The sequence below is a fragment of the Chroicocephalus ridibundus genome, chromosome 4 (genome assembly GCF_963924245.1).
Source record: "Chroicocephalus ridibundus chromosome 4, bChrRid1.1, whole genome shotgun sequence".
Lineage (NCBI taxonomy): Eukaryota > Metazoa > Chordata > Aves > Charadriiformes > Laridae > Chroicocephalus > Chroicocephalus ridibundus.
In genome coordinates this window covers 89,327,420-89,399,508 of record NC_086287.1, presented here as the reverse complement: position 1 = coordinate 89,399,508, position 72,089 = coordinate 89,327,420, and the positions used below count along the sequence as shown (strand labels likewise).

General features: G+C 41.9%; 1 long non-coding RNA gene across 1 annotated transcript; it reads left to right on the top strand.

Annotated features, from left to right (window-relative positions):
- The first annotated feature begins 17,307 nt into the window (after positions 1 to 17,307).
- Positions 17,308 to 46,243, top strand: LOC134515562 (uncharacterized). Its single transcript, XR_010071055.1, has 4 exons — positions 17,308 to 17,931; positions 18,718 to 18,837; positions 23,954 to 24,050; positions 45,204 to 46,243. It is a non-coding gene; the product is annotated as an uncharacterized LOC134515562 (long non-coding RNA).
- Positions 46,244 to 72,089: the final 25,846 nt, after the last annotated feature.

Here is a 72,089-nt window from a genome sequence, read left to right as displayed (position 1 = left end):
GATTTACGATTATTCTTTCTATGGAAAGGGTTAGGCCAGCACTCTCTGGCAGTAATGAAAAGCCTGCAGACAAGGAGAAAGCTGAACATACACAGAACAAACATTGAATATAGGTTTGTTTCCTTGAAATCCTTCCCTTGGATTTTCTACGTTTTCACAGAAAACTGATGAAAGAGTACTATCATGTATTAAACCAGATAGAATCGTTATGCTCATCTCAGCTCCGGGAGACAGAAATATCATACAGTCTTATTTTTTCAAGGGAGATGGTATCGCGAAATAAAGTGATAAGAAAGAAAGTTACCGTGATAGTATGAAATATGTCCACTGGCTGCCTTCAGCACAGTAATCTTTTATGTTCCGACTATTACTCAACGTACAGATTACGGAAGCGCTGTTCTTCTGTGGCGCTCTCTTGGGTGATCTATGAAAGCCTGTAGAAGTCAGTGAAAAGAATCCTATCATTCCTGGTTCTTCCTTAAAATATGGTAATAAAATAAAAAATCCATTAAATTTCAGTACACACATATTGGAAATACAGTATGATAGTGGGGGTTTTAAAAGGTGTGGATTTCTAATAAATGTAATAAATCTAGTCAGATTTCTAATAAACTTTTAGAATATGCAGAAAAAAAACACAACCTGCTCATCCAGGATTTGGGGCTTTCTTTTTTTTTTTATTAAAAGCGGGTTGAAAACGGTTTTGTAATCTGTTTCCAATACTGCATTTGCAGATACGCATGGATTTGTTAGGATATCTCCTAATCATAGGATTTTGTTAAAGAAGGTTGTGGAACAGTCATTAAAATTAAAACCAAAGCTTTGTCCCAGAGTTTTGCCTTGGTCTTGAGATAGCTTTTTGCTTTTTCTTTTTAATGCTAATTTTTTTTTGCATTAAAACATGATTTTCCTGCCTCTTGCACAAAAAGGACGTAATGGGCAGACAGAGGTAATACAGGGGCTATAGAATTCTTTCATTTTGTAAAGCAACAGACCAGTGGTCTGCAAGAGCCAGTATCTCTCCCAAAAGAAGATTACAAGCACTTGGCCAGCCAGGCAGTGCAAGATGGCAACGGTTCTTCTGTGATCCTTGCACGTGGTTAGTGTATTTCTAGAGCCACGGGGACTGTTAATCCTTGTGACTTAAGCTAAATTAGTCTGACTACAGATGTTACTACTTTGGAGATTCTGCATTATTTGGATCTCATTAATGTGTCACGTGGTTTATGAGCTCCATGCTGTGTGGCGTGTGAGTGGGTACACCAGGACGGGGGGGTGGCTCCCACTTGTGGGGCTGTGTAAAGGCTGAGTTCCTTTTGTGCACGTGCAGTAAGGGCGAGCGTAAATCTCCTTAACTCAGGAGAGCTGGGAAACTGCGTGCTCCTAGCCTGGCCTTGCCTTAGAGGCAAAATGGGGTGTGTGGTTAAAGCACAGCAACTGGTAATTTTGTATGGCTGCTGGTGGTACTCCAACTTCCTGGAGGTGGTTCATGCTGGTGTGGCCATTCTGAGGCCACCAGGCAGCTCTTTCCTCCTGCAAAAGCCCTTGCCCTGGTGTTGATGTCTGACATAGCATCCAGGATATCTGCAAGGGTGTTGACTAATAACTGGTGGAGGGGAAGGTGCTTAGTGATTGACAGCGGAGGAGGGTGGGCACCTCTCAAGACAAGACTGTCAGGACTCTCAACCTAGCGTTCAGTGGGATGCTACGGTGATGTGTCTGTTAGGAGCAAGCACCTTTGTACTGCTTGGGTCCCCTCACTGACGACTGTGGCAGGTCTTCAGGTCTTGGCTATGTTTGTCTGAAAGGGCAAATAGCAATTTAATCCCTGTTCCTCTGCCATAGACAACAAATACTTCATGGTAGTGGGTGATCCCAGCCTGGGTATCGTTTCTCCGTGACATGGAATTTACTGTCAACTCTTTCAAAGACAGATTTGATAATTGATAATAGCAGATACCATAGATAATGCACATATGAGTATATATGTTCCAGGGTATCTTTTTTTGCCATGTTGTATTGGTATTTATGGATCTTGTATGCTCAGAACCACTGCTACCACCATGACAATGGAAACAGGAGCAGCCCCTGTCCATGGAACTGATGAGTCATTTCCTCCCATAGTCAGGATAGGTATTTATCTGACAATTTGTCACAGAAAATGAAGCAAGGTGGTGTTCCTAGTGTTGAGAGGAAGGAGAGAAACCTATTTATTCTGTCACCTTCTATAACCTTTTCGGTCAATACGGATCACTTGCATTTCTTAAGACGCTGTGATAATACATTCCTGTTCACCTTCCTTAAAGAAATTCCTTCCTTGTCTCAGTGAAGCAACAGGTAATGATATGGCCACACTTATTAGATTTATCTTTAGATGTTTGCATTCCAGTGTTAACACATCATACAGATATCCTCCCCCTTGAAAACACGCAAAACACCAAAGAATAGCACCACCCATGCTTTAACATCACAGGAGTCCCAAGGAGGAAACTTCAGGAATAATGTTTGCTTTCTTGGATGTATGCACTTAACTATATGATTAGCCTGGGAAACTATGGGAGGCACAGAAACTCAAACCTAGTGGAATGAACCTCCCTCCTAAATGTCAGTCCTCACGAGTGCAGGCTGGAGCTGAGGTAGAAGAAGTAGTATTTAATGTGCAAGGAGGCAGTAGGATTGTCCCAGGAGCTGGCACCCTTTTTCTTTGTAATGTTCACCGTAGTGCTCGCGGAAATACAAATCAGCGGGAAGAGGGGATCGACTCCTTTCCTTTTAACGTGGGGCTTGAGTGGGTCTTCTAATAGATCAACTACTCCGTTAAAAAATAATTCCCATGAAAGCACGGGTTGAGAGGGCTACAGATCAACTTGATAATAAATGATCTATATAACAGTCTAGGAAGAAGTTCTAAGGTTTTCCAAAGTTTAAATAGGGATAAGTAGCCTGTTAGGTAATCTTCCATTCTTGCCTTTTTTGGCCAATTTGCCCTCTCCCTACGTGCTGCATTTTGGCCAGTTTCCCTAAGAGCCTGCTAGAAACTCAGCATGTACTAAAGGTCTGCAAACCAGATGACCTTCTAACAATGACTCTCCAGTTTCCATTGCATCTAGCTCTGACTTCCCATGGTACCAGCAGGATTATACTGGGTACCCAGCATGTCACGCCAGTCCCAGTGCACTGGCGTTCTGTTGGCCTGCGGCTGTATCATGAATTAAGGGATGAAGCTACACTGTCTCTTCTGGTCTGCAAGCATGTAATTCCAATGAGCAGTATCCCCCACAGGGTAATAAACTCTTTAATAACAGTAATGTAGCAACCACAATAATGAAAAAAGAGATTACGTTCTACATAAAAATATAAAAGCTCATTTGATCCTAAGGTCCCCAGTGGCACATTACCTGGACTTTTATTTAAAGTATAACATCTCTTACATCTTATTCGGGTCCTTTGTTAACACTAATATAAAACACCAGTAAAATTGTCATTGGAGGAATTTAATAAGGAGTGGGTATGGCTCGGTGATCCATGCTGCTAATTCGGAGTCCCTCCATGAATCTAATCTAGAAAAGCGCAAGATGCTCCGCTTGAGTGTTTCGTTACTGAACCCCACTCTGCATACGCAGAAGGAGAGAAGGCGGATGAGAAGATCCCTTCTTTAAAAGCGGGGCTCTTCCCTCTCCTAAAATGGGGATGCCTCTACAAGAAGACAAGTTTCATGAAATGTGAGAGTCCCATCTTTACTTCCACTTGCTCCTCATTCACAATGGTTTCCCTGCAAATCCCAACTAACTCCAGGGATCTAGAATGACACCAGGGGATTTTCTTCCACATGTATGTCAGGGGATCTGAGAGCAGAAGCTCGCCAAACCCTACTCTATCATCTACCTTGCTGTATTTCTGTTATATCTAATGCTGGGAGGAAAGCAACCCTGCTGAATATTGTGTGCCTCCCAGGATAGATAGTACAGACGTTACTGAGCCTGTGGGCAGGCTTCAAAAGAATCTGAATTCCAGCGGCAATTTTTTGCGCTGTCCCTTCTTGTAATCTGTACAGTTAAGCAGAAATATATTCAGACTTTTTCCATTTCCTCCTTTTTCTGTCAGTACCACATTATTTCCTACTGAAGGCTCTAGCCTTCCCGTCATGTCACTGAGGAATTAATCCCCTGCGCTGTAAGTAAGAACATATGGCAAGCCATTAGTCATCAGCCAACGCAATGGACACGGTTTTGTTCTAGAAAGTGTGCTGGCCAAGAGGGTGAATGGAAGGATGGGGTTTTTAATAGGAATTATGTTCTCAAATCAGAGACAGATCTGAAGATTTAGAAAGTGCGTTAGCAAGTGAAGTCCATTAGCAAATCCCCTTGTGAGGTTTAGCAAGGGCGCTGTGGTGAACTTTGAGGTTGTGATGTAAAATAAGCTGCTGCCTCCCTTTGTACGGAAACTTTCTGTGTTCTCAGAGGCCGGGGACCTACCTTCATTTCTAAGTGTGCAAATTGCTTTCTATCAAACGGAAGCAAACTAATTTAGGTAAAGAAACACATTACTGCTAATTTTTCAAGTATATGAATGTATTGACAGTCGTCCCAGGAGCTCCCTCAAAAATTTGTGTGGCCATTTAACGTCATCTCTACCTCCCCCTTGCCTGACACAGTCCCTCCAGCAGTTGGTGAACACACGGAATATGTCATATATGTTGAAACCCTCTCTAACCCTGTTCTTACTCCCATTCTTTGATCGTATCCACTTCTTGTCTAACTAGATGTGTATGGTCAATCCCGGTTCTAGGGCGAGGATTGCCTCGTTGCTTTATATGCATATAGGTATGTAATGCAACAGGACTGGTGTTTCTAGGTGATAATGCGAGATAAGTACCTAATGGTAATCAAGGCAATAGACTGCCTAAAATGAATGTGATAAAAGATGACGCCGTTTCAAAACAGTATCTACCAAAGATTCTTTTACCTGAACAGCAGGGAAAAGTCCCTACAAAGAGAGAAGTCGTGTTGCCAAGCTTTCTTGGGTTCTCTTCCATGGAGCTGACTGCAGTACCAACCAAGATTTTAAAACACCTTTGTTTTTGAAGTGATGAGCCTTTTAGAAATAATATTGCATGGGTAGCCCTGGTGAATAGGAATTGAGGGAGACACGTGCTACCATGCTTGTTCTCTTACTAGCCATTCACTGGAAATGCTCACAAAAGGAATAAAAAGTACATTTGCCTTGTTAATACAATTTGTATTACATATTCATAAGCCATTTTATAAAGCTCCCAAGGAAAAATTCAATTGTACTGAAAGCACATAATGGTAGAGCGGCCATACAGAAAACAGGCAGCATGTTACAGAATTAACTGCACAATGAATGAAATGCTATGTCTATAATAAACCCATTCAGATATAAATTATGGGAGAGTAGATGAAATGTTTGTTAAGCAATAAAGCTTGCAACCGTACATGTGAAATTGAATGGGATTTATCATAAAATATTGTGGAGGATACAGGCTGAATATGTGTTACAAATTGACTGAATTAAAAATAATCCAAGGAAAGCAAGCTTTTGGGAGACTGAAAATTTTAGGAAATGAGTTCATAAGCTGTTTAGCTCTGACCCAAAGTCCCCTGATGCCAAGAAAAAGAGGCAAGAAAATAAGAACAGAATCATTTCTTAGAGGACCGCAGTTATGTTGTCTTAATTTTAACCTCCTAAATTTTGTCAAATAATCAGACTCCCTGTTGAACAAACAGCATCTCAGTGGAGAGGAGGGTAGAGAATTTGGCCCAGCAGTGTTTGGTTAGTATGATTTACAGTGGAAGATTTTTTTTTTTTCCCCCTGAACTATTTATCTCGGTAAGGCTGTTGTACTGAGGGCAGGATAGATGATATTTTGGTTGGACCTTAAAGAGATATGTGGTATGTTTTCCCAAAAGACCTTACCAGATATCTCAATACAAACAACAGAGTTGCTAAAGAACACATTCTGTGGGATCCCGTATGAAGCTTGACTGAAGCCCACTTCTCAAAATTACACAGCCTTTGCTTTTGCCCTTGTTACTTCCAAAAGTTGAAAATATTTACAGTTATTACAACATGATGGAAATACTGTTCTTATGAACAACATCAACAAAAAAAGCACCAAACCCTTAGAATTAGACTTAAAATTCAAATAGATGTTTATGGGATAGGGGGATAAAAAGTGGGCAGGATAATTTCCAACCACAAATAACATTTGTAGCTATGGAAATGTAGGATAACCTAAGAAAAAGAGAGAAATCAGAGCTGTAGAATCTGTGCCTGAGAGGGTTAAGAGTGTTGTCCCTTTTCTTAACCTTACCTAGATGCTTTTTAGGGCATCTCTGTCCTTTTCAAGCACTGAATAACAACCCTTTCTCAAAGCAGTTAAAAGTATACAAAGTCTGGAAGCCAAAATACAAAGTGTTCTTTCTGGAGAGGCTTGATGGTTGGTTGATTTACAGACGGAGGATCCTTTACTTAGACTGAAGGTGAGCGTAGCCAGGTGCCACAGATGTGGTTGACGTGGTCTTTATGCGTCTGTTGACCCGATGGTCCCTATTTCTGCAGGTGTGTTTCACTGTGGTGACATTCTGATAAGGTTTGTGAGACCGAAGGAATCAATACGTAACTTCCCCCTGATTAACACACCTGACTAACCAGTAGATTTCCTTTAATCTCTTTGACCACGCAGCCTAACAGAATCCTTTTTGGTTTGCCTCTGCTTGCTGTTTAATAAATAAAGGGATTCCCCTCCTCAGAGCCACATGTAAAAAGCACTTTGAGTTTTTATCCAGCAGCGTTTTAATTTCAAGAGGTAATGCTGAGCCATTTCTATGGAATGGGAGCTGCTGGACCATTATTGCAGAGCTAAATATAAATACATGAGGAGAAATTAACTCAAGGGTCTTCCATTTTGCTTCCCTGCTGAATGGATGTAGTTTCCCATGTATAAGAGATTCTGTGGTTTTTTTGTTCCCTTTTTTCACTGGAAAAAACACACTGAGTACAAACATTCATTGGCATCCCGCAGTGTATCAAGAGGGGTTGGTAATCGTACCCTTTTAAGAAACGTGGCACGTGCCCAGCACTTTTGGATTACATTGAATTTGTAGGAATACAGGCTATGAAAACCCTCCTTCCTGCGAAGGAAGAAAAGCCTGTTAACTTGTCAGCCTGCATCCGAGAGGCCAAGGGTTCAAAGCTGCTCATCAGTGTTGGTTGACATTCCCCCTTAGTGCCTTTGGAAGTATCAAGTTTGCCAGTTATTGACTGCATTGCTGAGTTATCTGTTGTATAAGCACAATTTCCATAAAGGACATAAGGCCAGGGACATGTTCACCGTGCTTTTTAAGACATGGTTGATTTGATTTTCTCATTTCTTTTTTTCTCTAAACATATTTCTCTCAAATAGTGAATTGTAACGGTATTTTTGATTGTGTTCTGCTCATGGAGCAATAGCATCTATTTGGCTGCTTTTTTTCTTTTTCCTTAATGATTTGCTCAGAGGGTGGAAAGAAGTAGAGAGGTGAAATACCTTTGTCCCCTAGAGGTGAGAGCTTCCCAATCGACATCAGCGACATGACAGTACAGGATCTGTTAGTACCTTAGCAGATCCCCTGAACACGAAATCTTTCTCTGCACTTCAGTAAGAAATCCAGGACTTCGCATCTAGACTTTAATATTGAAACATCAAATTTTCCTTCAATTAGCAACTAAATTCCCGCACGATTTGTATAAATCCGGGGGAGAATTCTCTAGGAGCACAAGAATTGTAAAGTCAGTTGAGGGGAAAAACATGCCATATGTAATCTGCCCTGGGCAAAGAAAATACATCAGGTTTTGAAACGCTGAATGCAAACAATTCAGCAGAAAGTGAATTGTGGACAGAAACATGGCATTCAGCTGGTAGAGCAACAGCGAGGATGTCTCGGTCAATTCTGTCTTTTTACTGTTTGCTTTATGTTATTGCCAGTGAAGAGGTAATATCACTCAATGAGGCAAATTTCATTCTTAGATGCATGCGCATAATTATCAGTGACCTTTTATATCTGAGAGAGAATTGATTTTGAGGAGAGCTCTACCTCCTGCTCTTAGGGCAGGGTCCTGCCCAATCTGTTTTACATGCTCAACAGTCATTATTTGGATGAACCAATCATGGGGATTGGCTATTATTGATAGATCTTCCAGGAAATATGTCAAAGTTAAGTAAAAGTAAATAAAACGTGGAATTAATGTGAACATGTTTTTTTCCTGATCGGATATGTGTTTCAGTAGCTCTTGCTAAAGTGGCAGAATCTAGCCAGCAGGATGCGATTGATATGAAAGGATTATTAAGAAAAGCAATTCAACAAATGAGTTCTACACAGGGCAGTATTACTCAGGGTAAACTAGTCTGGAAAAATAAAAATTATCCTCCAACAAATATTTGTCTATTGCAAGATGCGCAGACCTGAACCAAACCTTCATCTAAGATTCATCAAAATGTTATAGTAGGTTTTTGCTCTCCTGAAACAGATCTCACCCTGAAGATCTGCCAGGTTTTCTGACACACGGTAATAGGAGGCCAAAGGACTCTCACGACACATATATAATGCCCATTTAGCAGGTAGGAGAAACAGGGAGTGCTCAAACTCATGTGTCCGGTAATTTTAGGTGTCATGATTAAACGCTGAGTCCTGCATCTCTGGAAGGATCTCTGTTGGGCACAGGAGGAGCTCTCAGCCTTCTGACTCAGATGGAAGAGTGCTTTGTGTCTTCCTAAATGAAGGTCCAGATCATGGTCTGGATGGTTGACAGTAGCGTGCTGTGTGCCAGAATCTCCCTCTGGCTTTATGAAAAGCGGTAGGTGCTCTGCGCCTACATGTCTCTACTTGTTTACGCAAAAAAATTGGCTCCCAAAATTAGCGAATGCTTTTCAAGAATTTTGTCCAAACAGTTTGCTGCGGTGAGTCAGTAGCAGAGGTATGAATAGAGCCCAGGGCTCCTCACTCCTGGCCCCATGCACTAACCACCAAGACCATTTACTTTTCTAGCCAGGGCCAGAGCGAAGATGTGAAAATACCACAGGCAAAGTTTGTTTGGTTTTTTATTTTTTCAAATTTTCCACTCAGTTTTGCAGAGTCAGGAGGTTTGGTTAGCTCTCCATGTTGAGCAAGAGGATAATATTGGCTTTGCCATGGAGTTCTTCACTTCTAGGTGTGTGAAAGATGAGTCTTTCCTCTTGCTTTCCCCACTGACCTCTGCTTGAAGGTGAGTGGAGGTGTGTGTCGAGTTATTTTTCCTTTGAAAAATACAGAAAGAGGGGTGAGCAAGGAGAACTCAGCCCGCCAGGGTACTGACCTCAACCTCTTGTTGGCAAAGAGAGCAAAGAGGATGGAGAGGACGGCGGGGGGGGTGGGCAGGAATAGCACACGGTCGACAGTGCTGTTGATTACATCCTCTGGTGATCCAGCCAGGGGATCAACAGGCCAGTTGTGCCCAGTCATTAAGGAAAAGCACGTCTGTAATTAATGGCAAAGGGCCTGATACAATAAAAGGCATGTCTGCCTTCTGCATTGCGAAGGCCGCGTAGGGCTGCAAAAGACGCCAAAGAAAATCAATGTTAAGCAGCTTGTATGGATTTGTGCAGACCTATGCAGTGCCAAAGTCCAGACATATTTCTCATTGAGCTGAGTCCTCGTATGTTTTATTTATAATTTAATGCTAAAATTTATGAAGGAGATGCATGGCAGAGGGAGAACCCATAACCTTGTCATTTCTTTTCTTAAAGCAGCAGCTACTAGATCTAGGAAAGAATTACGTCCTTTTCCTTCTCTCTGACTCCCCAGCATAAAATGTAACATGATAGACAATTTTTTCACTCTGAGTTTGTTTTCACTGAACCGGCTGTACAGCTGACTTGCCAGTTGCGTATCATGCAACAAGTTTTTTATCAAAATCGCTAACTGCCAATCACTTGCTCTAAACTAAATCACCTCAGATGTTATTCATCAAGCATGCCACGTTACATTATAGACTTTCATAACTCAGACACTTAAGGTATGAGAGAAATTAATTGCCTGTATTATTTTCCATAAAAACAAATAAACGGCACTAGGTGCCTTTTTAAAGTCAATCGGAGCATTGATTTTAAATCAAATTGAATTTCACAATAGTTCAGGCACTCACCACTAGAAGCTGTAATCTTGGGACTTTAAATAGGGATACTGTAATTTCGGAATGTCACACGCTTTAAACATTTGTATTGAAATTTAAACCATTGCCGTAAGAAAATAAAAGGGAGTATACATAAAAATGTATTAAACACGACAGCAACATTAACAGCCCTGTTTGGAGGGAGGAAGGATTTTAGCAGAATACGGTATTTACTGGTCTCTTTTGTGTTGTTCCACCGTGATGTCCGAATTACATTTTCTCTGAAACTGTGAATCCGGCTTTTCCCCTTCTGACATCAGGCGCAGTTGTAGTACGAAGCTGGGATGAGACGACAAGGTGCAGAATTTCTGCCGGCGTACATTCAAGCAGCTCAGCGCCACAGAGCTAGCGGGGCTTGACTGAATTGTGTGGAAACCGAAAAAAGAGGCTGCCAGGGAAAGAACACAGGTTCCTGCAACGGAGAAGACCTAATGACAGGAGAGCCTCCAAACGTTTTGTTCTGTTAAATTGCCAGGAACAGGTAGGAGTCCAAAACTCACACAAGACACCTGGGTAAGGATCCAAAAGTTGCATATATTTTTGCGTTCATTTGAGTTACCCAAATGGCCTGGTTCAGCAGAATCTGAGCTGGGAGTCTCAGGGAAACGGCTGTCACATGAGATGTCTCGTTAAATTTAGTTAAACAGTTAAATATTACCACTTTTATAAGCAAAAGAAAAGAAACTCCACCTAATCCAAAACATCTCACATTTTCTTTAACGAAAACATTTGTTTCCTCTTTTATCCCCCCCCCCGCCACCCGCCTTTTTCGGGCCATAAATATGTCAGTTGTTTAAAAGATGTGACTGCCCTTATAAATGTATCGAAGATAAGCTAGGTTGTAAAGGATTCAGGTTCATGAACTGTGTTTATACAGTCTATTGTTTAGTACTCATGAATAATTGATTCTTGTCCTTCCTGCACAAATATTCAATCAGATACCATTCAAATTGATAGCAGGTGTCTGATCTGGGGAAAAATGGCAACGTTCTTTGACTGGAGATGTGATTGTAATACAACTCGACTCCAGCCACGGAGTACGGAGGAGCGCCGCACATTTCAAACGGGACCTGTTGAGAGAGAGAGAGTTTCTAATTAAAACAGCATACCGCGTAATTGTCTGGTATGTTTTGGGTAATCAACCATCCCAAAGCACATTTGTTGCATTTTATTTTTATGTGTATGTATGTGAAATGGAGAATGGATCGTAATTTTTAAAAATTGCTTATCCTCATGAGGTGTTAGATTATGCAGAGAGAAGAATACAGTTCTATGCAGTCTGTAATTCTCTAGGATCCTTACATGCCCGATATTAAAAAACTGACTATGATTTCCCCAGACCATGTGATGACCAGGAGACATAGAATAATTGCATTATGTGATATATTATTTAAGATCCGGTAAGAAGGTGGCTGTTCCTTAAAGCACGGATTCTTTTCAGATGAGTTACAACTTTCCACTACTGGAGGCTTCCTGTAAGTCACTTTATATACTGAAGGAAAACAAAATGTGCATAGAAACAGAGCAGGGAGCAGGACCTGCTGGTGTATCCTTGAACCTCGGAGCAGTGCTTGTTTCTTGCTCAGGGAGGTTTGTTGACGCGAGCGAAGTTATGCCTGATATGGAAAGAGTAACTGCAGAGTGCATATAGATACATGGCTGCAATTTTGCTCCTGGGCACATGAAAATAAGTCTGAGGAGTCAGAGGTCCAATATGTTCCACCTAAAGCGAATACAAGCTTGGTCATTGAATTAACCAAGACAAAAATCAGTTCTTAGTTGGTATTAAGAAATACAGAGTATTTTCCATGCGTACTTAACTGATACTAATAGGAACTCTGTGGAAGAGCTGTTGCGCAAATATGTAAATACTTTTTTTTTTTTTTTTAATGTCATTGTCATGCTGAAAATGTTCCTGTGGGAAGCCTCAGCCTTCCGAAGGGCGCGGAGGAGCAGGGAAGTAGTGCATCAGCACTCGTGTTTCGCATCAAGGACCCAAAGCACCGGGCTGTGAAGAAGCAAAGTGCTTTGGTTCCTTCTCGTTGCTACCAATGCACGGGTTTCCTTGCTGCATTCTGCACGGGGGTTTTTAGAGTTACCGGTTTTACTTTGTTGTGCCTCTTCCTCCACTCCCTCCCACCCCTTGAGTTTAGTGCTTGAAGATAGAAAATTGGAAACTTTGAAAATTATTTTCTTCTGGTTGCCAGTGAGGACAGTTTTCCATATTTCTTTGTTTACAGCACTTTACATTTTCGTCCTCTTTCCTATCAAAATGGCTCTTAGGTGTAGAAAAGAGGTTCTGTTGTACAGCATTCATGTCCGTTCAGTCTTTGACCATACACATTTGACTAGCAGCGTGGAAAGATACTGTTGATTACAGGTGGAATATGCTCAGACCAGGATCGTTAGATCAATGAACGGTTGGTCACATGAGGAGAAGGGGTTTTTTAGAGTCCTGTTGGATTTATCCATTTGAACTAGGCAGCTGTTCACACTCAATAGTTCTCCCACATCCTTCAGCTCGCTGGCTCTCATGTGTTTCCAAAAAATTAATTCAGCCATGGAGCGTTAACTCTCATTGTTTATTTGCATCTTAATTACGGCTGGCAATTCTTGAGCGGTATCAAGCGCACCCCCCGCCCCTCAGACAGTCAGGTCTGTCTTACAACCCTCTGTGCACTTGATCCATCCAGTCCCCCAACATACAAGGATTTTGGAAAGTTGCAGCTTCTGCTTGGAGTGGGGAGGGGGGTGAGGTACTGCGTCTGCCACGCTGGCTGCCAAAACTAAGGTGTATTTCAGAGAGCTTTGCTCTTCTCCATTGAAAAGCCCTTTTTGGGTTGGTTATTTGGGTAAAGTGTTTCTGCTCTGGAGCGGCATAAAATGTAAAAGTTCTCCTTCTCTTTTTTGAATACTAAGCAACTGTCTGTTTCTGAAGGTTCGAACAAATGCTTTAGTTACACTCTGTCTGCTCAGCACTCCAGTGCACAAAACCTGGTATTTTTAGGGAGTGCAGACCCTGAAGCCAGTAGCACACTAAAATGCTCAATCTGCCATAAATATTACCCTTCCCCTGACCTTCCTTCATTTTCCATGCTGGATTCCACTTCTGAATCTATTCATTTTGAATAGGCAGCAAAATCCTTCCCTGGAATAGACAACACAGATACACCTTGCCAGCTGTAGCAGTTCGTAATGTATATATTACTGAAATACTGGCAGTGGTCTCTGAAACCACAAACAGAATTAGTTGTACCCAGAGAAACATACTTTCTTTCAGTGGCTTGAGTAGCCAACAATTACTAAAAATATCCTCCTCCTTTCTATAATTTCAGAAGATAACATACTATTTAGTGCACAAGTGACATAACACATGAATCAGCTCTTCATAAAGACTTCTTTTTCCCATGGCACGTTAAAAATATTCAGATGGGGTAGCACACAAAAGCAGCAGTTCCTTTCTGTTCTTTATTAAGAGCGTTTAATGCTTGCTAAAGGTTTCAAGTTGCCTGCCTTCCACTATTAAAGTTTCTCTCCAGCTAAGCGCAAACCTGAAACCCATCCTGCAGCCGCTTCACTCGCGTGTGTAACCTTAAGCACAGGAGTAACTGCGGTGATGTTTCTAACCCGCTGCTGGAAACACGACGGGGAAGTGTTGGCAAGGCTGGGACTAGATGGTTGGACTCGATGATCTTAAAGGTCCTCTCCAACCTAGACGGCTCCATGATTCTAGATCCCTGGCGCTGGTTCTCAGTATTCTCTCCTATTCCTTGGGCCACCGAGGGAAGGACAACAGTGTTGTGTGAGGTCTGTCCATAGTGTCCTTACCGTGGTGGCCGCGGGGGACTGCCAGTCGGGTGACGCCGTGGGAGGAGTGCAGAAAAGGGTAATTCCCTTGCAACTCAGAAAATGGCATTTGCATTAGTTTTTCTTGCAGTCTCTGCACCCTGCCTCGGGAGCGGTGCAGGGCTTGTAAATTGTTGCTTGAATCGGTGTGCTTAAAGCTTCGAGGGTCTGAAGAGTTGTCATACAGACCAGTTTTCCAGTGTTTATGAAGTTATTTATAAGTGATACGTATTTGCGGCGATCAACTGCAATGTGACCGACTTGCTGCGCACTCTAGGAGCAGCCAGGTTGGGAAGCTGGTGGGGGGAGAATTGTTGGATAGAAGGAAGTGCCTTGGATCACTGCAGCAATGAGCCTAAAACCAGAAGTCAAAACTTCTGGAGATCTGGACTGTGCTGGTGTTCCTTGGCTTGGAATTCTTGATGGTTTTGTTGCTAATAAACCAGGATTTGCTAGTGTCCTTCCTGCACTTCTCTGGTGAGATACCACTTTATAGCAAACCCAGCCTAATAACCAGCAGCTGCTGGAAGGAGGGGCTCTGCGTCTCCATCCCTTGCTATCACTGGCCTCTCCTGTCCCTTGAAGCTGCACACTCCAGCATCTGTAGAAAATGCTGGTTTTCCTCCCATAATTAATTTTCTGACAATTTAGCTTCCTGAATTTGCTCATTTTTTAGTGGAGGTGCGCAGCAAGGCAGCAGACACGTGTATGACCGAGTCCGTGGGGCACTGCCTTACCTATGATGGGAAGCTTCGCCTATAGATTTGCTTGGGGTTGGAAGTCAGGCTTTTTTAAGAACGTCCAACTGTTTAGTTCTCCAGGAAGGTCTTAGAATGAATCCATCGATTTATTAGAAATGAAATAGCAGCATGCATTTTGATTTAGCAAATGCTAAATGATAATCTCTGAGAATTTTAGAGGATGGGAGCGTGAGAACATGGGAGAAGAGTAAACATTGTACCTACCATTTTAAAAGGAGAAAAAGAAGGTATCAGGAATTCATAAACCAGTCAGCCCAATAGCTATTCCTGGGAATCCACTAGAACAAATGTTAAAAAAAATTCTTTTTAACTATTTGGATGATAAGAAGATTGTAAAAGATAGCATAAGATTGAAGTGATTTATTCTCAGCAAATCCATCTGAATTCTTTTTCTGAAAGAATAGCCTGGGGAAAGGGGGAAGATGTTGCTGAGGTATCCTGATTTCAGCTTTGGTTTTTGTCTCACATAATGTCCTTGTGAAAAATTAGGGAAAAAAAAATATATTCCAGTAGAGTGCACAGCTGAAGAACTGCATTGGGCACCACATTTTACATATTAAGAAGGCATATTAAATTGAGTGGAGTGTGACAGGAAAATCTGAGATTTATAGAACATGACCTATGAAGAAAAGTTGTGGGAACTGATAAACCTACAGAGAAATCATTGTGATAGTCTTCCCAATATGAGAAAGTTACGCAAAGGCTGGTGCTTATTGTTCTCTCTCCACTTGAGGGAATTCAAAAGAAACCAATTTAATTTTCAGCCAAGATGCATTAGGATGACTGGGAGGAAAACTTTCTAACCACAGGGGGAATTGAGTAATGATGCAGACTTCATCAGAGGGTTTCCAGAACAGGGTAGACAGATGTTAAGGGGGGGTCTGGCACTACTAACGATTCGAAGGCTGGGGAGGTCCTATCCAGGGCTACGTTATTACCTGCGAAGAGCAGCCCAAGAGGAAAGAGTAAAAGCTACTGCCAAGAGACTACGAATGGATGGTGGGTTTATCAGACGGTGATAAATAGCTCTTTCTTAGAGATGGGAGATGATATTACTTTCGAAAAAAGTAAACTTCTTCCATCGTGAATTGATGGTGATACATACATTTTAATATGTATCTAGGAAAACGCAATGTAAAATGATATAAAGACATAGCAGGCTAGTGATAGTCTATCACAGGCTCTGTTTATATATTGTGATAATAGCCCTAACTTCTTATTTTAAACATCAGTTGCATTGTGATCTAATAAAAGATTAGGGTTTTTTGAAGTAACTTTTACTAGACTCATATACAGTTTTAGTTCACATACAAATTTTTGTAGGCCTCTTGAGAACTTATAATAATAGGACGGGAGAGAATGATGCAGAATTCATTTTAATTTGCTTGTCTTGGAATGCCCTTTGCTGTTTATATTACAAATTTCAATATACATCTCAGAGGATCAGAGCAAGTATAAATATCTATACCAATTTAAAAATGTACCATTTTTAGAACCTGTCATATATTTTCTGGTAAGGCACGCTATTCATCATCTTCGGAGGACCATTTTTCTTAGAAATATGTAAAAATATATATACAGCTAATGTACAGGATCCCAAAAGCTGTAGTTGGGAACATAAATTAAGCCAAAAGTGCTCAATTTTAAATGTACCTTGCTTTTCTACAGCACTTGGCTGCCTGGATCTCAGAGTGCTTTCAGATTCGAATGAGTTTCACAAAGTTCCAAAAAAGGTGATAGTTATTATTGGTTTTATGCCTATTATTTCATAACATCCTCCTCCAGGGAAAATGCTGGTATTAAGATTATTACCCACCTTGCTTCTGAAGCCCAAACTGAAAATCTGGTTATGTGTCTAAGGCCACTTAAATGTTTATTCTTTTTCTTCCCTCGCCTCCTTACCTTCTGTCACTTTTAGCACTGATAAGGAGAAATACAAAAGCAACAGAGGCTGGTCTCTAAGCTCGGTTTTCAGTGAAAGCCAACAGGCATTAATTAATTCTTTTTTGCCATGCCTCTGCTGTACACAATCCATGTTTTCAGAAGTGAGCATCCTTCACCCGTGTTTGTCTAAAGTACAAGTGTATATTGTGTCAGTGCTTGTGGAGAAGGTACCATTTCAAATACCTGTTTAGGTGTCCAGTATTCTTAGCATATAGAAATGATGTATCTACTCAGATTTAGGATACTGGAGCTGTAAATTTGAACAGTCGGCGTGGAGGCACTGCAAACAACCCCGCCACCGCCTCCCCACTACCAACGGCAGAACGATGTTACTGGCATAATTTCTGGTGCACAGAGATTTTAACAGATCTTGATCACTCTTGGTGAGTCTTTAGGTATTCTCATAATCATACCCAGGCAAGGTGTACCGAGGAATTACTCAGCTGTAGGATATTACTTTGGTGGGCTGTCACTTGGCTGTTCTCATTTCCACTTGCTCATCGGCAGTGACCTGTCTGCGGTCTCAGCTGAGTTGACTTTAAAAGTTCTATCAATAACAATAAGCAGAAGCACGTGAAAGGAGGTATAAATCATTGGTAATGGTGGAGCTCAGGAGTGCTGAACTTGTAGCTCATTTACTTAAACAGTTAAATATTGCCACTTTTGTAAGCTAAAAAAAAAAGGAAACCTCACCTAATCCAAAACGTCTCACATTTTCTTTAATAAAAGCAGTTGTTTCCTCTTTTATCCCCCTTTTTTGTGTGCCATAAAGGTCATCCCTGGTGTGTCTGTTGAGATCCTCAGCAGCCAAAATGTATTAGAGTTCCCACTAAGTAAATTAAGTTGACTAAAAACGTGGCAAAAATGGCTGGCAGACCACTCCTGCTGGGTTATTTTATACTATGCCACAGATTTTAAACAGTTAAGAAAACCAATTAGCATCAAGCAGGCGTACGATACCATTTTGTTCTGTAATTCTACCTGTCACTTTTTTATTTCCCATTTCATTCTCATCTTTCTTCATAATTGGATACAAAAATACTGAGCTGTAACTACTTGTGCGAAGACAGATGAGAGACAGACCCGGAACAGATCAGCGTGTGCGTTAGAAGCCGTGCATTGTGAAAATCCAAAATCAGTTGGAAAGTGATGATTCAACCACTAATATACGGTATGATATATGTAACGAACTGGGAAGCTAGAAAGAGCTGAGTTGTGTGACTTAACTGCTCTAATAGACACTGTTTTACAGACCAATGCTTGAACATCTGTATCGGGTAGTTTCTATTGAGGAAACAGCAGTAGCCATAAAATACTCAGCAATATCCTATATATAACAATGAAGGTTTGAAGACAAGGACACCAGGTTATGTATTTCATTCTTTTGCTGTACTGAGAACTTGAACAACAACAAAAAGCAGGCGGACGAGCGACTGATGTAATGTCTCCTTTGACACAGATTGCATTCCAGCATTTTTAATAACTCGTTTTCCCAAGGGTGGGGTGATGGGGATGCTTTAAATATTCCCTGATTATTTTTTTTTAAAAGACATACTCCTAAATCTCTGATGGTCTCAGCTACTTCTTGCAAATAGTCCCCGAGCCCCTGGCCAGCTGAAGGGCAGCGATTGTCAAGGTTACTGGTCTTCTGACGATGATCTGGAAATGAGCAGATGCTGCTGATCTCACAGGGATGACTGAGTGGTGGAAAAGGGGTGGAGGAGCACCCATCTCCCCCGCTTTCAGCCTTTCTAGCACGCTGTAGACAACATAATTAGGGTGCATAGATGCCTGGCTTTTGCACAACTAGTTCTTTGGCACTGAATCCTTGGCTTATTTCTCACTGGCTTGAAGGTTAAAAACCCCAGATGATTTCAGTGGGCACTGCCACTCCAATAACCTACATATTTTTCACTTTTTAGATAAGTTGTCTTCAGAACCTTTTTTTTTTTTTTAGCATGGGGAAAGAGCAGGAAGGAAGAAGGTGCAATTTGCTCGCCTGATGCACTTTGAAACCCTCAAGCCACATGGCCGAAGGCACTTGTTTACGGGCATCGCTTCCCAAATACACTTTGCTGTAAGTAATGTTTTCCTAGGAAGTGAAGGGGTGTTGTATGAAATTCTGTTGTTCTGGCTCTATTGTTCTGGTGGATTTCTGATTTTTCAAGGAAGGAAAAGTCTCTCCTTATTTCTAACAGAAAAAAAGATATCCAACATGCTGTTTACAAATATTGAAGATTAAAAGGAGTGTTCTGTACCTTGGCCAAACATAATAGGAGCATTTGATAAATTCCTATTATGTCCTTGTACTTCTTTAATCAAATACTTCAACTATTTTTGGCTCTCATTTCTGCAATTTTACTTGTGCTTCAGTAACTCACACGGCACTGTAAGGAGAAGAACCTTGTCCTTTCCCTGTCTTTGATAATATCAGAGTTATTAAATCTACATGGCCTGCACAGATCTACAATCAAAATTATATACATAATCATTAATACAAAAAAAAAAAGATTACATAGTTGCAAGTATACTGTGTGCCCTGTGGGAGAGCGGGCGTGTGAAAACTGAACAATTCCTGCATCCCTCTGTACAGGAAAGTCACTTTCTGCTGCTCCTGAAGACACAAAAAGCACGTGGGACTCTCCTGATGGAGATTCCCTGAATGGCAAACCACACGTTTCTTCATAGAGTGGTATCAACAGCTGCATCTAGATTACAGGCTGGGTGTGCTGCATCCTGCGTGCCACAGACCTGATCTTCTCCCTGCCTAAACCAGGAGTTCAGCCCATAGCATCACATAATCATATAGTAGTTTTAGTTGGAAGGGACCTTAGAGATCACCCAGCTCCAACCCCCCTGCTGTGGGACTAGACCAGGTTGCTCAAAGCCCCATCCAGCCTGTTCTCAAACGTTTCCATGGAAGGGGCATCCACAGCTTCTCTGGGCAACCTGTTCCAGTGTCTCACCAACCTCACAGTAAAGAATTTCTTCCTAATATCTCATCTAAATTTCCCCTCTTTCAGTTTAAAACTGTTACCCCTCATCCTATCGCTCCACTCTCTGATCAAGAGTCCCTCCCCATCTTTCCTATGGGCCCCCTTTAGGTACTGGCAGGGGCTCTAAGGTCTCCCTGGAGCCTTCTCTTCTCCAGGCTGAACAACCCCAACTCTCTCAGCCTGTCTTCGTAGGAGAGGTGCTCCAGCCCTCTGATCATCTTCATGGCCCTCCTCTGGACCTGTTCCAACAGGTCCATGTCCTACTTATGTTGGGGACTCCAAAGCTGGACACAGTACTCCAGCTGGGGTCTCACGAGAGCAGAGTAGAGAGGCAGAATCACCTCCCTCGATCTGCTGGCCACGTGTCTCATCCCACCCGGGCATACGAGTTCCTTTCTGAGGAGGGGCCAGGGGGCAGAGGGACGGGCTGAGCCAGGGCTTGCTGTGGTGGGGGTGGTGGTAGGGTGAGCACATGGAGAGCATGGAGAGCTCACCCCACCCCTGGATTCACTGAGATGTCACTGTAGCCGGTGGGATTCAGGAATGGAAGTCAACAGGGAAATTTTTATTGCATACGGAGAAAATAAATGTGCGTGTCCTATTACACACATTAAGAGTTTAAGTTCCACCGTGTTCCTTCAGTCCCTGGTTGGTAAATAAGTCCTGTGTTTGGTCTCACAATGTATACTGATTTTGGTGGAATAGCTGCTCAGAAAGATTTAGCAGAATTAGAAGTATTTGAGTTGATTCGATGAGATTTTGCACCCCCTCTCCCTTATGTTGTATGGCGCTTGGGGGTGTCTCTTTGCTTCTTGGCTTGCAAGTATCTCTGGATCATTTCTGCTTTATTTAGAGCACTTTCCATCCATCCTTAAACTTCACCTCTGCCAGGGAGCTTCATGAGACTGACGGAGGATGTGCTTTCCCACCATCAGTGTGGAAACTGGTTTATCCCACATCCATCTTTGCCTTTTCGCCAGCCTCTCTTCTGGGCTCAAAAGGAACATCCAAATGATAAGTCTGCTCTTTGGTGATAAGATTTCCTTCTTTGTCTTTTCTTGCATTTTGAGGTGTCTAAACAAGTTAAAATGAATTAAAGATAATAAAAATAAAGAATAACTTATGACCCACATCCAGATAGTCAGACTCTGCAGTTGCTCATGTATTTCTGGAGGTGATTTGCGTGTTCTAGGATTTCTTTGACTCCTTGTCCAGGAGTGTAATAAAGGGAGGGACAGACTGACATAGTTGTAGCCACAGCTCAACTCAGTGTAATTAATGTTATTTCATATGCAGCTTTTAATTTGGAGAACTTGAAGGGCAGAGTCCCAGTTTAACCAAAGTACATAAATACGTCCCTAACTCAAGTCAGGGGGCAGCTGGCAGAGTTAAGGTTAAGAATGTACTTCAGCGTTTTTTCTGAACTAGGGAGCACTCTTTTTCTCTCGTCATATAATATTTTGCACAACCCAAACATGTAGGTCAAGAGGCCAGAAAATTAGCACAAGCTGTAAGACTCTTGTAAAGGGGGGGTGGGTGAAAACAAAACCTAAAACCATTCATACATTTTAAACGGTTTCCCATCCCTCCATTCATGCAATGATACAGAACAGCTGGTCATGAAACCTGGCTGCATATTTGTTAAATGGGAACAGATTACTAAATCAAATTTGTTGACCAATTTTCAAGTATGTGGCCTTGAGATATTATTTAAAAAAAAAAAAAAGTAAAGGAAAAGGTTTGCATTGCTTAAAGAGGAGGGGGTAACAGGCCAGTGGTACGAACATTTCATGCTGGTGGGATTTGGCAGGGGGGGAGGGAATCTAATCGCTAACTTTTCGTGTGAGTACCCAGCTAAAACCTCAGGGAATTTTATATAGTGCATGTTGTCAGTATTTTAATCATCCACAGCTGTCAAAACTCTTGTAACCCGCCTCTTCTATTTAAAATGTGTCTTCTAGGCATAAAATAATTAAAGGTGCAGGACCATAAGGTAGGCTCAGAGCCGCTGCAATGTGACAAAACTCCACATATGAAAGGCATTATTTCAGGAAGTTTTAAATATAAATTTTGTTTTGTCAGAAGGCTGCAGGGCACACATTTTCTATACTGTCAAGCTTGATAGTAACAATATTTATATTTCAAATAAAAAGATTAAATTGCAGTCTTATGTGTTTCTGGTTTTCACATAGTTTTTACCAGTGTATCATAGTGTTCCATATCAGTGTGTCATCGAAACTTTTTTTTTTGCTGACACCAGTTTTGCTTTATTGTAATATTAAGTCTTGTACTGTCAGTCCCTGAATTGAAATAATGAGGGCAGACAGTAGTTTAGTTGACTAGCCTGTATCTTCCCTTTCCTCACCCTGCCCTAAATGAACCTGAAAACAACACAAAATAAAAATTAATTTGTTCAGTTCGGTGATTGTAAAGATGGAGATTTGGAGGCTGTTAATGTAAAATGTCTTTGCGTGTGTGTGCGCACGCGTGCCCTTTGCGTGCTTGTGCGATCTCTGCCTTTGCTGCCTGCCATCCTACGGTTGACAACCCCACCTTGCAAACTCTTGTCCCTGTGCCTACCAAAATGCACGTGTGCTCTCCGAAAGCTTGGTGTGAAAATACAGATGGAAGGGAAGGAGAGGGCAGTGTAATTTATGAATATTTTGATCTTCGCTATTTGTTTGTTTTTAATATTAAAAGAGCTAACACAAAGAATGAACGCCGTGGTCGCTTTGAGCTGTCTGGTTGGCAAGCCTTTTGTGCCACTGCTTGTTAGCTGTTATTTGTGAACTTTCTGTTAATGCCCGTAGGCCCTTCGTTCTTCATTGTTTGGAGCTTTGCAGTCCCATCAGCTTGAGTCCCGGGGTTGGGCTGGTGTTGTCTGTGCAGCATCAGGGCTTGACAGAACAATGGGGAGAAATGTGAAGAGGTTCTGACTCAGGCTCGTGTTGGAACTGCCAATTGGAGCTACTTCCCCTGCTAGCTGGGGCTGGGGCTGCTCCTTTTGGGTTGAAATGTGAACATTTCATCACAACCCCTTTGTGGCAGTTTGGACCTGCCAAAGACTTTCTGTGCAAATTCCCCTGGTTCTACCGTGTGCGCAATGGTGAGGATTTTTCCGCCCCAGTCAGATGGTGTCGGCTGATGTGTAACAAGTTCTCTGACCATGATGCATTTGATAAACTGGGTTAATCAGAAAAGCAATTAAAAATTTGGGTGTTGCAGAAATCACTCCAGAATTGCTATCAGCTTAGGCATGATATGCGCTTGATTCTTCTCTCCGTGTTGCTGCTCAATGGCGCTTCTTTCTGTCACTTTAAGCCTTTGGTCTGTCATTTGGCCAGTCGTGATTTTACAATAATCAAAATAAAAGTAAACAACGGGAATGATGGTGTGCGTGATGGAAAATGAGGGGGCTGTGTTGCTCAGACAACTCCTGAGGAACCAAATGCAAAAAGTAGATTTCCATGAAATTTTGCATGCAGGGAGTGTTTACTTCTGTTATATTTAAAACAGTGGCAAGTTTAATATAATTTACTGGATTTTATAAGAGGAAATGTAAACTGCATGCCCCGAATCTGGGAGCTAATAAGTGACAGATCTGACTGGGTAATTCTCATGAACATCCTTGTGACGCCTCCATTCTCTCTATTTTGTTCTCTCTACATTTGCCATAATATCAGCTCTAACACAGTGTAAAGAATAACTTCGTACTAGGTTTCCTGTAGAAACCTATGGATATTCGAAAGCTATTGACGTAATTTAAAAACAAAAGAGTTTTAAGTTTTGGGGTTTGTTTTTAATTGCTACGGATATACCTCAATATATATGTTTCGTTTCATTCTGTAACCATCCAATGACTTTCAAGTCCATTGTAGAAGCTGGTTAGAAAGCTTCACGGATTATATGAAGTACATCAGGTAAAATATCAATAAAAAGATTGTGCCCCGTGAAGAACGGCCTTGCCTTTTCCATGTATAAGTCCGTGCCTCTGTACATCGGCCTCCTAAATACTTCACCGAAGTGGCCATCCTGCACAATTAATTAATTTAGGAGCAACAGGGGAAATTATTTAAAACTAGAGTTACATACCAGTGGAAGACTTCTGTATGTTACAGGAGACAAGAGGCGGCACTACCCATTCTGTACTCAAAATCTGATCTTACCTAACACCCACAACCACTTTTTTTTTTCCAGTTTGAACTGGTGGATATACAAATCAGGCTATTGCAGCGCACACATCTCAAATGAGGGAGGCCTATTCCGATGGAAACATCTGGTTTCATTACACCAGGTAACACCTGCATGAAATTACATCTGTGCTGAAAGTTCTTTAACAGAATTTAGTAATTAAACTGAGGCAATCTAATCAAAGAAAGGCATGGAGAAGGTGATACATGAAGTTTCATTCTCTGCCGTGTAAATAAACTGCATTAGTATATTGGGTCTTTCAAGAAACGGTTAACATCAACAGCTTGCAATTGAATAGATTTCATGTTAAAAACAGCCTTCCATACTATATCCACAATATATATTCTGATCTTCCAAACAAATCTCCAGGGTGCTGTTTGGATTTATTGCACTTAATAGCATATTGTTTGGAGTGTACAATGTGTGGGTCCGACCAAGTTTTACTAGGATATTCTGTGGCTCAATTTCCTTTCAATGTGTAACTGTGTCCTTTTCAAATTTGGCTTTAAAGCCTTGTGCAGTCGGCTGCTTCGGTGGAAAAACTTTGCTCTGTGCCTTATCAACTGATTTCTAAAATGTCAAGGCTGACCTTGACCTGAGCACCAGCAGGGAGCTCCCTCAGTGCAGGGACACACCTGGGGTCCCTGCGAGAGCTGGGGGTTTCTCTGCAGGTTGTCACTGTGACCTGCTCTGTGGCTGAGCCTGGAACCGGCTCCAAGTGGAGTTTCTGGCATCGATTCTTGGTTGTCTTGTGATTCTCATGAAAGGAGATGGTTTCCCCATCTTGGAGTAGGTTCTGTGTTAGCCCTACGTAGTGTACAGGCACTTCTGGCTTCGTTTGCATGAGATCTTACCATCTGGCAGTGTCACCTGGAAGGCATAAATAAAGCCATTGTTTCACTGATTCTGTCAGGGGCTGCGTATATTCTTGTCAGAAAGTATAGAATAACAGGTCCAGCAGAAATCACAAAAAATTCTACTACTGTTAGAAACTGATAAAGGACAGCAAGGTTAACACTCCTCGCTTTGGGATGAGTTCCAGCAATTCTTTATGGCGCTGACTGACATTCCTTCGCATACTTTTTTCCTCTGAAAGCTGACTTTTTGGCCACGGTAAAAAATTCACATGCAAAATTTTCATCTTGGTAATAAATGCCCTTGCCAAGATTAATAAGTTTTCCAGACCTTCCCTGGAGAAAGAGGAGTCCTTGGAGCCTAGCTGGAAGTCAAGGACTCGTCTTGGAAACCAAGTTTTTGGTAGACTGTTTCCCTGTCTGCTTTTGAAGCAGCGTGTTGCTAATCACCTGACCTTTGAACAAATGCAACTTGTTTGTTCGGGGCACTTTCATCCATGTTGATCCAGATGTGCCTTTTAAAACCATATTCCTCCTGTTGATGGATTGATGTTCTCAGAATCCCTTTCCACGTACATGCCCTCCAGGGTGGGCCACAGAGCAGTGCAGGATTTGGGTGAGCCGTAAGGGAGAAGTAAGCTCCAGAGCTGAAAGGTCATCTTGTCAGAAGTCATCTCCTGTTTGAACAGGGAATATTTTAAACCGGTTGCCTCTGCTGATTGCCGCTGCTCTCTCTTGCTACAAGTTGAGGACCAAACAGATCTTTTCATGTGAGCTGTGTTTTGAGGTAGAGACTAGAACCAGGAGCAAGTTGGAAGCGTCCAGTTGCCCTCGGGAACTCACCTTGTGTCAAACTTGCCGTGCTTGTCCGTTGTGAGTCCAACACAAACGATGGCTCTCTTGCACAAGTGCTTTCAACGTGAGGCCATTTGATGTTTCGGTCCGAGAGCCAAGTGAGTGCATGGAATTGTGGCACAATACCCGGCACAACTGTGGCACAATACCCGGCAAAAGTCTTTCCCTCCTTCTCTAGCATCTGTAAATACAGTTGAGATAGTTTGCTGTTTACAAAGGCAAAAAAAAAAAAAAAAAAGTTGAGAAAAAAATAGAAAGCAGTAGCAGTAAACTTCCTGCAAAGCTTTACTCTACCAAAGATTTAAAGGATTGACATTTGCATTACATTTTTTCCCCACCCAGTCCTCCTCATTAGCTGAATATCTTTATTCTCTAAATATTTACCACCTAAACAAAATTTACAGTTTAATTTGCTGCATAAAATCATTTATTGACTGATAAAGCTCATTACTAAGGCCTAGCCCAAACTGTAGCCTGCCACGACAGTTTTAATTCTTGTAGCAGCAGGCTACTGCGAGAGAAAAACAATCCTGTCACGTTAACGGCAGGGGTCTAAATTATTCAAATACACTAAATCCTCCCAGAACAGTTCCCCTGCTCATAATTTGTCTTTTCTCACCAACAATTAACTAGCAATATTCTAAGTTAACAATGCCAACGCTTTTGAAATCTCAAGGAAAATGGAAATATATACATGCAACAAATGTTTTTAGAGAGGAAGACATTAAAAGGCCGATGCTGGGGGACTTCTAAGGAATAGAGTCAGTAAAATGGGCCCCCCGCTTTCTCTAGTTCAGAAAGAATTTGCTGGATGTTTGTATGTATGTAACAGATGGGTTTGACACTGAGTTTTGGTGTCAGGTGGCATGGATTTGTGGTCACTTACCCCTGCTGATGGCCCGTTCCGTGGCTCTCCTATGGCTGATGTTTGTCAGTTCTATTGAACTCAGAGGAATGTCCTCTTTCATCTCCTCACTTCTGTCAGAGCACTTGATGTCTCATGATTATGAATTATTTTAAATAATTACAATACTGTGATTAATATACTGGCACGAAATGATGTAAGATGCTGTGAATACAGTGAAACTGAGAGGTATGAGTGGAGGTTGCTGATATAGGTCATCTTGCGGAAGCTAGAGGTCTGAATCTGTCCCAGCTAGGCGTCTCAGAGCTTTCTTTCCAAGTCATCCCACTGAATTTGGGCTGGCAGGTGGTCTTGATACAAATCTCTGATTAGAACAATTGAAAGAGTCAAGGAAAACTGAGGCTTTCATTGTCGGCCCACGGCTCCATTTCAGTTCCCTGCGTATTGCAGAATACGGACTCGGTATTTTTATAATATGTGCTTTATTACCAGCTCTATTAGGTGATGGACCCTGTCCTGTGACCATGAATGGCCACAGGAACACTGAGCAAAGAGGAGTTTGAGATGACTCCAGTGATAATGAGGAGGAGCTATAATTTCCTGTAAGGGACGAAGAGTTGCATTCTACAGAGGACGATCCAATTCAGGTTTGTCCTTCTGTATGTATGCCAACCGCGGCCCATATATCACAGTCAGTGGTGGGCAATAGTAAAGTCTTTAGCATTCTGATGTCTCATATAAATATTGCTTCTACGTAGCACTTTACACTCTTGCAGAACCGTAAGTCCATATTTCCCTTGTCCCATTCATTTTCTCCCTTCAATTTTTGTGGCAGTTCCACTGCAGAATAGCTCCTTGTGCAAGCCTTCAAAGTGAAAATGATGGCTCCAATTTGTGACCAAATAGCTTTGACATTGTCTGTACGTTTGCTTGAGTTTATAGAAGACTTTGGCTTTCTTATTTAATCCTTTGATGTTAGAGCAGTCTGAGAAATCAGTAATTCTTTCTGGTGTGCCCTTAGTGACAATTTTAACTCTCCCATGAAATTCTCAGTTTTTAAACTTATAATGTGTCTTTTTATCCCTTCCTATAGCACACAGAGTACTTTAATGCAGGGAAATCTTAGATCTCTGAAAATGTGCGTACAGATGGGATGAGGTTAAAATATATAAAAAGAATATACGAGATTGTGCATTATTTGATATTCATCTATATCAGCATTTCACAAGGTGTGGGCTATAGTTCCTCTGATGATGATCTGCAAAATGACGGAAATTCCCCCTCATTTCCATTTGCTTCTAAAGGTATCCGTGTTTCTAGCCTACTCCCTGGGTGGCGGTTGAGTGGGCAGCAGTACCTGCTGGAATTCACACGTCTTTATTTGATCTAGTATTTCTAGTAAGGAACGTGTGTGCTGCAGGAACAGAGGGCACTACAGAAGATGGTGTATATGCTTTCTAAGTAGCCATCACCTTTCCTATTCATATGCTCATAAAAGCGGAACTGGACTTCAGCGTTCATGCTCTAAAAACGCGTGCTCTATTGATGAAGATAAAAGGGAATTACCAGTAGGACTGAGGCTCCGACCCAGTTTTCATTGGCAGCGTCAGGACTGGTCTCCATGGTAGGCACTCAGGTGCGTGCTCTCCCTGCGTGCTGAGATTCAGCCCCGGTACCAGAGAGCAGTGAATGTGACTGTTCGTTGCGCTGATTTCATAGAATCATAGAATTGTCAGGGTTGGAAGGGACCTTAAAGACCATCTAGTTCCAACCCCCCTGCCATGGGCAGGGACACCTCCCACTAGATCAGGTTGCTCAGAGCCCCGTCCAACCTGGCCTTAAAAACTTCCAGGGATGGGGCTTCCACCGCCACCTCTCTGGGCAACCTATTCCAGTGTCTCACCACCCTCATGGTAAAGAACTTCTTCCTAACGTCCAGTCTGAATTGACCCATCTCTAGTTTTAATCCATTCCCTCTAGTCCTACCATTACCCGACATCCTAAAAAGTCCCTCCCCAGCTTTCTTGTAGGCCCCCTTAAGATACCGGTAGGCCACTAGAAGGTCTCCTTGGAGCCTTCTTTTCTCCAGACTGAACAACCCCAACTCTCTCAGTCTGTCCTCATAGGAGAGGTGCTCCAGCCCTCGGATCATACTCGTGGCCCTTCTCTGGACACATTCCAGCACATCCATATCTGTCTTGTAGTAGGGGCTCCAGGATTGGACGCAGTACTCCAGGTGGGGTCTCACGAGAGTGGAGTAGAGGGGGAGAATCACCTCCCTTGACCTGCTGGCCACGCTTCTCCTGATGCAGCCCAGGATACGATTGGCTTTCTGGGCTGCTAGTGCACGCTGACGCCTCTCGTCCGCCAGCACCCCCAAGTCCTTTTCTTCAGGGCTGCTCTCAAGCCAGTCACTGCCCAGCCAGTGTTAGATGTGCATTTGCATTGCGCACTTCTTACACGCTTGCAGTGTCTTCCTGTGTTCTGCTGGCGTGCTGCCATTGCAGCTAAAGCAGTCCTTTTTGTTTTGGACAATCCGCTGCCAACCGTTTTTTTCAAGTAAAGGTAATTTTGAAGCATCACCTTTCTCTCACAGGGGTTATCCGTGTTCAAGGAAGATTACTGATCATCTTCATCTGTTTACATTACTTATGTGCTGTATATTTGATGGGTTTCTCATTTCATCTTTCTGGAATACATTTGGTGGCATCTCTATCTCCAGTTTTATGGTAAAGGCTGAGTAGCCTTAGGTATCTCCGAAAACAGGTACCTTGTTCGACCAGGTCAGATTGAGTTTTATCAGAAGACATGTCAGAATTTCTGATGTAGCCTTCTGGCTGAAAGTACGCTGGGGTAGCTTGCATGTAGATCCTAGCTTCTAACTCCCTATCTCCTCAATGGCTTTTTGTAGAGGATCTCAGTCATTTTCTTGTATTTATTTCTGGTCTACTGTCTCAGACCTCAGGGCAGTCATGAGACTCTTTAGTTGGTCCCTGGATGAAAAGAAGCATCTGTATCACGTGCCTCTGAGTGCTTCACCTGTGCAGTGTCGCTGAACTCCACCGTGTTTGGAATTGATGGATCGGATTCTCGCTGGGGTATGAATCAATGCGGCCGCAGCGAGTTCAGTAGAGCTGTGCTGATTTACACCGCCTTGAAGACCTGGTGATGCAACCCCAGATCAGTCATTTTGGGTTGCCTTTGACCGCCTGCCCTGGTTGTTGTAGGCTGGAAGGAAGCCGTGGGGAGCTTGACCCGTGCTTGTTTATTCCAAATGTGCCCACAACTGCAATAAAACCTCGCTGCTCTGAACGCGCTGTTCCAGCTCCTCTGTGTGTACGAGGCTTGGAGACTGGAGCTGGTTAATTGTGGCAAATGTGGTTTTCTGGGACATCTAAGGGTTATGTCACTTTTCTAAAAATCTCTTTGATCTTGAATCAAAAGAAAGGGGTGGGTTTTTAACATCGTATTAACTGCGTGGCTTTTACAAATTAAAAACCTACTTGAAACTGGTTATACAATATGCGCTTGTGTTTCTCTAAGACTGATGAGACCACCTTTGACTCTAAGCTGCTTTTTCTAGCAGATCATCAGGAAAATTTTGGTAACAAACAGTTAGGAAAAGCTAGAGGGAGCTTTTGAAATAAGAACTGTGCTTTTCTCTGTATTTTGCGAGCCAAGGCTTTAATTTACACTAAGCAGGATAAGGGCAGGAATGAAGCAGCTAGTGTGCTGTCTCATGTCAGTAAGCAAAGTAGTAGAAAGAAACACATTTTTATTCTGTCCTTGTCACTAAAATAATCCCAGTCTTAAGTAGTTAGTATCTAGGATCTGAATCATACCCCACTGATTTGGCCAGAATCTTGGAATTTAGTGATTTTTTCATTAAACTGCCTGTCTCTTATTACCTTGTAGCTCTCTATATTTTTGTATAATCTCAGGACTTTTTTGTCAATTGTTTGCACCTTATACACTCATTTATGCGTGCTGTGAGCTGAGACCATGTGGCTGAGAAGGTTTTTAAAGCAATGGAGCCTTTCTTGTAGGTCTGATAGACTTAAATTCAGCAACTGCAAGCCTATTGAATTCTCCTCTTGCCAGATATCTCTGTAGATTCTTTTGGAGTAGTCCGTGGACCTCCAAATATCTCTAACATATACGCTGAATACTACTTGTCTAATTTATGCAATGGATTTTACATTTTGTAAGCTAATGGGTGAAACGTCGGAAATGTTTGTCTCTACCGTGTTTGAAAGCCATATTTTATAACTCTAGTACCTGATAAAACAGGCAAGAAATAGTGCCTATGTTGCCCAAATGATTTTTTTGCTGTCATATTTTTATGGTAGCAAGGGTAAAGCCGTTGATGAATTCCTGTGTTGTGGAAAACGCGTTGTATGTTTCAAGTAATTTGAAAAATTTATCAGAGTTTTGAAAAAAGGAAAATATAAGTAAGCTTCCCTTGAACAATAATACTTATCGCTGCCCCTATTGTCTGGATGAAACTAAAGAAAAAGCATTGGTGGTACTCAGCTTTATTTAATTCTTTTTTGTGAAAGAAATGAGATTTCTTATTGTGTATATTCATATGATAATATGCTGGTCTGTTCTAGGCATAAGCGATCATCTGTTTGTGGGTAGGTTACTTGCCAAAAGACCTGCGTACAGGAGAGACATTCAAATACTATCACTTTATTTTATTTGGTTTCCTTGTAAATACTGTTTTCACAACCACTGTATATATTTAATTTCTCTTGTGTACATAGAATCATAGAATACCAGGTTGGAAGGGACTGAAAGATTACATTTTTCCAAGGCAATCAGTTCTTTGGTACAATCAATTTTTGAAGGGATAACTAAAAGCAGTTTTAAGGGATTATATTTTCAGGGACATACACCCCCCTGATTTCTGAAAAAAATCCATCTCTTGTTCAAGTGTGTGATTTGGCCACCCAGAATCACTAGTTGGTAATGGCAAATTTAAGCCAGAAGCAACTGGATTAAAAAAACCCAAAAGTTCAGAAACCGATGGCAACTCATATTCGTCTGAACTCTTGTGAAAGTGTGACTGTTTATTTTCATAGCTAAGCAAGAACCGCTTTGAAAACCTGCCTGGTACTTCGCTCCATTTGATAATGTGGGAAAGTAGGCGACCTGGCTCTGCACCACTCCCAATGCCAGAAACCTCCTGGTCTTCCAGTGCCTGGGATCGGCAGGCACAAAGTCGTGTTGAGATAAATGCCCGAGAGCGATTGCCATGATCTCATTTTGTCTCAATTCGTATGACATACACTTGTTGGCTTCTGAAAGCCTATTTGACTCAAGGCTACTGTATACATCTCATTTCTTCATGTGAGCTTTTAAAAGGCTCATCTGATAAGGTCTGAGCAGCTTACATTCACATCGACTTTACTACACCTAAAGCTTAATTCTCTCTGTCCTAAATGGAACTTTTCTGCCGCTTAGTTCAAATGATACTTTGCGAGGAAGTTGGTCTTCTGTTCCTATTATTAAATACGCGTGATTCTTTGGGGGCACATCACAGAGATTTGAGTTTTTCTTGGGTTGAATTCTGCCCTTGGATACAAATGTACAATTCCCAGAGTGATCTGCAGAGAATTAATCTGTCATTAGCAATATTGGGTGTAGTGCGTCTAATTCCCATGCACCACCCTGAAAATTTCCACCACCCCCACAAATGGAAAAGAAAAAGAGGGCTATTCCATTTATTCTTTTTTATATGTAAATGAGACTTAAAATAATTGTTTGATAATGACGTGGGGTTTTTGTTGTTGTTTGGAAATATCTCTTGACAATAATTTATCCTGCAATTATTGTTGCTTAGTCCTATCCTTATAATTAAGGCCAAGAAAGTGTTGTTCATCACCTCATTAAATGTTTTCTCTTTCAGGATGCCTGACTCTCTTTAACGCAGCCAAGAGCTGATAAAGCCACTTGTATGCAGAGCTGGCTGCCTGCAGATCTTTGATCTTTTTTTTCCCCTTCTTCAAGAATATGACTTTGTGAAGTAGTTGGTGCTGCACTTTCAGTTTGTTGTTTTAAACAGTTCAGTTGCTATAAATACTCATTCACTTTGATTTTCAATTGCCCTTGTAAGACAATTGGTTTTTTGTTGGATTCCCACTGAATAGATAGCCAGCCTGCCTTTTTCTTTTTTTAAATGTGATTAAAATATAACCCTCTTTTTAGGCTTTTCCACAGCTCACTTCTTCCTGAAAAAGAAAAAATTTCAGACCTAGCCAGCGCTAACGACTGAAGAATTCTTCCCACTTGTGTTATGCCTTTCCCTTGGTTTTAATGATGGGAAACGGGGTGAGGGAAGTGGCCTGACTGAGGCCATGCAGGAAATCAGAAACATCTATTGGACCTTTGTTAGAATTATTTGACAGAAAGCTCACTTCAGTCTGTTGTACTTTTCCTCCTTGATGCCATTTTTGCATTGAAAATAGACCGGTTCCAAAAAATCTATTTCTAGAACCTTCTCTGTTGTCTCAGATATCAGTGGCCATGCTCCTGCAGAGATTCTTCCCCCTGCGATTCCCTTTGTGCACCTTGAATCCTCTGGCGTCACTGAGGCTAGTGGTTGTGGAGACCTTAGCTAAGGGTTGAGGAAGGGAAATATGAGATATTTTTAAAACTCAGGTACCTTAAAGGTCCTTATGACCTTCCATCCCCAAAAGAAGCTCTCAAATGTGTATCTAATATTGTAATTCACATCTTTCCAAGCTTTACCAATTATCTTTTCAATAGCGTTATGTCTTGGGATGAACGAGTTCTTTGCTTTTTCAGGGCTAAAGATGATTGGCAAAATAAAAACCTTCATGAAACTCTCCATAGAAGAAGAGGAGGGCACATCCTCTCTTGTTTCATCCCTTACCTGGTGGCTTTCATTCCAGAGCTCCTTTTTGTCCCTTTCTCCACAACTTCTCCCAGAGGGAGCAAAGACCTTTACAAGTTTGAGGGACGTACAAATAAAATGACCTGAATTAGGAAGTTGTGCGAACATCCCGTCTGTGAACAGAGATCGAGAGGCCCCGAACACATGCCACATAAGGTGTGTGTATATAAATGCGTGTGGGGAATGAAGCGCCTTCCTCTGGGACATTTCCACTTCTAGACAGTTTAATAACAGAAGCTGAGATTGCTCCTTACACCTCTGCTCCAGCTTATCCCATGGTAAGATAAAGAAGCAGGCAGTGAATTAATAAGCCCATGGTGCTTCAAATACATTGGTTCTACTTTTTTAGTTTTTTTTTTTTTATTAGGGAAGTGCCGGTGTAGTACATCAGCAATCATTTATTGAGTATTATTCAATGCTTTCAATAACTTTCATCTGACTCGTTAAAATTGCCCATCAATGGCCAAGGATACAAAGCCAGCAGCACAGGTTTAAGACCATGAATCATCCCTCAGTTTTAAAGGGGCTTCTCACCCACTGAGCGTTCGCTTTCTGGTTCAGGGATTTTGATGAATTAGGGCCTAATAGCTGGGTGGAGCGGAGGGATTATTTTGGTAGCGATGAGTGCAGGTAGGGAAGCTCCTGAAACCAAAAAGGAATGGCAGGCATTCCTGTGCTAAGCCACTTAACTGATTAAAATGACCCAGTGATTCATTTAAACAAGAGATTACTTGCTCAGGCTTGAAGTGCCTAGTAGTAGTTGATCTTGGCTATTTGTTTAATCTAATATAAGTGAATTTCAGTGTTAGCACAAACAGCTGTGTCTATACCTGAAAGGCAGTTGTTTAAAATAAGACTTAAAATAAAACCCCACAGCTTTCCTGCTGATGTGGACCAGTCCTCAGGTAGAGAAGGCTTCAAAGTGTCTTCTCCCGCTTTAATAAAATGCAAACTTGGTGGCAGGGAATGAAATGAGATTGTGGTGAATAAAAGAGAGGTCACTTGTTTTGTGCTGCAGGAAGGGAGTGCTCTTACACCAGCTACTTGTGTTCCCACAAGGGGTTTGTGTTCCACGCTCTTGTGGTGGTCCTGGTGCATGCTTTGCTGTACAATTAAGAGCAGCGTCTTCTGCATTCATGCAGCGGTTGGCAGTGGTCAAGGAGGAAAAGTCTACTGGGAGCTATTATTAAACAGTTACCACTTCCAGGCCAGGAAGGCAGAGGGTGGAGAAGGCTCTGTGGAGGTATCAGCTCCTTCTGGGTGCCACCGGGGTCACCGCTGCACCTGGAGTACAGCGTCACAGGGACCTTTGGTCTTCTGCGGCCCTTCATATGCCCCTGTGACTTCCAGTCTAACATTACCTCATTTAGCTGTGCTGCTCTGGAACATAAAATAGTGAAAATACAGCTCAGGATAGAGTCCCAGAGAGGGCAAAAGGCCCCAGAGACCGTTCAGAGTAAGGCAGACCTTTGCCATCCCAGCTGGCTGGTGTGATCTACCAGCCTGGAGGGAAGCAAACAGAAGTCAAATGCTCTTACAGACACTGAAGACTACAAGTGACAGGGCAAAGGGCAGGCCGTGGGTGAGACCCAGAGAAGTAGCAGGGAACACTTGTTGTCGTTCAGCTAGTCATGTGTATTCAGGTCTGACCTAGTTTTGCGGTGGGTGATGCAGAAACCAATGGCCCACTTGAAAGCAGGCGTTTGCTGCTTAGCTCCAAACCTCATGCCTAATTTCATGGTGTCAACCAGTGAAGAAACTGGATGCTCCCATTGCAGGAAACAGCCTCCAATAGCTGAGGCCGAGGGTGACTTAGGCAGATGTGCCGTGTTGATCTGGTCCCGTCGACGTCAGTGATCCACATGCTGCCCCTCAGCTCATTGCAGTATCCTCCGTCCCAGATACTCCCTGAACTATACAAATGAAAGGATCTTCCAAACCATTGACTGGAGATCCCGTCTAATTATGCACCTCTCGTAATGTGCAGCTGGCCAACCTCGCTTTTGTCACTAAAGCCTCTTAAATGAGTAGCTGGTGCTGCACGCCCGTGCGTTCCAGTGGCATACAAATCCTCTAGAGCTCATGAGAGCAGCTTAGTGTTGTCTACCTGGCAGCATAAATCTCTCAGACATTAGTTAAAAACCACTCCAGAACAGAGCGGTGAATTCCAGATGCTCAAGTGCACCTTGGCATGGGTGAATTGTGCACATAGAAATGGGCTTGTGCTCCTGAGAATCCTCTTTTTGTCAGCTCGTATGGTCTACACCTGGACTTTGTTGGCAGGGCAGCCGCCTGCACTTTGGCTACGAAGATTCACAGGAACAAATCTCAGCTGTCACTTTGCTCTTTGCTTGCGTGTATGCGTGAGGGGTGCTTTTGTTTCTTAGGTTGGGAAACCTAAACGTTCCCTGATGAGTGAATCTATTACCTGAGCAGTCAGTTGTTTGATTCTTTTTAAAATTTCTTTTTATGTATTTAAATTAATAGGTATGGGATAGGAAGAAGCAGAACCTTTTTCAAGATTTGGTTTTACTGGCTGAAGCAAAGCTAAATATTGGAAATAGAGTAAAATTTGAAGCATTTCCTCAGTAGCTTAAAACTGAAATTTAGGGACTTGAGATCCTTAGGCCTTATTCAGGTTGTTCCTTATTCACATCACTGGGCAAGGGATTGTTCAACACCGCTGTTTGTGGCCTGTGTGTTCGAAGACAAAAGTAACCCTCATTTTTGCTATTTTTTCATCTTGCATTTGTTGGCTTGAGTCTGCAGTCTCTGATATAAGAGAGTAGAATGGTCTGGTTTTTTTTCGTAATCGTTTGTACTCAGGTGATGGCATTAAAAATGGCTTCTGGTTGTACACGGTGATTAATAGGTTATCTCAGGAAGCATAACTGGGAAAGCCATTTCTAGCTGTTGAGCAACACGGTGCTTCCACATCCCGTATCCATGAGGGCTTGGCTTCAGCAATCTGTCCTGACAGGGGAATAGCGTGTGCTGAAGGTGATGCTGGACACTGGAATGGCGCGTGTGCTTCTGTAATAAAATTGGGTAGTGTCTTCATCTAACCTCCAGGAAGCCACGAAAACAAAGGGGCAAAGTTTAGCATTTTAATTCCTTTTTATATTAAGATCTTGGTTGTATGGGGGTATTAATAGCCCAAAATGTACCTTGTATTTGGATTCTGGTTCGCACTTGTCTAAACTGGTGATTTCCCCTAGAAGTAAAACTTGCTCTCCATTGGTCACTTCGACAGTTGCCCTTTGACCATCAGTTAAGCAAATCTTTTGTGGGCCTGATTGCGATCTTGCTTAAATCGGTTGTACGTAACCTTTACTTCAGTTATGTTACTCCTGACTTATCCCAGTAGAACTGAGAAGAGGATGTGTCCTGCTTCTGTGGTGACCAAGACCTACCTGAGAGATGAGCATGATGCATTTTCTAGGAATTTTTTACTATTGTGAACACTGGCTTAAATTTAGTTTATTGAACCATGTTGGGATCAGGGTGAAGCTGTAAGCATTTCTCACTCTGAGATATACCTTTCCATACTGATCTCTAGTTTCCTGTGTGACATTTTAAGCTTTTGAGCAATTTTAATTTCAGTAAAACGGATTGTTGCCAAATGGGTCTTTACCATGTTAAGTTTTATTTATTGACTGCTCGATCCTGCATTCCTTGAAGACAGTAAGGCTTCCATTGACTTCTGTGGTGCAGGGTCACGGCCTTATATGTGGCTGGAGTAAACAGATTTGGTTTTCTTTTCAGGTACGTGCGTGGCTGATTCCCAGGTTATCAGACACGAGCATTTTCAAAGTCTTCTCTCTTAATCAGGATTAGTGCAGCTGAAGACACATTTGCCATGGTCCTGTTTCGAAGGGAGTTTGCTAGTATGGGTGGAGGCAAAACTTAGTTTCCGTGCCAGTTGGTGACTTCTGTGGAAAATGCCACTGTGAAAAATACGTATGGGTCATAGGGATACCGGTCTCTTATGAATCACCGGTGTCCCACCAACCCATTTTGTTTAAACCATTGAAGATTAATAAAAGGGTTGAGGCTTTTAGTTGTGATCACTGTGGACTGCACTGGAGCCACAATTCTGGTGGCAAAATTCCTGAGCTAACTGGTTTCCACTTTCAAGTTAAATTTTAAAAACCATTATGATGATTAATCCTGGCTAATTATTGTTGTCGTGAACACTAAACCAAGTATGGGGCCTCCAGACTGTCTCATGTCATGCTGCCTCATTGATTATTTTGTTCCCTCCTTGAAATATGTTGTTCTGGGAACGGTAGCAGACTATAGCCTTCATGACGTGTCCTCAAGTGCTCCTGGAGTTAAATATCAATTTCTGTTTAGATTCAGTGAAAAAAAATAAAAACAAAAGGTCCAAAAAGAGAATAAACATGATCATCTAGGATTCCAAAGTCTGGATCCCATGGTGCTTGTGGCTTACATAGTTTATGCCTTGTAGCGTACATGGGGGAGGAAAGCAGGTCAAATATTTCATTCACCTCTCAGTGCTCAACCAGCATAACCCATGTTAATCCTGCTGCTCTCAGAGCCGTGTGCCTTAATTATACTTCTTTTATGTAAAGGGTGCTGGATAAAGCTCAAGCTGAAGTCAGACTTTGCTGTGCCTGACTCAGCCAAAGGAGATGCTGCCGTGGAGGACGGGCCATTCCTTCAGCTGCAGAGATAGGCTCCAAGAGCCCCGAAAGAATAAATGAGCTCAGCTTTCCCATAATGCACAACCGTTATCGTGATGGGCTAATTCTCTGTAATAACTTTGTATTGAGACAGTATTCTTTTCTCATTTCTCTTTTTTTTTCTCCCCCTCCTCTTCCTCCTTATACCTTTCCGAATTTCTTCTGGCCCTCCCTCTGTAATTATCAGGTATGAGCACTTGGCGTCAGACGTGGCTTCTGCTCATATTTAGGTGCCCTTCCATTTTACTTGTATCGCCCATGCTGTGTGCAGTTGACTCAGAAACATGATCGTCTACAGCTTCACAGCACTGCTGGCACACATGCCGGAGAGTTTTGCTGTGATTAAAGTTGATTTAAAAAATCAGGAGAGGAGGAGGTGATGCACCGTTCCCCCAGCTGTGTCTGGAGCAGGTGGTTCATTCTTGAGAGAGCCTGATGGCTGCAGGAGAGCTGCATCTCCTGGGGGTGTTGTGTGTAATCAGAAGGGCTAAAATTGTATGTTAGGTGGTGGAATTTGATCTTCAACATGTAGGGGCAGATTTTATACATGGCACACCAAGGAGTATGCCTGTCAGATTTGCATGGCAATATTCCATTGCCTGGGAAATGTGTAGGACATGGTTTGAAATACAGCCTTGGGGAAACAGCAGTTTTGTCCAGAGAAATGAAGAGAGATTAATTTTGTATAATTGCATACATACATCCATAGTAGGTGCAACTCTGGAACAGGAGCCAGTGTTTTCTTTGTTAGGTCCTGTGAGTGACGGCAAATCAATCACAGTGCACAGACTTGAATTTCAGCTGGTAGAGCCAGTCTCCATCCCACTTGTCTGTTCCTTCATCACTCCAAATAGAGCATGGCGCGTTCGGTTTCTGTTTTTAAAGGCAAGCATAAAAGATGGTGCACTTAAGTAAAAAATGAAATTTAAGTAAGTATGAACCTGCAGTTTATAATAATAATGTCCAAATTAAACATTTGTTTGTTCTCTGGGACACCTGTAAAGTAGGTGAACAGCAGAGGTATGTGCCTGCTAGTCTTCCATTAGAAAAAATAGGTGGAAATTCAACCCTGTTACTTAACAGGGTGGCTGGTGCTGCAGGGCATCTTTATTAGTCTGCTACTAATGGGAGCAGTGATGGGAACCGGGGTGGGAAAATGCATTTCTCTGACTAAGTGAAAGATGTAACCTCAACTTTCATATATGGATTATTATAGTGAAGCTATTAGCTATTTGTCATTAACCAAATAGGTATTTAGCTGATCAGGGAAAAATAATTAAATCGTCATGGCGTGAAAACATCTGAAAAAAAATATGCCTAAAACCTAAAACGTTTTTCTCTAGACAGCAGACGCTAGGCAGGTAGTGTTTGGGAAGAGTAAATTTTCTTCTACGTGGTTTTCATGAGAAAGTTGTTACCAATTCTTCTTGCTACTCAGCTCCTTCATTATTAGGACAACTTTCCTACAGACCTTTGAGCAGAGGCTGTGGCTGCATGCCTGACATTCGTCCTTCGGCACCCAGCTACGATGCTGATGGCCATTCCCAGGGGTTTCGACTGTACCACGATCATCCTCCGTGGGCCTGGGGACTAGGTTAGTTCAGGCTGATTATTTCACCCAACGGTGGTACCAGGTAGCCCTAAGTGGCTGTGCCAAGAGGGATGCTGGATTTCCCCAAAGCGATGCCTGCCTTCTTTCTCTCGTTTCTATAAGCAGCGGAGCCGATACACGGTGAGCTACAGGCACGGCTGCTCAGAGCTAATTTGTGTGGGACGGATGAGGCACAAGGCATATGGCTTTAAGAAGGCAGTCTGCGTTGCCTTGAAGGGTGTTACCTGTTGCTGCTTAGTAAGTGTTTGTTTCTTTTCAACACTAATCTCTCACAAAATATTTAACTTAAAAACCTTGGAGGCTAACAGAACAGACAGAAACGGGCAGAGGCAGCTCAGGGCAGGCTTTGCAGCTGCAGCTACCCTTTTCTGGGGAAAGGGGGCATGAGAAAAGGCTACTTTTGGGAAGACACACAATAGCATATTACTTCATTTCTCTCTGGAGAACCTCCTCCTGGATTCGGAGTCTATTCCAGCTCAGTGAGCTGTAGTCTCAGGAGAAGGAGGAAGTTATTCTTTAACTTCCTTTGCAGTCGTTTTCTTTGCTCACCCAGGGTTATGTGGTGTTGGATCCCCAGTTGGGTAGGTAGAGCTTGTCAAACCCACAGTGAAAGCAGGAACAGAGGACGTGCCCAGCTCCCAGGCCAACCCTCCCCACACCTTACATCAGCTCTTGTTGCCGAATGGTGAAGCTCGAAGCCGATTGACCCTCCCCTCCCTGTGCCTTTGTGCTCCAGCGTCCCCCAAATTGCCACCCCCCCGCAGCAGCTCACGTCCTTCCTGCTGCTGCTTCTGCACAGGCCAACCTCCTCCACCAGCAACTTCATCTTCTCTCCTGTTGGCCTCCTACGTCTCCTCCTTGTAGCAACTTTAAAACCCTCCTCATGTCTGATTTCTGCCTCTGACTGTCTTCTCACCGCCTCCTCTGTCTCCACGTCTTTACGTATGATTCAACTATATTTTGGTCCCATGATCTAGCAAAATGGACAGATGGGGGTACAGAAGAGCTCGTGATGTGGCTCTGCTCTAATCTTAGGTTTTCCCTGTCTTTGCTCCTTTGTTCATGGTTACTCCTTACCGTGCTCCTGCCATTTCTAACACAGATGATAAATTAGGACAGTGGGGACTGTAAAAGATAAGGTAATAATAGAAATGAAAAACCAGGCCAGGTCTTTAGCTGGAGTAAATCAGTGGCTGATCTAAACCAGCTGGGGATTTGGCCCACTCTAAACTGAAACTGTAGGATAGGAAGAATCCATATAATTATTCCCCAAAGAGCACTTTTGTCATGATGCCAGACTGATGTTTCTATTCTTGTTTTTAAAATGATGTATTTTAGAAAGTGATTGTCTCACTGTTGCCCACCTGTGGTCACAATACTGGTTCTTTCAAAAGGGAACACGCCAAGTCCTTCAGGCTCTCAGCGGTGGCTCTTAAAACGTCTCCCTTCAGCACCTGGAGTTTCTCTTAAAAACTGCTAATCCAAAAAGAAACAAGACCCACATTAGTTTCACTGCCTAGGTCTCAGCGGCGGCTGAGCGCTGTACCTCAGAGTCTCACGATCAAGTTCTGCCTTAAATTCCAGTTTGTGGTTTTGAGTTATTTACCTACCTGCGAATTCACTTCAGTTTTATTTTGAACTGTTGCACCCGGCCCTCTGCTAGAAAGGGTTTATTGCGGAGATTAGCAAAGGTTTTACATTGTGGGGCCTAAGCAGTCTGTCTCGCAACCAGTATGGAAGTACCATCTGTTACACGCTCAGTTCATGGCTGCGGTACCGCGGTGGGCAGGTGTATGGATTTTGTTGATGCGATGAACGTTACCCAACAGGTAACATCCAAGGTGGGACTCCTCTCTTTTTTTAGAAATTTGGTGGAAGGTATCAGGTCACTCAGTTCCTTTTTCAGCAAAGAGGGCTTTTATAATTTTATCCAATATCACCCAATTCTTGCTCAGCTTCAGATTATTTCTGTGTCTACTACCTTGCATAACCAGACAAGGAGGGAACCTGAAAGCTTGTCTCCAGAGTGCCATGATAGCTGAGTTTTCTAGGTGGCAGTCTGAAGTCTCCTATGGCTTGCGATCTGTATCAAAGTGTAAACCAAGGAGATGGTCTTTACCAATCATTAACAGCAAGGCTGGCACAAAGGGCTAAGTCTAGTAATTGTACTTAAAAAAAAAATAAATTAACAACTCTGACTGCAGGCTTGGTTCAGCCTCACCAGCCGTGACATGTCCTTTCTTGCACGCAGCAACAAAAATAGACCCAAGTACTGAAAGAGAGGGGAAAAAAAAGAAATAAAAGAAAACCCAATTTGTTCCCTATTAAGCTGCTGAAAAGCTTAAACCCATTTCTGTTCCAGTTAGTAGCTAAGTGAAAATGTAACTGCTTTATATATTTCACTAGAATTAAACTTAAACCTACAGAATTAGGTTTATTAATTTCTGTCAGTGCTCAATGGGGAAATAAGAGTGCCCATTCATTAAGGATACACAATTACTGCAGACAAAAATGAAGCACAGTGCTATTAACCATAATAAAAATGTTGAACACTGTGGAAATTTTCATTAAATAGAATCTATTCCTTATATGACTCTACTTAATCCTTTCTGTCTTTTTCCCCCCCTTTGTGTTCTCCAGCTCATTTTATTTTATTACTTAGCTTTTATGTATGTTTCTTAATGTAATTATGATTAAATATTTTTTGGTAGTAAACAGTATTATTTCATTAAAAAAATCTGTCCCCACGCTTACTTCAGTGAAAAGTAGTCTTTGGAAAACAATGCAAGCACTAAGTAGAGTTTCATTATTATTTTAGCTCATGAGCATAAAAGAGAAACCCACAGCAAATAAGAAAGAAAACTGTATCAGCCCATCCACAAAAATGTGGTTGACTTCATGGAGCAGATCCATAGGTGGAGTACGCTGGGGGACCGGCATAAATCCACTGGAATCAACTGAAAATCAAAATGGTGGTTAAGTCAGAAACCAAATAAATATTCTAGAAAGACTGAATGTCTTGAGGCCTTGCTAAAAACATTTAAGTCAAAATAGTTCTTTATGAAGAAAATAGTCTCAGATTTTCAGTATCTTCACATAACACTTTGGGAAGTCACGGATCCCCCATGTAGACTCTGAATTCTTTGTAACAAACTATATGTCATCTGAGGGACACAGCTTTAATTGCTTGAGAAGGATCATCAGTTAGTAACTATAATATGGATTAGCTGATGACTTCAACTCTTGAAACTCTATTGAAGCCAATGGGATTATGATCATTTCCAATAAATAAAGGCTTATCTCCAGATGAGTTAAAAACGAATGTGACAGTGCCTGGTTCAGAGGATGACCTGTATTTCTTGCATAGAAGTAAATGAATAATAAATAACTATGCCCTGTTGATCAAAGATATTTATTTAACCTGAGGGCTACATTATTAAAGACCTCCTTAGGAATGTCAAAGAGGATTTTGCTCATGTTCTCGTACTCCAGGGTCCTAGGCAGTTTTCAGATTGTCAGTGCTGGACCCACAGCTCCAGCATACTGATAAGTAAAGCCTGTAAGGCTTGGGGAGTAGACCCACAGAGAGACTTGGTCTGGTGGGGCCTGGGGAGGAAGGGATGAGGTGAATCTCAGAGTTCATATTAGGCAAAGGAGATGCTGGATTTGTGGACTCCAGGTTGAACTTTTACCTTGGATGACAGGCATCATTACAAGAACTCGCTAAAACCACACTCAGCATTGTCATTGTTTTGGATTTCAGAGCCATGCTCCAGAAGGCGAGAGGCTTCTCTCTAGAGCAGTTGGGCCTTCGTTTTGTCTGGAGTCATTTAAAATGTCCTGATATAATAAATTAAGGGGATGGACAGGAAACGATGTGACTCTACTGTATTTGAGCTATGTGGGGTAAGTTACCCCAGTCCAGCCAGGAGCAGGGACCTTCTGGGGTAAGACTTCTGCTCTTCTGTGGGTGCTCCCAGGTCTCAGTGCAGGATTGCCGCTGACTCACTGTAACTTGTTGTTTGTACTGTTCTGTGGATGCAATCAAATGCGAGCATGAAAGGTTTTTGACCAACTAGCTGATTTATAGGGACAAATGACTCTTGTGCTCACAAACAAGGTGGTCTGACTGCTGCCATTTGCACTTATGAAGGATTGTATCAAAAGCCTTTTCAGAGTTGGTCAGACAGGTTATTTATAGATCTTTTTCTTGGATGACCTGATTGATGATATGCAGATGGTCAAGGGGGCATTAGCTTATTCTAAAGCCTTATTGTGTCCAGAGCTGTTGGAAGTCTAGTTGCTTATTTCTCTCTATTAATAGCACCTTTCAATTTGGGCCTTGGTTGCAGGCTTGAGTGTTCTGATAGCTTCTGTTTCTTTATCCCATCTCACCAGGGAGCTGAATGGGACACTTGTTTGGCTTTCTGGCATTTAAAAACTGGAAAAAAAGGCACCCTGAGATAGAAAAGATGGGAAATCACCGTTTCTGTCCACCTCCACATCCACCAATAACAGCATGAAACGCTCTTTCTGTGGTACGGTCCTGTATTGCTGCTGTAGGACTCATTTCCACGTTGGGATGTCCTCTGCAGTCACAGCTCTGAATCAAAGAGAAATTGCCATGACCTTTCTAGTTCTTGGATTTAATAATGGAAGAAGCGAGGTGTGGAAACGTATAGATGGATTACAGCCAAAATAGGCTGTTTTCTGAATAGACCTGGACTACTTAGCATTCAGTAAACAGCTTTAATACAGGACAGTAAAAACTGCCTATGCGCTTATTACCTTGATATGGTTAACTAGTCAGAGTGTAACCACAGAAATATGAGTGCATTTCAATAAACACACAAAATGGCTTCATTTTCAAAGTACAGTAGTTCCCCTAGGTATTCTAAAATCTATTCTTCTGTAGACAAATATTCATTTTCTTGCAGCATTAATTGTAGCATTGTTGCTGGTAATGTTTCCTGCATTATACTCAGCTGCCTCATACTGTGGATAAGAGAAATCAGATTGAGAGCAAGAACAGAAAATACTAAGATTGCAGCTGCATCTCCTGGGGAAATTATTGCCATTTCAAATGTCAGTCAGCCTGATTCATTATTAAGGGGGAGCACAAGACACCTCCTGCTTGAAATTGGTCTGCACAGAAATGGCAAGCTGCTTTTATTGTTACTATCCTGATGATGTAACATTACCAAAGTATGTGCGGGTTCTATTTCGTCTCCACTATAAGCATAACCTTTGGTGTCCTGGGTAGTGGCTAAATTAATCCACTCCTTCAGAACAATGCGATTTCAAACATGACAAAACCCTCCTGATGTTAAAGAACATTTATCTGCTTTACTTTCATTTGCATTTTCCATAAATTGAGTGGCAGGAAGTGTGAAACACCTGAAGTTCAAAGTCTCTGGAATACACAGATGTTGATTTTCATTATAGACTCCAAAGATTGGCTCCTAAGCAACACTGCGGAGATTTTTGTGTAACTTAACCACCTTCCATTGGTGTGCTGGGACTCTGAGAACTCTCCAAAGAGCAATACAGTGGATTCCTGGAAGACTGGGAATGACTGGTGTGCCAGAGCGAGAACTGGAGTTATTGTCAAGTAACCTTTTTGATTATCTGGTGGGATATTTCCTTAGTTTGATTGGGTTTCTTTTTAAAGATGAAGTTGGAAAATATCATAGTGCTTTTGTTCTTTTAATACACCTCTGCCCGAAGATGTGTGTGTGTGTGTGTTGGCAACTCGAACCGTTGGTTGATCTTCTCTTACTATATCTATATTCTCTTACTACACCTATGATGCACAGCAGCGTGTGTACTCCATGCTCCCACGTGCCTTTGCTTACGCTGCCTGCTCGGATTTTCTCCTCTGACAAAAATGAAGGAATGAAAACGCCTTAATATACATTCACTGCAATGAATGCTGGGTTTTTTTCTCTGGGGTTTTCGTGAGTATTGCCCTACTAAACGTTCACACAGCATCTTGTGGCATCTCTGACTAGAAATCTATTTGTGAAGCAGACCTGTGGCTGGGTGCACTTGAGTGAAGTGTTTCATACTTAGTGTTATGTCGAGCAGTCTTGGTACTGGTATTCACAAGATTATGTAGCCTTTTTTTTTTACCCAGTGGGGAAAGCTGCCCGTTTAACCTGTCACTTCACGTCCAAATAGTCATGCATGATGCTTCCTGTGGGTACCATTCAACACAGCATTGGCACGAGATTTGCTTCCCTCCAACAAAGCGAAGTCCGTGGCTTAAAATTCCAGCCCTCCCTTTACCACCTACACCTAAGCAGTCAGTGAACCCCATCTCATCTTAACGCATATAAAAATGGGTATTATTGTTTATTGCCTATTAAGTGGAAAGATTGCCTTGTCATCCTGCAGTTTCACCTCTTCTGTTTTCCCCTGTGGAAGGAGACATTTAAATTGAAACTTTTGGATTGGAGGTACAGAGGAAATAAAGCAAGCCACCAGTGACACAATTTCTGAGCATCTCCATGTGAAGTTTAAACAGTTTCTGATTGCCTGGCATCTTACATGTAGATATAATGCAAATACTGTGTTTGAATTGACTAATAAATTTGTAGCAGGTGGAGAAGAAGGCAGAACTAAAATCCACTCACTCTGCGGTACCATTTATCAGTATTTCCCATTTTTCCATTCTTCTTTTTATCAGAGAATTCCGAAGGGTAATTTCAAGCAAGATAGATACAGAGCTGCTTTGTCACTAATGGCAGTGGAAAATTGTCTTCTTGTCTTCAAACTCATGGCTTCGCCTGGAAAAATCCCTGCCAACGGTCCTGAAGGATTAACAGTGGTGTGAAATCTCACCTTGCATAAGAAATAAATCTTGCTCACTTTGTCACTTCTGCGTGATTTCATGATCGCGAGTATTGACTTTTCCTGTCAGACGTTTAGGCGGTATATGCAGACAGATGTCTGTATCAATCATGGGAGCAGTCTTGAGGACATGACCCATGCACTCAACACAATTGTGGCCAGGTCAACTTTGCACTTCAGTGATCCTCAGCAGGTCGTTCAGGCCAATTTAAGTCTACCCAGACGGCCTGTAGTCCCCGGAAACCATTATAGGATACAAGAATTAGTTTATTCTTTAACGTACAAAGCAAGGACGGTATTTCCTTTATTTAGTGTAGCCAGAGTGGAGCTCTATTAAAATTGGTAAGTTTGGTAGGTGTGCTTCTTTAGCTTGAAAAGGCAATAAAAATGCTAAGTGCAAGCAAGGTTGCGTACTTGTCCTTTTTTTTCAAAACCTTGTCGTGATGATCTTGGTTACCTTGCAATGCTTTGCAGTTAAATCATCCAAAGGGAGTGATGCAACAGCAGACATGTGCAGAACCTGCTTGAGCGGCACACAAAATTGCTGCGTTAGTTCGTGGGGATGAGTCAGAGAAGGAAGTCACTGGAAGAGTATTGCACAAAGCATAAAGAATCTGAGGTAAAAAATGCGAAGAAGAGCGTTAGGAGTGAGGACGCTGGATCTTTATATACAGATAAAATAGTGCTGAAATGCTGATGAAGTGAACATCATTTCAGAGCGCATGAAACCTACAATTTACATCAACTAAATGTGAAGAGGGAAAAGAACAAACACAAACCGTTATGGAAACAAGTTCAGCCATATTTGTAAAGAAGCAAATCTTGTGATGGCGCGTGCACGTATTTTAGTGCATGCTCTGCAGCATGAGAACATTTACTTCTATTTGCAAGTCTGTAATTTGCATATTTGTTCCAAATAATGATCAAAAAAGAGCTAGCTTGTGAAGTACTTGTCCATCTACTTTCCTGCGTTGATGACGATCCAGAATTGGAGTGGCTTCCTGCCATAAAGGTGTAAATGTAGAGAGTATCCAAGGTCAGTTATTGCTACAGCTGAATCTCTCCATTTGGGGCTTTTTCATAAATAGTGTTCTGAAAGGATTCAACTTGTGCTGAAGAAACTATTTCAATCCATTAATTCAGTGGTGTGCACGGGGCCGGCTGCTGGAGATGCAGCTCAAGCGCGTTCTTGCCCGTTGCATATTCCCGTTGGTCCTTGTCTCATTCAGACGGCAGTTGATTTTGCTCTAACCTCTGGAGAGTGGGCTGACCCGAGCAAAAGTGTTACTTGTTTCTCTGCTGTCGTTTTCTGCAGGGCAAAATCACCTCCTCTCTGATTTTGCTGCGAAAAGACTCATGTTCCCCAGCAGTGCTTTCCGCTTGGGAATTTGTCTGACCGGACCCAAAGCAACACGGACACGGTGGTGAGGAGAGCACTGGCAAGGCTTCAGAAGAGCCAGAAGACCTCTCCATGGCCATTGAGGGGCTTTGACACCTTTACAAATATTTTTAAAAATGCATGAAAGCTTTGAGTTTTTCTTCTCTGAAACAGTGCAAAGCAGTCACGAAGGCCTGGGGTCAGTCGTTCCCCTCACGCAAGAAGTGAGCAGCATTATCAGTAACAAAACATTTCCAAATCCTCCTTTTTCCGATTGAACGAAGCTGCAGACCAGTATCTTCCAAGTGACACCAAGTAGGCAGTAATCCCTTCTGTCTTTACAGTGTTGGAGAGAAATATTGAAATGATTGGGGTTGTAAAATTCGCCTGAGAAGTTTCTTTGTAAAACAGGTCTATCTTATCAGTGCAAAACAGCGTATCAGTTTCTGCAGGACCGGATATTTAAAAGAGTCCTACAAAATGTTAATGCAGTTTTTTTAATGCGAATGTGGGAAAGCTGAGGCTGGCTTTGATTTCTGCCCGAGAAGGAGGAGATCGCAAAGCGAAGGGATTGCTGCATTGCTGGAAAAAAGAGCGGCGATCATTTTCAGAACCTACTGCCAGATGTTATGAGAAATACATGTGAATATTGAGTGTATGCTCAGCTTGCTTTGAAAAGTTGAGGACAGAGGACAAATGTATTTTTTACAAGCACCTCAGAAGGCTGGCTGTGCTTTACTTCAACAACGACACTACCGGCAACCAGAGCAATTGCAAGAATAGTGATTCTAAAAGTCACGGAAAGCTTCTTTACCTGATTGTTTTCACATCAGGCAAGATGAGGCAAATAGCGAGCAATTAACAAAATGTTTGCAGAAAACTGAAATAAAAATAATAAAAACGTCCCTGCTTTAGCTCGGTTTTCCAGGCAAGTGAGGGAATACAATGAAGAATTTTTGTTCGCTGGCTCAAAAATCAGAACTGGAAAGCAGAAGTGAGCTAATATTCATGGAATAAAAAATATGAGTGTTTCTTTCAAAGTTTAAAAATTAATTTCAGTGTGATACACCTGAAAATAATCTGCTTTTGGAAACGAGGGTGTTTGTAGTATATCAAATAAAATATCTCTCTTGGATTTTTTTTTTCCTGTGGTCACATTGTTTAAAAGCTTTTTAATTTATGTTGTTGTTCTGGCAAAAAAAAGATGAAATTGATGAAAAATTATGGCTGACAATGCAAGTTGGAATGAATAACTACAGATATATGTTGATTTTAGCCGTTGATTTTGAATGGCAATAAATCTTGAATTCTACCAGCCCAACTTATGGGAGGCTTTCAGCGCAGTCAACCACAAAATGCAGTTGAACCACTCACATAACATAATTAGAGCAGATGCTGGTATAACATGCAACTGCTGTTCACGCGTTATTGTGTGAAATCCTGCCTTTCCTGTTTATTTGGGGTTTGTTGTTTTTTTTTCTTCCTCCACTAATACTGAGACAGCTTTTAGAAACGCTCCATTAAAAGCTGGGAAGGACCGTGCTATTTTTTCCCAGGAGCAGCCCGGGACAATTTTGTGACTCTGTGCATGTGTGTGATCTGTTCTGTGCAGCGTATTTTAAAAAAGGAAAGGAAATTTTTTGCTGGGGATGAGGGACATATAAGTGGGCAGCATCAGGAACACCGAGAAGCATTGTGATTGAATACAGATTGCACTGAGAAATACAGGTTTCATAAGTTTCTAACCTGCGAATGAGCCTGGCATTTGCTGCTTTTCTACCATTCCCTTCCCAAACGTCTCTGTTTTGATGGGTTGAACTGTAAACTAAGCTGCGCAGAGGGCTGGAAACTCCTTTTCCAGTATCTTATGTAGCAGAATGGGGCCCCGGTCTTGGTTGAGAGATCGTCAGTACTGTGATTTAAATAAAAAGTAAACAGAATGAACATAAGTTGGGGAGGGGTTCATAAATTCATCTCACTGAATACAGAGTGGGGTGTTTTTCGCTTTTTTTTCTTCTGGATTTGTTGCAAATGGTTTGAAATGAAGCTCTCCAGCTGACAGAATATCCTTCAGCGTTAGCTATTTAAAAACTTTCCCTGAAATGGAGTGAAATAAGTTTGTTATTTATGAAGTTCATCTCACAAGTTCCCAATTTGGTGAAAACAGTTTTATTTTGCTTCACATTTAAAACCTGCAAATAGCTGAGTTAATTTAACTAAAATGAGCGTTCTCAAGATGACCCGTAAAGAGGAAAAAAAAATCCGACCCAACCGTACTTTAATCTAGAAACCATTAATGCCTTCTTGACACATGTATTATTGTAGGGCTCAGAAAAAATAAACAGTTTATGTAGAAGATTAAGAGACAGTTTGGATTTTGCTTTTGACATATCTTGTCTCCAAATCTTAGCCGAGGATTTATTAGAACACTATCATGTCAAAGCTACCTCATTTATATGATAACACATCTGTAATGTTTTACAAGTGCAGCAGTCCTCGTTCAGAATGTTGCTTTTTAAGTCCTAAATTACAGTACCTGGAGAGGTATGCATAATTATAGTGCATGTTAGCAAATGATAGGATGCATTTTCCCCTAGGCTCTCTGCATTAATCATCGGCAGAGTGGGTGCAATAAAATCATAATTGCTTCTTCAAAAGTTATAATCTAACTTATACAACTTTAAGTTAGTTGTATGGCAATATGATATCGACTGTCATGTAGCAAGCCCGTTTCCTTCATTTCCTTAAAATTAAGGCAGTGTTGCTCGGTGGTGAACTGTAATTAGCATCATTTTCATTTACAGATTTCGGTTTTAGATCCTGAGTGAGTGCAGGATGGTGTAAGCTCTGAGCTTGATGAAACGATGCTGATTTACATGCGCCAAGGGCGTCTGGGCTGATCTCTGCTTATTTGTTAGGCAGCTCGCCGTCACCCGGGTGGATGATTAACCTCTTCTGTCTCCTTAACTAGCAATTGTATCTGCAGAAAAGACCGCGTTAAGGAAAGGCGTTATTTTACATAAGAATCCTGGTTAGCATTCTTTTGCTGAAATATTTGCTTCGAGAGAGGAAGAGGAGCGGGAGGGTTCTGCTGGCGAGGGCTGCGGGAGGTCGGGCACCCTCCGTCGCCAGCGCCTGCTCAGGTAGCTTCCCGGTGTCGGCACTGACGACGGTTTGACCTCACCGTGATTCAGTTCAGAGATTTAAACTGGCAGGCAACTGAGTCCCGCCCCCTCTCCTCGGTTGAATAGTTTTGTGCTAGTTTTGCTTCCTGAATTCCCTCATTTTCTTGTCAGATGAACGCCAGTGACCCTGTGCGAGGCTGGGTAATAGGTGAGCGTAGGATGGAATCATTTAAAGATACTTACATTAACTGTCATAAACCCAAGCCTACAATCAAAGATCAAAGCAAACCTTTAATTATTTAGGAAACATCACTGATTTAATCAATACGACTTACAAAAACAAATGTTTAACTCTAATTCATCACCTCTTAAGCTGATACATATGCACGCACACATGGATGCATAACATGCATATGTACACACTCACACACGTGTGTGTGTGTATGTATATATATAAAAATGTATATATATATACACACATAAAATCAAGTTTTTGTTCTTTGAAGGTTGGCCAACTTTTCGGTGTGGTTGCAACAGCTGTGTATAAAGGCATGTCCACAGGGCCTGTTGCAGAGTATGTGTTCCCAAAGGACTTGGGGAGGGTAATGGATGTGATAACAAAGCAAGTTTTTTCAGCTTTGCACAATCTTATTCCTTAAGATCAGGTCTGTAAATTAAGATCTAAACCTACGTATTGAAGGCTGGATCCTGCAAGTGAGGCATTCTGGCTCCGGTCCAATAAAGCACTTAAATATGTGTCTTAACATTAGGTGCATGACTTGTTATGGTATGACTTCAAAGGGACTTCTTTTGCTTAAAATTAAGCACATGCTTAAACACTAAGTTATATATTTGAATGAGCCACTGCCGGAGAGCTCAGCATCTTGTTTCTTCACTGAGCGTGTATAATCATAAAGAAAAAAAACAACCCCAAAACAGTAGCCTCCGCCTTTTCTAAATAGTGTTTCCATTGTTGTTCTGCGCCTGATTTGCACAGAAGCGTGGAAGCTCACGCGTCTTCCCAGACCTCTAAACACCCGGAGGAAGGTGCTCGACGTGGCAGGAGTTGTAACATGGAGGTCAGTGGAGGAGCTCCCTGCTCATCGCTGCTCTCAGCACTAGCAGTCTCCTGCCGAACGTCTCGTTCACAGCCTCTCCCTTGGCCGTGGGCAGAGGGAGCCGAGGCTGTGGCAATCCCTCCCGACATCCAGAGATGCCGTCGGTACGTGAAGGCATATCCCCAGGTTGCAAGGTACATGCAAGTTACGCTCAACCACCGCTTACGTCCAGTTTTGCCCTTCTGCAGTTCTGGTTCATTAGCATGGCAATTACGTACTTTAATACTTAATTTGCATGAGATTAAGCTGCACACTTGTAAAATGCATTCTGTTGCTAAACAGCCTCATACCTTAAAAGGGTTTAGAAGCATCCAAACAGAATGTGTTTCACACCAATTGAAATATTTGCTGAAATGCAGAAAATTGGAAAAGTTATTCTCTGCAGTTCACCATCTTGTTCAGTTTTTGAAGGAAACTGTCCTTGAAGATGCAAGGCTTTTATGCCAGAAATACAAAATACAATAAATAGAAAGCCCGGTAACATCCTACTAATCGGGGCATCTTCACTTAATTTTATAAAGCTTTTAAGTCTCTTGGAGATGTGTTTCACTCTGGCTTGCTGGTGTTAATAACCAGTGCTACTAAGCAACCAAATTTCTCAAAGTTAAAAATAGTCTTTCGTTAGCTAACACGTGCCATGCAGTTGTGCATCTAAGCACCATGTACAGTTTGGGGGAAACTAATCTTAAAAAAAAAAAAAAGATGTTGACATCATTTTTGCAGGCTGTAAAATCAGTGTTAAATTATTTTAAAATGCACCCCAAGTCACAGCAAGCTGCTGTGTATCAGGGCACACTGCCTCCTCCAAAACCATGCTTATCTTTAAATTTTCCTTTCGTAAACAGTTGGCAAATATGACATCAATTTAAGCTATAATGACCACATTTAATTTTCATTTTAAATTTATTCTGTTACTATGTATTGGTATCCCGGTGGATGCCAAGTCAGCCAGCCACAGGTCTGTTTCTCATTTATGCGTTGAACTTCTTTAGGTTAGACATGCTCAAGAGTCCTGGTTTAATGCATAACCCTAATTATAACTTAGAATTAAGCTACTGCTGACTGCAGCATTTTAGGCAGGGGAATCAAAGAATGTATCTAATGAAAAAAACACAACTCCACCCCTCACTAGAGCCTTATCTTTATACGTTTTTTTATGTTACTTTTTTTTTTTTTTTAGATTGAGTGCATAATACGGCTATAAAACAGCAGTTTAGATAATATAGTCAGCCTGTCAGTTTATATATGTCTACTCTGAGCTTAAGGGTTTTCTCTTTACTTTGAATTGGGCCTCACTTCTTATTAAAATGCTCCAAGCTTTTAAGAGATTGTAGTATCACAGACCAGTGATAGCTCAACATACTAATATATCATTATGTTGGACCTCTATCTGTGCCCTATAAAATTGCATTACTGTTTAAGCTGGTTGAAGTATTTTTGCAAAATGTTTGGGTTTTGATGAGAAATGCCTTTTCAGCCACGTACAACTTTGATGAGGAAATTCCTAGAGTGTTCTGATAAAATTGGCTTTGGTTTTTTTATGGCAAAACTTTAAAAATCCAATTCAGAACGCTGTTCGATGAAGATAGAAATACTGGGTTTCCCCTACATTTTTATAGGAAGTGAGGTATTTTTAAGGGCAAGCTCTTGTGGTCATTTGAAACTTGTCTGAATTTCACATATTGGATTGAATTGGTGGTAACTCAATGGACGGGAAAGGTAGCGTGGTGTCGTCTGGGTCTTTACTCCCAGAACAAATCTGTTCGTATTAATAGAAGCAGGTTTTTAGAGGGGGAGATGATTAATTCCGAGCTGACGAGCCATGCTCCATGGGTCAGAAGGAAATGTAGCCTGGGGAGATGCCACAGTCATGAAAAGTAAGACCAAGAAGAAGACTGATGAGCTGGGAGGAGCATCGTGCTCCAGTGGCACTCCAGGAGAGTGTTACTAAAGCTCGAGTGAATAGCTGAGATCAGAGCAGCACCACGCAGGGACAGCCTGTATTAATTTGCACAAAGCCAAAACCTTCAGTGTGAGATGGGGAGCAAGTGAAAGTCATGGCAAGGTACCTTTGAGCACCAGCTTCGCTGCCTTCCCTTTTCTAACGGTGCTGTTGGGGCAGGGAATCGCTCTCCTGCTCTCCAGGAATGCTTGGAGACACTGCGCCTAATTCTGCTCATTTTCACTGGCTTCACACGAGGGTGACACCTCCATTTCCTTAGAATTAGCCCAGCCATGTGCTGGGCTGCGTGCTCGGAGATGACGATCCTTTGCCACTGAAATATGAGACTATGGGGTTTCATTCCTATAATGGTTCTTACGCTTGACTGCCGTCCGTAGGAGGCTAGTCAGTAAGAGTTATATGCTGCGTGATAAAATACTAATGTTTTTCTTCTTTGGGAGCAGCAAAATGAAAAAATTCTGGGTTTGTACTAACATTCCACTTGTTCTGCGTGGGCATTCAGCTGGACTGCCAGGAGCCGGTAACGTTTACGGTCCTGGTGTAAATGAAAGCAGACAGAAGCGATGGAGGAGCAGGCTGCGCCAGCGTGGGGACTTGTCCACGCACAATAGTAGCATCAGTTCAGCTGCAAAATCCATTTAACTAAACCAGTGTCTGTCTCTGATTGGACACACTTAAATTGGTTTGTAACCAGCTTACATCGAATTAGTTTAAATCAGGAAGTTACCATAATGGCTGCATCAACCAGTAATTGTCTAATTTTTGTATAAGATGGTTGCAAACCAGTAGCTTTTCCTTTGTGTCGGCTTTTGCACTGCTTTAGATTAAAAAACTGTTAAACCAGTGCAACTTTTGTGTGTAGGCCAGCCCTGAAGCCCCAAGTTCGTGTGAGCTGGGACGGGGAGCGCGCGGGGCTCTGTGATGGCTGTGTGCCGCAGCACGTTCGCTTGAAACGAGTGAAAAAGAAGACGACAGACGCTTTAAAGCACGAATGGGACACAAGGCGCTCATTTCCCAAAACAGTTTATTGCTCTGTATGATGGAAAAATATGAGGTAAGGAAGTTCTGAACTCCTAGCTGTGACCCGGGGGGGTTTAATGAGCCGCCTTCACAAGCAGGGAGAGGTCAAAGACGAGCTGTCCGAGAGCTGCCCCCAGCCAGCGCCGTTCGTGTTGCGCTGCGCGACCCGGAGCAGCCGTGAGCCTCCTCTAGGTTGAATCAAAGGATAACGACACCCAGCAGGCAGCGAGGCCAGCGAGACGTATTCCATCTCTCGAGCTGCTCGGGATGGAGCTGGAACAGGAAGTGCTGCTTTTAATATATGTTAATGGCAGTGCAGAGGTGTTTTGGAAAGGCGAGACCCTCTGGACGGCAAAAGCAGGCGGCTTGAAAGCGTGACATTGTGGAAACGAAGGCAACAGGAGAATGACACCGCAAGCGGGGTTATCTCAACATTTCTGCAACTAAAAATGGTCTAAATTGTTTTCCAAAATGAGCTTTTGCAGAGCAGAGAGAAAGCCTCTGATTTCAAGAGTTCCTAAAATACTTTTGGAATGAAACTCTCTGAAATGTTCTGTGGGTGTCGATCGCTGGAGTGCTCAGTAGTACTCAAGCTCTGAGTTCACACCATTAAAGCTTTGTCGACAGTACTGAAAGCAGCCCTCTAACACACTGAAGCAAGCTCAAGAGGCTGTATTTATGTTCTCAGGCTGACTTTAGGGCTGTCGCTGGCAAGTTGTCAATAAAAGAACTTATTAGGCAGGGAGACAGCTTGGAATGGAGAGTTGTTTCAGCAGTTCGCTTATGAATGGGACACAAAGGTGAACAGAATGAACTTTCTGCTCGTTTAGCAAACAGCAATACACCGGAGCATTTCTATCAAGGTAACTCTGTTCTGGATGCCCAGCAGTAGATGTGCCAGATAGCTTTTTCCTGAGAAGTGCTCCTTCTCCAGTTCTGCGAGTATATCTGCTAGAAACTATTTTATCCTGTAAGAAATAGAAGGGGAAATTGCTTTTCTGTTCTTCCCTCTTACTTTTTTTGAGCATGTGGAAGAGCAAGGCAGTACTGGTTTCTCAGCAATAGAAAATGTAACGATGCATTTCCCCTGAGTGAAGCTTCTGGACATTTTCATACTTCATAGAAGTGGGTTGAGATGCCGTGGTGAGGAGTATTGTACCCACCAGATAATCCTACTGGACCTGAGAGGAATGCCCTTTGGAATAACACTTCTGTTAAAGAGTAACTTGCAGAGAAACAGAAATAGCTGTGAGAAACAGTGCAAATCTGATGGCCAAAGGAAGAGCAGTGCTTGGAGAAAGGAGCAGTCTACTTTTGTAAGAAATGTATTTCTTGAAGTATGCAAACCGTCCTTAAAGACTGACGTGGTCCAAGTGAAAACCATGTGAAAGAGAAAATGAGTAAAGGAACGAACGGACCCCTAAGGGCTCTGACTGAAACCTAAATCACAATTTGTGGGAATCTTTCCTTCACTCCAGGTGGTTACGTGTTGGGCTAAGAGGAACTTTAATGATAAACCAAAGATGTGGAACTGGCTTACCACTTTTCATGTTGTGGCTCAACCCAAGGTATAGCTACAGCACCTGATGTATATGTGTGTGGTACCCTATCTGTAAGAGATGGATGGCTTTCCAGAAGCCCACTTAATGTAAATTTTAGTCAACCCACGGCTCTGAGAAGGACAGCAGATCTGATTATAGACATACAGTTTCTGGATCACGGTTGTGGTGCTTTGTTTTGTTTCACATTTTGCTAACACCAGTGGGGAGTCACCCCTCCTCGGTTCATACTAGCAATGGTCTTGGCCTTTTTTGTTTGCAGCAGGAGGGCTGGTTGCCAACGTGCAGTTCTGAAGTCACATTTTCACTTGCATTCTGGGCAATACCTCCCACATTTTGGACTCTGCAGTACTCAGTGTAAATGGTTCCTTAGAGCTACTTTGGCAGCCAAAAAGAGCAATATTGTATTTAATTTCTGGCACTGCCACTTGCTGAATTGTCGACACAGCTGTAGCAGACCTCCAGGTCTGGATATATCTGGCTAAAGCAGAAGATTGCTGCGTATCCTGATTGGACTCCATGTAACCCATGCCACTCAAGATCTGATCTGGGGAAGCCAAGCAGAAATGCGACTCCTCTCTGCCAAAGGCATTTCAGCAATGAATTCAACGTTGTGCTGGAGGAAAGGGGGGACAGAGGTGAATTCCTGGAGAAATTAGCCTTTGCAAGGCATGATGCCTTCTTCCAGTAGGGTCTACCAGAAAGCTCTGCTGTGTACAAGCCGAAGTTTTATTTTTTTATAACACCATCTGCAACTTTTGAGGAATAAAACCATCCCTGCCCCCAGCAACACATTTCTGCTTCCCCCTTGGGTCAGACACTAATGTTCATGCAGCTGGGTAGTGTGATATATCAGGGGACTGATGTGGTTGAGATCTAATTGTGCATTTTTAAATTTTTTTTTTTTTTACTGTGCACAAAGGTAGTGGTGTGAACATGTTGGAGGCCTGGGAACCACTTGTTTCAGCAGCAGTAACCCTTGTTCACCTTGGCTTGGATCATATCCCTACCACAACATTAATAACCTAGCACGGTCAAAGAAAGAAAGAAATATGAAAAAGTACAGGGCATGTTTGCTATCAAGCTTCAACTTTTCCTCTCCTAGCGTTGCCACCATGGTAGTCGATCTAATTTGTGTCCAAAATGAGCATTTGAGAATTCATCTTCTAGGCAGAAAGGGCCACCGCTTTCAAGACCATTTTCTGCCCCTAGAAGCCATCCAGGATAATTTATGCTGGTCCTCCATAAATTCAACCAGACAGGAGAAATCCCTTGAACATGGGAGTCTCCAGGAAGAATGTGTCCCTTGGCTTAGCTCGGCATGGATGGTGGCAGGCACTGTAATATACTGATGCTGACACTGACAAAAGTTCCTTATAAGTCTGCTTCAGACTACAGTGCAGCCCATGCAAGAAAACTGTTGCTGGTTTAAAAAGTATTGCGCTGTTGGCAGTGGGTCCAAGCGAGTTAAGCTCCGTCATCTTGCTGCGATAAAGGAAGAAGATGGAGCTCCAGTCCGTGCTGGGCTCCATTTCCTACAACATCCAAACGCCTCGAGGTTCCCAGAGCAAAGTGTCTCGCAGGGTGCTGCTGGGATCAAGTTCCCTGAAGACCAAGCCAAGCGGTCACAGGAAGATGTTGGTGGGGTTGACTTGGGGCAGCAAAGCTGTTGGAGCTGAAGCGTGCTGGAAACAGAGCAGTGACCTACGTGGGGCCACCTGTCTGACATCCACCAGGAACAAGCAGGCTGAGAGAGTCCAGCGAGCCAGCCTGCTGTTACAGGGGATGATTTTGTCCTTTGGCCCAGACTACGGTGTATTAAAGTTTCTCTTTCCTGTGTTGAGAAGCAACACCAACACCGACCGTAAATTGCACTGCAGAACACCCTCGGCCTCATGAATCATCTGCTGTAATGCTTCAGGAATGGACAGGCAAGAGAGGTACTGCATGGAACGGGCATTTCTTGTGTTGTTCCCATACTTCCCGGCATACTCTGCCATGTGAATCTGCCCTCCCGAAATCCATAAAACCCGCAAGCAGGCTCTCAAACATTTAATTTGAAAGATCTCTGTTTAAATCGTTTTTGACTTGTGCCAGGGCAAGCCTGTCCTCCAGTTAATTATGTTCTAAGCACACAAAGAGAGCTAGTGAAAACAGTCGCTTCATAACCATTTTCTTTCTGTAAACTCAGAGTACTTAGATCTGCATCATTTAGTCATAATAGAGCCATATGCATGCAGCTTAACTTTTCTGGAAACCAAAATTAGCTAGAAGACGTTTTGGCCTATGTCTGAAATGCTTGTGTAGGGGGAAAAGTGCTTTGAGCGCTCCAAATGGGTATGAGCTCCCAGACCTTGGAGGAGCGGAGAAGAATTCATGTCAGGAACGTTCCCCACCTCTGCACTGGCCACACTGCAACAAATACATCCTCGATGCGATTTTCAAGTGAAGTTTCCTGCCTGGTGGGGTGGTTAAGTAGCACAAAGAAGCTAAAAGAGGGATAAGCTGCTGGATGTAGGGCAAAGATTAATCTCGGTTTTGGGCAGTTTTTGGGATGGGTATGCCCGGTCTAGGGAAAGTTATTTTAGCTGTTTCAACATGACTCTAAAATAGAGCAGAGGAACATTTCTTTATGAGACATTTGTATATTTTGCACATGTTTGGAAAAAAAAAAATAATAGCCTTAATAACATTCAAACCTATTTACCTAACTAGGCAGTGCTTTAATTTGCGTGTCGGTTTAGATATATCGCTGGGTACCTTGAGAACTCTGTCTAAGGCACATGCCCCAGTCGTTGTCTTAAAAATGAGTAGTGAACAGCCACAGGAATGATTACATGCAGAGGAGATGGCTGTAGCACACCCACCAGAAGCTGCAGGGCTTGGTGCTGAGCTTGCAGTCGTGTCTTGCCAGCGGGACTTCGCAGCAGTCACAGCGGCTTTATTCCGCTGGGAGCAGCGTCTGAGTCAATCCAGCCTCTTCTGCTGCTCTTTGATACCCAGCAGTGCTTCTCTGCCAGAATCCCAACCCATGGAGAGAGAGAGGATGGTGAAACCATGGGGCATTCCAAAAAGTTCCTAAAAAGCTTTGGATAAGCTTAAGGAAACAGTGTAATAATCTCTTGATAGATATCTTGCTACCACCCCGCTTTCCTGTATTAAAGATGTCAAAACTTGCTGAGAAAACCTTTAAGAGAATTTACCAATATGGCTTTAGTTTCCAAAATACTAGTTACTAACAGGGCAGATACTCTTGAGTGTTACATGGATGAAACTATTAATTAAAGGTCACTTACAGAACTCTCTGTGGCTACAGAATTGCAACACAAATTTGCAGAGGAAATAAACATTAAAGGCTGCAGCCCATCTTGCAGCCAGCTGTTGGCCACCAGCTGAATACTCCCTCGCAGGGATAATGCGGAACATACCTTGGTCAGAATAAAAGGCATATTTTTGGGATCCCCTCATTTGGGTGGGATTCTACTAATTTTTACAGTAATTCTTTGCCCAGCTCTCAGTTCAAGAGACTTAATGAATTTTCCTCTGGCCAATGTGGCTTTTTGTCATCCAAACAGCCTCCAGCCTGCGCGGCTGAGCCGGTCCTGCCAGAGGCAGGGATTCCTGTACGCGGCCGGTCACACGCAGCTCTGGCACGGGGGACCGGTGACAACCGAGGCTCCTTTAAATGAAGAAGGGAAAAGGAGTGAGTGGAGGACAGGAGGATGAGGAGGGAGAGGAAGTCGGTGAGAGAGGAAGGGAGAGTAAAGCCAGGGAAGGGAAGCTGTTTGCAAATGCATTTATCCCTTCTCAGGAAGTTCTTTCTAGGAGCAGCCCCAGAAGGTAGTGCTGGTAACTGATGCTACCTGGGCTAGGTCTCACTCGCTGTCTCGCTGACATGGATCAGGAAATTAAACCCCCTCTCTCTTGCCAGTGCTCCTGAATATCGATTCCTAATTCCACAACCTGGCCATTATTTGAAACTAAAGCTTGCCGCAAAGGAGAGTGTTAAAACACAGGTCAAGGACAAGCTTGCCCTCCATGCCTGCAGCAACTTACCAAGTGCTTTGTGAAAGCCAGTTTGCCATGAATGGATGGGGGGAAAAAAATAAAGCATATTCAGCATGAATAAAACATGACAGTGATGTGCTAGCAAGCTGTGATCTATTTTGACTGTGATAACAGTGTAAACCTCAATGGGTGAGGACAAGAGCACGGTGCTCTGAAACCATGAAGTCAGCTTAACGTGACCACGGTCCACTCGAACCTCTCTGTCCCTCCTGCCGGTGCCCCGCGATGTGCTGTGACTGTGATGTGCATCCAGAGAGAGCGAAGTGACACATGAGCATGGCGTGACAGCAGTGCCAGAAAAGATTTGGTGCTTGCCGTTCGCGGCCAGTTAGCCGTGTGAATGCAGAATGTATGGGGCAGTTTGTAAAGAGCTGGTAGGAATCATTTGTATGAATGGTTTTGACTGAAGAGCATTTGGGTTTGAATATACGATACAGATTCGTGCTGTAGCAAGCCTCGGTAAACATTCAGTTGCCACAGCTGTTGGCTGGAAGATTCACCTTATTTAAAGCGCTTTCTGATATTTGATGCTGCCCTTTTTTGTCTTCGCTTAATACCGTGCAACACTGACGGATTATTAACCGAGCTACGTATGAAGATCGATATAATATAAAGATCAACGTGTCCTTGAGTTTAGTGCACATAATTTTATAGGGAAGTGCTTTTTCCCCTCTCCATTTGGCTTGATTATTCAAGAGTTCTTTAACCACTACAACAGAATCCTTTTCAGAAGAAGAGCATTTTTCTTTCACCCTAGTTGCTATGAGAACATGAATCATCTCTTTAGCACAATAGCAACAACTGTAGTGCTTAAGTGCATCCACTGATTTTTTACTGTTTGTTCTTTGCTCTCAACAAGATAAGCTGTTGTTATTTCTTTCTTCTTGAACAAGCATAACATGATTGCTGAAGTAGTAGGAATAATTGGACCAAATAGTGAGGCGGTTAATGTAAACAGAAAGAATTCATCTCTTTCAAGTACAGTAAATTGTCCTCCAAAAATATGGAAATCTTGTCTATTTCTTGTTGTGCCCTAGAGCAAATTTTGTTGAGTTTGTTGTCACATCATTATTTTCGGACTCTGTGAAATTGCTAATGAGGAACAGGCTGCTTTCATTGGAATAGTTGTGTGTGTTTAAGGCTGTGATGAGATGGATATAGACTGGGGCTGAATCGCTGGCACAGGAAAGGTTAATGTTCTCCTTGAACTAAACATCTACCACAGGTGCCAGTTATCACCAAAATTGTTGCCAGGGAGCCCGGTTGTGGGCGGGTGGCTCTGGCTACAGCTGCAGTGAATTAGCTCCTGAGAAAGAGGGTATAAACCCTGTAATCTGCTCTCTGAGGCTTTTTTTGGTAGCTGCCATGGGAGTGAGTTCTGCAGTGGAGGAAGAAGATATCAAGAACTATTTTGCTGGATCATTAAGACCCTGAGCTGTTGCTTTTGATGACCTGCTTTTGGAAATTGTAAGCATGCTTTTCAATTTCTTGAGTAGCCTTGCTCTGAGAGGGAGGATTTTTGAGTGCACTTGGTATATTCATTTTAGGCTACTCTTTTGTTTGCTCTGTACCCGCTGTTAAAGGCAGTATTTTCACAACATTAAGTCAGCTTGAGCAAATGGCTTCTCTGGAGAAGGATTGTACAAAAACAAAGGGTGATGGACTTGTTTTGACAGTCTCTTGGTGTTTGCTAACCATCGCCTGCCTCCCCAAAGCCTTCCTTTGCACCTCCTAGTCTTTAACTCCAAAGGTGTTTGTGGAAAGCAACGTTGTTTGTAGATGAGAGAGGTGGGTATCTGTGTCAAGTGGAAGAGAAATGTGTTCTAGATGGGATGAGACAAGAGGTTGTGAGAAGTTTGTGAAAGCACTTAAATGATTTGAGGCCAGTGGCTCTTGCTGGAACTTGTGTGCCTGACTTAAAGATGCTTCTGTTCAGTCCTTGTTTGGCACCTGTGGTTCGTAAAATATATGGCCCCTTTTAAAGACAGGAATAAATGCTATGCAAATATGTCTAGACAGGTGAGATGGCTGGTGATCAGTTGAGACAATTTTCCCAACAGCCCTCTCAAATTTTAATTATTTATAGATCTGTAAGTACATACTAGGCACTTCTGTAGCCCAGGTGAATTAGAATGGAAAAAATGAAAGCTTATATTCAACCAGCGTTTTCAACAGTATCAAATTATTATGCCAATAAAAAGTGTATAATCTCTTCAAGACCAAACAGGCGTTTGATGTGCTGATTCTGATTTGGGAAAAAAAAAAAGCTGAATGATTGTTATCTGGTACTTGTAGCTTTGAATAGATAAAAGCAATGGCCCAGACCTTGGTTAAAGTAAATTAATATAACTCCATTGACTTCAGGGAAGCAGCGTGGATTTATACCAAGTGATGAATCTGTTCTTACTGCTTGATAAAAATCTAGAGATTAGGCTTCTTCATCAATTTTTGTCTAAGAACTAAAGAAGAAAAAGATAATGGGGCTACAAGTAGGGATATGATTCAGTGTTATTTTGATCTTAAACTTCTAACCTCAGGGGAAAGAGGTCTGAATACTTGGCATGGATCTTCCTTAAGTTTGATGAACGGCTTTACCATTGTATTTAATTGTTTCCAGCTAGTATTATACTGAACTAAACTAAGATTATATGCAATTAAGCAAAAGAAGAGTATTGTTCAGAGTGCCTCATTAATTTGTATTATGTTGTTAATGTAGGGTAATCCACTAACATTACTTAAACATAAAAATACCTAGGTAATCTGGTAGACCACACTAAGCTTGTAATCACTCTTTTTTGGATGCTTCCTGAAAATAACTAGGACCTGATTAAGCTATTTTTATATGTTGTGTTTTTTTATGGGGAAAAGAAAATAATCTTGAGGCTCCCATTGCCTCAACAGCAAGAAGACAGCAGAAGCTCTAATGCATAGGCAAGCAGTGATATTAATGGAAATAAAATATATCAAGAAATAGTCCGTATTTGGTAGCAAAACCAATTTCTTGGCGTTAACTTGATTTTGATGGCTTAGTCATAATTTGTGAAAGTTGACCTCAAAGAGGTGTAGAATCATAAGGAGATTTATAGAGAATCTAGTGAAATGTGGCACTGTTACTCTTGACTGATTATGAATCACAATCTACTGTCAGGGATGTGGGTATCTTTTTTCTGGGATTTGGTGAAAACTAGGTTTTGGGAACTAGGTAATTGCTTTGAGAGTGGGCCTTGTTATGTCTCATCAAAATGAGCAGCGAAACTCCAGCTAGTTTCTAAGGAAGCGGGTCTGATCTTGATGGTCCTCTTTGCAGGCAAACTCCTTGGGGCAGGTCACGTTTTATGCAGTTGTATGAAAATTTGGGTAGGCAAAGATTATGTCACAAAGCTCTGATAACCTTTCCTTATGGCAAATGAAGATCAGTGGCTGACTGCAACAAAAGGTATTTTAAGAAAATTGTGAAGTCCTGCAACCACTTTGTTTCATAAATACATAGTGCCTCCCATCATTTAAGACCCATTTTCAAAAACTTCTCTTTAAAATTAGCCATTAAGAACGTTGTTTCGGGCCTAAACCGTATTTGAGTGGATATTAACTGCCAGTGATGACTGAATTTTTTTTTTTCCAAGAGCTCTGTTTTAAATTATGGGCATATTATAACTTACCTAATGCGTAGTTTATATATCTGAATCATTAATAAAACAAATATCTTAATGCTTGTTTGAAATCTTAAAGGCAATCTAGAAATATTATTATTTAGCCTATTTTCCAGTTAGTATTATCTCTTTATACTTGAATACCCATTATAGCGTTCCTGAGGGCTGATGCGAAGACCTTTAATGCAAGGAATGGCTTCAATAGGAGTGGGCCTTGGACTGAGATGTTTGGGTTTTTTTTTTCTAGGTCCTTCGTGTCCCTCGTGCAAATTGATGGGGAAGCTCCCCAGCGGCACAAGAACAAGTTCCTAAGCCAGCAGGGCTGTTGGAGCCTTCGGGACATAGGTTCAAGCTCCAAGATATGTAGCTTGAACCTGGTTTTCCCTGGGAGGCTTGCTTGGCTGTTTAAGTACTTTGGGTGGAGGCAAAAGGTGGAGGAGTGATGTTTCTTTACTTCCTGACTCTGCAGTGCTTTTGCCAGGGGGTGCAGCCCCTTGATTCACAGAGCACAGCACTCCAGCCATGTGAGGCTGCGGAAGCATCTTCTCCGGTCCTTCAGATGCCTACGCACGTGGAGTTCATTGCACATGGCTCTCATGCGATATCACTGAGCAAGGGAGATATAAAATGTCTTAAAGGCTCCAGCTGTTACAAAAATAAATCTTCCTGATTCTGATTCAAGTGAAGCTTAAACACTAACATAAGCTCGCTATCAGCTGGGTCTTAATTTGATTTTTCTTTATTTTTTTTTCTTTCAGACTTTTAAAAGATGTGTTCACCTTTAAAATCTCCACATAATAACGGAGAACTGGTTTTCCCACCCCTTGCACACTGCATCATTGAGACATAAAATATGTTTCTGGCCATCTGAGTATAATAAGGAGGCAGCTGTACAGCTCACTTTGGTTGTTTATACCTATTTGGGCCCAGACCTGTTGCAGTGTCCTCTGGATGAACCTTTCTCATCTCGGACCCTGCAATTTGATGTCTGCTCCAAGCATTGGTTAAAGACCAAGTTTCAGCAGTTCATTTACTCTGTGTGAAATTTAGTAGATTTAAATCATCACCTTTCTGGTGAAACATGCCAGTTTGAGGCTTGGAGATCTTGCGGCTTTGTTTTAAATAATATTTGGGGCTGGGCTTCAGCCTTTGGCCTTGAAACCTGTCAGTATGTTGCATAGACTTGTGAAGTAGATCAGTACAATTTATGTTATCATAAACCATTGCACATGGGATTTTTTGAAAGAACCAAGAGAATTACAGATATATATAGTGTATGTATTTATGTACAAGCATAATGAGGTGAAGTGTCTCTAATTGTTTGAATTGGTAGTAGTTCATTTAAATGGCTTTCATGTACCCCCAGCTAGTTTTTTATTCTAGTTTAGCTGTCAGTCCTTCCAATTCCAGAACTGGGGAGGGGATTTTTGTCCTGCTCCAGATCTCATGCTAATGTGTTTCTGATGAGTGTGCATCCTGCGCAGTGCCTTCAACTGTAATTAATTAATGGATGTTCACGTAGCAATTCTTTTTGCTGTGAAACTGATCCCTACCAAACTGTCTAGATCTTATGCGAGGCTCCTTTTCCTCTTAAAACTGAAAGTCACCTTCATCCAGTGTGGAAACTGGTCTAGGTACTCAGCCCTTTTCTTTTTTCTTTTTTTTTCTTAGCGTTTGCTTTGAGAGGGTCAGAATTACCCCTCACTGGGATTACAGCGTGACAACCTGGGGAGTTCTGCTGGAGGAATATTTTGAGGTATGTGGAATTACTATGAGAGGTTTGCCACTGACCATGTCACTTTGTATGCAGCGTATCCAGCAAAAACATTCATATGCTGAAATAACTGTGAACTTACAGGATGTTAACGTGGGATAACTGTAGCTTTTCTGTGCTACAGTCGGGCTTTTAAATTTTTATTCTGCATACAAGCCCCCATATACATGCATAGCACATAACTTAAACCATGTTATCACTACTACACAAGCTAGTGCTGTAAAAATGCAACCAAAGCTAAAATTAAGTACATGTGTAAGTGCAAAGCACTCAGCTTCTGTAACAAAGGTAAAACTGGGCTCCTGTGATAAAGATATATGTCCTTAATTTAGCCTGAGAAATTGCCAAACTCATTGTGTTGATGGTATGACCTAAACTAATCTTCTGTCCAGATTTTCAAAGATGAAAAAAATTCAGAAAACTAATCTAGTGCAATGCTGATAGCATATGATGGTTGAGAGGTTGTAACATTATTTTAAAATATTATAATGCAGCTGATGTGGGATTTTCTGTAGTGCAACATCAGTTGTCTGCTATTTGCTTCAGACTGTATTTACATGGGAGAATAACACTAAAAAAAACTCAGCAGGTCTGTTAATACTCAAGGTGCAGGTTATCATAAATGCTGGTAATGTTTTTCTATTCCTAGGGTGGTTTTTTCCTGTTATTACAAGGTTTTATGAAATATATAAGATATGTGGCAACACAAAACATAATGTAACCTGGTATTTTCCTTGTTTGATGCTGCTTTTCATTTCCCCAAATCAAACGGGAGTGCTACAAGGTGCCCAGGCCCTTTAATATTGTTATATACAGTCTGCATAAACAGAGTAAGCTCCAGAGCACACCGTATGCCCACCTTACATCTACATAAAGCAAATTAAACACACATCAAAACGAACACTTCAGGGCAAAGAGCCCTGGAAGAGAAGCCTGGTCTCTTGGTAAAGAAGCTGAACTCAGTCTAAATTCACTGGTTCTAAAAACATCCCTTTTTCTTGGAGGGTTTTTAGGTCTGAATGCTTAGGTCTTCTATGCTCAGGAGTTGCCTCTGGCTGGTCTTCCCATGGTTGAGGAAGGGATTTGTTACTGAGGAACAGTCTGAGAAACTACTGGCTAGAGGGGCTGAAACCGTCCTGCTTTGAAGCAGGAAAAACCTTGAGGCGTTGACACTATGGACAAGAGGGTTTTTTGTTTCCTTGAGTATAATTTCTCTTGCTTTGAGAACCTGGGCTACAGCTCCTGTTGTCAAGGCTGTTTTTCATTTTTTGTGTAAAGGACTTTTTTTTTTTCTGTATTATCTACCTAGTAACTCTGGCCAAATATTTACATCTCCCCATAAATGTGCTATATAGAGAAGCTGAAAAGAAAGTTCTTCCAGGCCTGGGAATCTTATGATAGAGATATAAAATCTAACAGGCCAGATAAGTGTGGTGGTGGGAGAATGGAAGAATGAAATGGCAGTAGGAGTGATAGAGTATCAGAGTGGAAATACAAGTTTCATTCTCAGTCCCTGCCTATAGGATATCTTGGACAAGTTTCCAGTACTGAAATCTCTTGACTATCATCCAAAACCGGGCCACAATTGATTGCCGTAGTTTCCAGACTCATCCTGCATGCATCATAAGAAACCAAACTACTGAGTTATTTTAAAATAATAGTATAGCATTTGCAAGATTCCCAATTTTCCCAAATAGCATTGTGGGTGAACCACAAGAGATGCATCTTACAGGACCACAGTCTGCTCCAGCAAACCTGGAGATACTCCACTAACTCGAATGGAAAATTCAAAGGATCCAGAAACTTTGATTTTTTTTTTCCTTTTTAAACTCTGGACTGTTCTATTAAAATGGTAAAGAATTAGAAAAATATTTCTAGTTAATGTGTTGATTGAGAACATGTTAGGGAGATGGAAGACTGAAAGGCAAGCAATAGCCTGTTTTGCAGGCGGGGTATTTTGTACAGCTTAAATATCTGCCACTAAAAAGTTGTCATTCAGCAATGGTTACCACAGCATCAACAACTGAAATACCACAGCTGGTATAGGAAATATAATAACTAGTTGTCACAGGAGATTCAGGGTAGGAAATAAGCATCCTGTCTCCAAGGATAGACTTTTCAATGCCTATTTTCATAGGCAAGGTTCATCTTTGTACTGATACTGACTCCAGATGTTGCTTCCAGCAGGGCATAGCAAAGCAGAATCCAATGGGGAAAGTAGGCAAATGAGTTATGATATAAAGCACTTTTGTTTGGACTTACTCTGGAACGAGATGGGCATATGATGGAGTCCCTGTTATTGCAGTCTTTCACTCAAGCTTGGACACCTTTAAAAAAAGTTGTGTTCCCATGTTTTTAGGCTTTGGTCATCCCAATTCAATAGTCAGAAGGATCCTTCTGACCTTGGATGGTTATCTTCTGCTTGTTGGGGTGGGTTTTGTTAGCAATTGTGTATCATACAAGAGTTCCTTAATAAATCAGTAAGTAGGAGCTTGATCTAGTCAGGTTTCTAATGGCTCTACATGCTCAGTGAATTAAATTTCAATTCACCAGGCCAGTGAAGTTATCTGAAAATGTTCCCCATCTGTGTGTCAAATTAACCACCCCTTGTAATAAACACTTATCTTTTCGCAGGTCAAATTATTCAAATATTACTCCAAACAGAAGAAAGTTCATTTAACTTCCTTTTTCTTATCACCCAACTTTTACTGCCAGGAACAAAAGAAAAAAAAACCACCACCAACAACAAAAACCAACCCAAAGAACACAGACAAAACCCCCCACGCCACTCATTTGAGACTATCAAAATCCCATACCTTGAAAACAGATGGAATAAGGATATGGTACACACAACTATGACAGCGGAGTAGAAGGGTAGCGTTTAAGAAAGCCTGCCCAAATGGAGAAGAGAAGTTTTCTATTCTGTGCTGAGTTTCAAGGATCCTTTTTTTACTTTTTAATCTTTGCAGTCTTGTTTCCTTCTGAGAAGGCAGAAGTTCAATTACTTGGTCCCCCAACTTTGTTCCAGGATACTGGTGGTCTGAAATACTTTAATACAGAATAACAACTCTACCGCTGCAGCTAGGATTTAACCACCTATGTTACACCCTACCAAAATCTAATACAAACCAATTGTGGCCTAGTGTCTAATTTCCACAGCTGTAAAGATAAAGATTCAAAGGAATGTTTCCTGGATTGCACCAACGAGAGGTCAAAATCCCTTCCTCAGGATTGCTACAATAATTAGATTCAGATTCTTTTTCCTGTGGCTGAAAGGAGACCTCCGGCTTTCTAACTTCACATTCTGTTGTAAGGCTTCTAATAAAATGTTTTACTCTCAAAGTGTGTTAGATGTTAAAATTCCCAACAATAGCCACAAAATATGGCTCCTATGCTGAGCTTAATTGAATCTGGTTATTTATTATGCAACATAAAACACTTATTATATGGGATGTGTTCAAGAACGTCTCCGTTTACCATATGTTTTCAAAAGTGCTTTACACAGTGCAAATTGAAAAGATAAATCTGAGGAGTGAAGCCACCAAGGGTCAGGTAGTCCAACCTGAGTTTTTGGAGCCCACCATGGACTAATCCCTCTTGAGATGCCTCGGATGCCTGCTGCTTGTGTTGGGCTGTCCTTTTTCTTCCTCCCAAATTGTGTCCCTTCTGCAGTTTTTTTTATCTGGTTTTTACAGAGTTTGTCGAGTATAACCACCCAGATTTCATTCACTTGCACATGATTTCCCATTTCTTCCCTCTCCTGTTTTCTTGGTTGTCTGTTATGAAATGTTACAGTCAGTGCTGTCCTGGCATAATCCAGCTGTGTGAAAGGCACTCTCCAATCACTGTCCATTTATTTTGTTGACAGCATGTGAACAGCAGGAAGACTCGTGTGTGGCATAGCGTTGGCTGAAACCAGTGTCTAGGAAGCACAGGAAAATGGCTTTATTGTTGTTTCAAATCCTGCAAAGCTATTTACTCTTCTGTGCAATTTCGCAATTCCTGGCAAGTCACCATAAATGTATGGTCTTGCTCTGTTATGAATCCAAGACCATAAGCATTAACATTTCTTTTTCTGCTTTTCCTTTATCTTTCTTAACACTAGTTAGGATGAATTTTTGAGTGAAGGGGAAGGAGGTGGTAACTGTGTTCTGCTCTTTTGCAATAAGCTGTGCATATAAAATCATACCAATTAGATCCTAGGTCTTCTTTTAAATCTGTCTGGCCTTTTATGTCATCTTGTGATGGGTAACAGAATTCAAAGTTCTCTGAGGCACTCTCTTTTAAGGACATTGTAAACTTTTCCCCATCTATTTGCACTTAGATGTAAGACAGTGACTCTTCCATATTTATTTAGCAAATCCTTTCTTGTAAACACAAATAATTTGTCTTGTTAATTATATCTGATCTTATATAAATGCACACATGACCTGCCTATTTCAACAATGCTTGAAAGGAGACTGTCTGGATAGAGAGAAAATCATATGCAAGGTTTGTCTTCTGTCTCAGATTAAGGCCAGTGAGCTCCCAGTGAAATAAATAAGAATGGGAAGATGCACATCCCTGAGCAAAACGTGACACAACAGATGATAGAGTCCTTCCCAGACACTGGCGCACGTCTTCTGTTTAGATTAGCATAGTTAAATTTGAGGACTAAACCTTGCTGAAAGTTTTCCATTAAGTTTTTATTTATGCTTGTACTAAAACAGAGTCACTTGGGTCAAAAGATGTTTGTTATATTGCTATATAATTTAAAAAAATCTTTGAATATTTGAGATGAATCCAGATGAAAATAAATTCAAGTGATCTCTGTAACAGAAAATGACCCATTTCTCTGACCTGGAGAATCTTTTAGCTGCAATAGCTGCTTCTGGTAAGTTTGATTGATAATGGCTGTTGAATCATGGTGAACTTGTGCTTCTTAAACCAAAGACCGAACCGTTGGTGCCTGAAGTTTGATTCTCGTGTTTCCTACTGTAATATTTAATGAAACGACTGCTCAGTACAACTTCAGTTGGGCTGCTGACCTTGTACAGTTGTGTCAGATGAACTTCAGATGGTGAAATCCATGTTTAATTTGTTTTGTTTATTTCCCAGCCACATGGCAACGTTTCATTGACATGGTGATAGTTGTTGACTCCCAGCTACCGTGGTTTTGAGCAGTGGGGTTCTGGCCTCTGCGTACTACGATGAGCCTCTTCCAGTTGTTGCTTGGAAAATAATTGTGCATCAAGGCGAAAAGGTCAGTTCTAGCTCTGTGACCCAAGTGGGGAAAGGCACATGGCTTTATGCCATGCTGTGCTACTAAGCAGATGTTTAGACAACTTTGCCACGGAGTTCCTAACAGGGTAACTTGCTGTAGAAAATATTCACACGTTCAATTTGTAGAAAACTTACAGGAAACTTAAAAACTGTGTTCAGTAATGTACTTGTTCCCATAAAACTTATGTTGCATCAAGCCAAAACTGAAATATACTGCTTTTTAAACAGAAACAGGAATAAGTATCCCACACTAGGTTCATTTAATATTACATTCAGATGCTCTGGAATTGAGCGATGGAACAGATGGGACAGTGATGACCAACTCCTAATAAAATAAAAAGACAGATGATACTTTTAAGCTTATTTATTCTTAAGAGCCATCAGGAATGGCTATGGATAATAGGAAAAGCCCATTTTTACTCCAATTCTTTTAAGAGTTAGGATTATACTTGTTCGTCTGTCAACCCCCTCTCATAATAATGTCTCTTCCTTACAGTACTCAAGTATCCACATTCATTTAACTCACTGCTAATAAAAGTAATACTCTCTGCTTTCTGGAAGG